The following is a 63,276-nucleotide window of genomic DNA, read 5'->3' as shown; positions in this document are numbered from 1 at the left end:
TCAAACCACACTCTCCCCTTTTACCACAACCCCCAGGACCTCCCATTCCCTCCGCACATCCCCTTTATTCCCTCGGGGCCCCCCAGATCCCCAGAGGAGGGGGAGGTGCTGTACACCCACGTCGTGGTCACCAAGAGGGCAGGGGGTCAGTGCAGGGGGGACAAACGCAGAGGGACACGTCACCCACCAGTGTCACCCCACCCAGATCCCACAGCCCGTGTCTCTCGCAGCATCCCCCTGTGCCACCACCCTCCAGCATCCCCAGGTGACCAACGCGGAGCTACGGGGACCCCAGGGGCAAACATGAGAACCCGGTGACATCTATGGGAATGTGCTGTGACACTGGGGGGAACTGGGGGCACTGGGGGTCCCCACCCATGGGCACCCACTCGTGTCTGTGCTGCCACTAAAAACTGCCCCTCCTGCACCCCATTGAGGCACAAAGATGCCAAAGGGCTGAGAGAAGAACAATTTGCTGAAAGAGCAATGAGAGAGAATAAAACCAACAGCAACCGTAACAAGGCTGAGAGTCCAAATGGTCACGCAAAGACCGATTTCCAGGGAAAGCCACAACAAGGAACAAACCTCAGATGTTTCCCTCAGCACGTTTCTCCACCAGAGGAACTGGCAGGGCCCTGGACCTTCCTTGCTCTGGTGGCCAAAGCGGCCTTCAGGAGGCTCTGGATTCTCTTGTTCCCTGTCCCAAACCTCTTCTCTGCCGCGTTCCCCTCACGATGATCTCACAAATGCCCTGTGGGCGTTCTGGAGTCTCCCCTTTTGCCAGGGCAGTCGGGATCAAGCCATGGTACAGGGCGGGTTGTCAGAGACAGGAAAATTTGATGACTGGAGACATTTTGGAACAGCTGTGTGTGGCAGGGGTGGGTCAAGACGTTCATTTAAATGAGAAATCTCTGTCAAGGAAAGAGGGAATTTTCTCGGAATGGAAAGAGACCCATGTCTAAAATTTTTTAAATTTGAAAAATGATGAGGCTTGCAGGCCAAAATGTGGGAAAAGGAATAACAGCTCTTTACCGGGAAATTTATAAAGCAGAACAGAAGAAAGAACAGAAACCCAGAACTTTCCCTCCCGCTCAGCGCGGTTGGTTTTTGTGGCAGTTATAACCGCGGCCAGCAGGGGGCGCTGCAGGGAGCACTCCCGGCCAGCAGGGGGCGCCCCGCTCCAGCTCCATCCCCTCAGGGGCCGTGGCGGCCTCGGCCGGGAGGCAGGAGGGGAAATCGCTCCTTTTGCAAACTCACGGCCACCAATCGGTCCCAGCACCACCACCGGCAGCGGGCAGAAGCCGCCAAGGCAGCAGGTTGGATCCCAGTGCCCACTGGCAGCGTAGCAGTGTCCTGGGGCCAGGCACACGCCCTGCGCAACACCCGCGACCGCTCTCCATGATCCCGAATGGAAGGAAGGCAGCACCTGACCCCAGGCAGGTTTCGGGTCCACAACAGCATCTCTGGTGGCTTTACACCACAATTCCTGCAAACCCTCAGCCTCTCACTCAGATGAGGACGGTAGGGATGGAGCAGCTTTGGGGCCACCTGGAATCCAGACAGGGTCACTTCCCACAATGGCCAGAGCTCCTGCTCGATATTTCCACACTTTTCTCTCTTATCTGATGACCACAGCCTGAGGCCAAACATTCTTTCCATGAGGTTTCAGAAGGCCGCAGGTTATTTTAAAAAAGACGGCCCACTTCAGCTTGTTGAGCAGAGTGTTGTTGTCTTTGCAGTAGTTCTGGGGCTCCCTCAGTCCCTTGCCAAGAGGGACAAAATGATCAATTGCTGCATTTCTGGACTGGTTCCCTCTCAGCTGCCCCTGCAGGGGAAGTTTTCCAGCCAGCCCTGCTCTGAAAACCATCAAAAGCCCTCTCAGAGCCACTGCTTGGGCTCCCTTTGGGCTTTGTGCTTCTTGCAGGGCTGAGCAAACCACAGCCAGGCCTTCTCCCTCATAGAATTCTCCCCTCTGCAGCAGCTCTAAAGCTGCCAGAATCAAAGCCAATGGGGCAGGGGGGACCCTCATGTCCTGGCTGCCACCTGGGGCTGGGCAGAGCAGGGCTGGGCAATGGCCATCCCTGTGCAGTGGGGCTGGGCCATGGCTGGGCCCCGGCTGGGCCCCAGTATTAAATGGATACCCCAACAACATCAGCCACTCCACAATACACATCACTGTCCCAACACTAACAACATCACAATATTTAATCAACAATATCACCAATAATGTAATATCAATTCATATAATATCCAGCAAAATTCAACTTCCATTAATTTGTTTCTCACAATACATACCAGTAAAGAGCTCTTATTCCTGTTCTCACATCTTTGCCTAAAAGCCTCGTAATTTCAATGTTACAATAGTTCAGAGTGATGGGGGTTGTATTTTCCATTCCAATGGAGGTTCCCACCTTGTTCAGCTTTCTTGACAGAGCAGAACAAAGAAACACCATTTCTGCCCGTTTAACCATTTCTGCACCTGGGGCTGGGCAGAGCAGGGCTGGGCAATGGCCATCCCTGTGCAGTGGGGCTGGGCCATGGCTGGGCCCCGGCTGGGCCCCAGTATTAAATGGATACCCCAACAACATCAGCCACTCCACAATACACATCACTGTCCCAACACTAACAACATCACAATATTTAATCAACAATATCACCAATAATGTAATATCAATTCATATAATATCCAGCAAAATTCAACTTCCATTAATTTGTTTCTCACAATACATACCAGTAAAGAGCTCTTATTCCTGTTCTCACATCTTTGCCTAAAAGCCTCGTAATTTCAATGTTACAATAGTTCAGAGTGATGGGGGTTGTATTTTCCATTCCAATGGAGGTTCCCACCTTGTTCAGCTTTCTTGACAGAGCAGAACAAAGAAACACCATTTCTGCCCGTTTAACCAAAGAGCTGTATTTTTGTCCCAGGAGCAGTGAACCAGGTCCTGTACCCCTTTGGACCTGGGATGGGCACCAGCAGGTCACCTTAATGGGAGCACTGGGAGGGGGATTGCAGAGCCACTAAGCACACTGGGGTTAAGAGGAACAAATCTGAATTTGATTTATGTCTTAACATATGCTACACATGACTGAATAATTACTCTGTGGTTGTCCATGTGCTGGGAACCCTGTCCCTGGCGAGGCATCACACAACAGAGAATCAGGGGAGAGAAAGCTTCAGTGATCGGGCTGTGAGTGACCCACACTGGCTGGTGGGACAGATGCCCGGGAAAAATGTCTGGGAAAAATTCCCAGGAAATCCGGCTGTGGGAAGAGCCTTTGCAAACCAAAGCAGCAAACTGTGACACAACAGGAGCGTTTTGCTTTGGGTTTCTTGGAGGGATCAGGGGCTTGCTCAGAGGGTCAGCTTGGCCCTCCTCCCCTGTGGGATTCACATTCTCATAACCTCGGAGAAGCACTGAGAGAAGCAAAAAATGATCCAAAAAATTCTTACCTCATTTACTGCTCCTGTGTTTTTCACAAGTGGAATGCATTGTGGAAGATTGTGTACCTGAAGGGAATTAGTAACTGGATTCTGGTGTGAGTGTTTTGATTCACTGACCAATTGAATCCAGGTGTGTGTGTGTGGGGACTGTTGGCTGACAGTCATGAGATTGTGTGCATTAGAGTGCAGTTGAGTGCTTGGCAGATTCAGTTTAGATGTAATGTAATATGGCATAGAATAATAGAGTATAATAAAGTAAATAATTAGCCTTCTGAAAAGATGGAGTCAGGTGCATCATTCCTCCCAGTTGTCAGGCAAAAATATCACCCATACTCCCCCCCGCCGTCACCTTTTCCTCCTGGTGGTCCTTCTTCCCCGTCCACACCCGTTCTTCCCTGCTTCACTGCTTCCCCGAGGCAGCTCATTCCTGCTCCTCCTGGACGTTCCTTCATTGCTTCCCCGATGGAGCGGATGCTGCCTGCGCCCACCCGCCGCCGCTGCCGCATTTCCCACGCTGCCCACAGCCCCGAGCCTGCTGCACCTGCCCACGGCAGCCCCAGCCTGCGGCAGCCAGCCCAGAGCCACCAGTGCCCAGCACCAGCCCGCAGCCAGCCCGCAGCAGCCCCTGCAGCCATCGCTCGCAATGCCAGAGACACGCAGGTGCCGTCCTTGGAAATCACGCCCAGCCACTCACAAAAGCCATGTGGGCTCGCCCTGGCTTGCAGCACACACACTCCATCTGCCGAGCTGATGCCCACAGAGCGCCCGGGCTTCTTGCGGTAACGCTGTCCCTGTCTTCTGTTTCTCTCTCTGTCCTTTTTCCTTTCTACTCCCTTCTCTCCCCCTTCAGTAAGAACCCTTACCCTCCTTTATCAATAAACAGTTCTCAGATATAATATTGCCATGTTTGTGCTTCATTTTTATCTGAGAAACCTTTCAGCAAGAATCCTCCCCAAATCCCCCTTTTACAGTGGGATGGGACAGGGGGAGTGGGAGGGGGAATGGGGAAGCCCTGGGTGTACTGCAAGCACTGTGGGGAGAGAATGGGGCAGTCCCTGAGGGTACTTGGGCACTTGGATGGGGCTGGGGAGCCCCTGCAAGTACGAGCAAAGGGATGGGGGAGCCCTTGGGGGTAGTGGGAGAGGAAATGGGGAGCACAGGGTGCCCTGTGTAGCCTCCCCCTGACCTATGACCACCTCCCTTGGAAGGATGGGCAACCACAGGAGCCATGGAGGGAGCACCCCCAGTGTCACCCAGTGCCTCCCGCTTCCCAGAGCATCACAACTTTTGGTGTAGATTGTCATAGATGTCGCTGGGCTCCCACGGTTGCCTTTGCAGCTCCATGTACGTCACCCGAGGATCCTCCAGCGGGGGTGCCAGGGGGTCTTGGGGGGCCGTGTGGGAATAAGGGGGTGTGTGGAAGGGGATGGGAGGTGCTGGGGGTTTGGGTAAAAGGTGTATCATGGCTGGAGCCTGCACCCACCTTTCCTGGTGCTTCCTGGCATCTGCAAAGGAAAACTGGAGGGGTGAATTTGGAGGCCCAGGGGCCCCATCCACCCTTGGGAATGCTGAATTACCACCAGACACACAATCCTCCCCAGGCCCCCCAGTATCCCTGATGCCCCCCCAGTATCCCTGATGTGCCCCCACTTGTACCAACAGCCTGAGCCCCCAGAACCCCGAGCCTGGCAGAGAGGGGAACCCCAGACAGAACCCCCAACATCCCTGCAGGACGGTCCAACAGCTCCCCAGGGCTCTGAGCCATGGACACTGGGGCCTCAGCCTCTCCCAAGTCAGGGTCTGTGGGTGCCACCCTATGGCCCCCCTTCTGTTGGGCCCTTCCCACCTCTCTCCATGACCCCCGTCACCCCCATTGTCACCCACCCACACGGTGCCACCAGTTCCAGGCCACAATGACACCCACGAGCAGGAGCAGGAACAAAAGGGCCCCACCGACCCCTGCGGCCACTGCAAGAAACAGAGGGGGACCCATGAGGGTCACCCATCACTCCAGGGGTCCTGCACTCCCTGGTGACCCCGTGTGACCCCACCTGTATCCCTGTGTCGTGATCGGCGGAGGAATTGCAGCACACAATATGCGTGGATGACAAATCCCAAAGTTTATTGAAAACTCACACATATTTATATTGGTGTTAATGAAGCTTATACATATTGCAAAAGCTGAGCTCATTGTTGGTTAAAGCACACTTAGATCAACCACACCTACTTCTATGCTCTAATGATTATTTTGTTTCTATGTTTGCATTCTTCTAGCTTCTCTACCTAGGATATCTACATTTTCTGGCAAGCGATTTTCTCCCCCGTCTTCCCGTTTCAGAGAAGGTCACTATGACCTTTGTCAGTGATTAGACACTGGTTACACAATCCCCAGCTTGTTTCCCCTATCCTTATCCATCGGTATCACATCGAAATGTCCTTTCTCAGCTAACCAATTATCCAAAAAGCTAACCAATTATCCAAAAGCTCTCTACATCCCTGTGTGTCCCTGTGTCCTGCAGTGTCACCTCCAGGACACCGGGTGTAATGGTGTCATTGGCCACGGGCACTGCGAGGACAGAGACAGGGCTGAGGACAGAGAGGGGCTGACAGCCGGCAATGGGATAAAAGGGACGGGGGTATGGTTGTGGTGGAGGATGTCAGGGAAGGGGTCACACCACAGAGGGGTGAGGCGACACAGTGCAGATGTGGGGGGACGAAACAAAAGTGTCTGGGGAACATGGAGGTGCCCAGGCAGGGGACCTCAGCAGGCTGGGAGGGCTCCCCGTGCCCATCCCCACACTCACTGTGCACTGTGACACGGAGCCGGGCTCTGCTCTTCCGCACAGCCCCACCCTGGGAGTGCACCTCACAGCCATAATTCCCCGAGTGGGAGACCCCCACGGCGGGCACCAGCAGCTGCGGGGACCCCTGTGGGCCCCCCACCACCTGCCTGTCCCGGTAGAACACATGCAGGAGGGGGGCTTGGGGCCGCAGTGGGCTGGGGGTGCTGAGGCAGCTGAGAGTCAGAGGGGACCCCAGGGTGGGCTCGGGGGGACCCTCCAGCACCGGCACCGAGAAGAGCTCTGGGAAGGAGAGGGGAGGTGAGGACTGTGACTCTGAGTGCACTGGGCTGTGCTTTTGGGGGTGTCAGGAGATTGGAGTTCCAGCCGTGGGGGTGCTCACCCTGCACTGTCACTGTCACTGGTGCTGAGAGCGCCCATGGTGACACTTTGGACTCCACCCAGCCCCTGCAGCTGTAGTCGCCAATGTGGTGCAGCTGCAGGCAGGACAGGGACAGCTCGGCCCCATTGAGGGACCTCCCCACCTCCTTCTCTCCATGGTAGAATCACACCTCAGTGACTGGGTTGTTCTGCCAACGCTGGCAGCGCAGTGTCACTGTGTCCCCCTCCAGCAGCTCCCACGCTGACACCTGCCACTCTAACTGGGCTGTGTGACACGGGGGTCCTGTCACACCGGTGGTCCTGTTTTCATGAGCATTCCCCATTGGGTCATCCCCAGCACACCAGAGATCCCCACTTCCAACACGGGGCTCCCCCCACACTGGGATGCTCTGGGATGCTCACCATGCACTGTCACTGTCACAGGTGCTGACTCCTCCAACAATCAGGACCTCACCCAGCCGCTGCAGCTGTAGCAACCTCTGTGGTGCAGCTGCAGAGGAGACAGGGACATCTCAGTCCCATTGCAGAGCCCCTCCAGTTTCTTCCCCTTGTGGGAGAAGGACATGGATTTCACATTGAGGTTCCGCCAGCCCCAGCAGCACAGTGTGACCATGTCCCCCTCCAGCAGTGCCTGTACTGACACCTGCAGCACCAGCCACACTGGGGGACAGAGGAGTCCTGTCACACCTGATGGCACCGGAACCCCCCCATAGGGTCACACCCAGTGCACCAGGGGTCCCCATATCCAGCATGGGGATCCTCCCAGCCTAGGATGCTCTGGGATGTCCCCAGAGCAGGGGACAGGCTGTGATCACACAGGAGGTGACCCATGGAGGAGAGACCACCCAGAGCCCTTGGGGTCCCCTCAGGTGCCAGCCTGGGGACACCCAAAGCCCCCTCACCATCTGAGATTCTCACGGGGGGGCTGAGCCCAGTGTCGGGTCTGTCACATATGTTGGTGCCACTCACGATGACAGTGAAGTGGTCAGGTCCCTTCTGCCCCCAGGGCTTACTGTCCTTGTACCAGGTGGTGGCACCAGCTGTCCCCAAGCCCTGGCAGGTCAGTGTCACCCGGTCCCACAGCACTGCCGGCCTCCAGGGGGGCTCCACCAAGAGCTGTGGGGTCTGGGCACCTGAGGGTGACAGGGGACACCAGCCTGCCAGGGCCAGTGTGGGGCTGGGGACAGCGGGGTGGGGCCATGGAATCCCCTGAGGACTCACCAGCGAGGCCGAGGGTCTGGGCTGGAAGGGAGAAGGGACAGGGCTGGGTGGAGGTGGCACTACAGGGACAGAGGCACACAAGGTACAGGGCATGGGGGCTATCCCCAAATTGTCCTCATGGGGACAGCATTTCTTGTGGGAAAGTGTGTCTGGGTGGTCCCCAAAAGATTTTTCGCTGCAGGGGTACATGTCTGTGTCACAGCCATCTGTGCACCACATCCCTGTGGCACAGACACCTTGGGAAAAGGGACACCGAGGCCCCCCTGCGCTGAGGCAGAACATGGGGACACTGTGGACTCTCCAGGCACAAGGACACCACAGACACAGCCCATGCTGGCCCAGGTCACCCCCACCAGCTCATGATCCCATCCCCATGATCCCATCCCCATGGCCACATCCTCACCGTTCTTGTTCCCTTCTGTCCCTGCATCCCAGGTCCCTTGTCCTTATCCCCAGAGTTACATGAGCCCAAAGGTGCCAGTCCCCACATTCCTGTGCCCACATCCCCATCCCCAAATTCCTGCCCCCCTATTCCTGTCCCCAAAGCAACCCCACATCCCCAGTCCCACCAAGGTCCACTGTGGGTAACATGGACTGGCACTGCTGGCATTGGGGACCTCAGGGGACCCCACAGACCCCCTGTGCCCCCTCCCCATCCCCATCCCCAGGGTGTCAGGCCCGTGCCCGGGGCACTCACCCCACAGGAGCAGCGCCACCTTCCCGGCCATCCCGGTGTCCCCAGCCATGTGCACTGGCTGTCACTCGCTGCTGTGGCCACCGCTCCCCTGGCTGGTGGCTCTTTGGATAAAGGGGAAGGAAGCGAGGTCACGTCCGTCCCCATGTGTAGGTGGCCCTTGGCGGGGGCAGGGTGGCCACAAGCTGGGGACAGGCTGTGGGCAGTGTGGGGACAGGATGGGGACAAAGCTGGGTGAGGCAAGATGCAATATGGGGTTCCCAGTAGTGCGGGGCTCAGAGGGTTTGTGGTGACAGGGATGGGTGTCCTGGAGAATGGGGGGTCCCAGGGATGGGGTCTGTGGGAATGAGGGTGCTTCAGAGGTGGAATCAACAGGGATGGGGGTGCCTTGGGAATGGGGATGCCCAGGGCTGGGGGACTCAGGGACGGGAGTCCCAGGGGAACGTGGGCTCCAGGGTCATGGGATGGGGATGCTGGGGGAATGGGGTTCCCATGGGAATGGGTGTCCTGGGACAATCAAGGTCGTGGGGGAAGGAGGATTTCAGAGGATAGAATGAACAGGAGAGGATTCCTTGGCAATGGAGTCCTGGGCCCTGGACATCCTGGGGAATGTCAGTACTGGGATAGGGGTCCCAGGCACGGCGGGACCTAAAGAATGGGACTCCCATGGTATAATTTCATGGGAAATGAGATTGCCAGGGAAGAGCAGTGGCTAGGTGGACCTGTGGTCGCAGCTCCTTCCCTGGATGCCTCAGATTTTGGGGTGAACCATGACCTAACACAGCCCCAACAAGGTGCCAGCAGCCTGGGCGTCACCGCAGAGAGATTCCAAGGGGCTCTGGGTCTGTGCAGCTGCTGCAGAGGTGAGAATTCTGTGGGTGGAAAAAGGCCTGCCTGTGGTTTGCTCAGCCCTTCAAGAAGCACAAACCCCACAGAGAGCCCAAGTAGTGGTTCTGCAAGAGCTTTTCATGGTCTTCAGATCAGGGCTGGCTGGAAACTGCCCTTGCAGGGGCAGCTGTGAGGGACCCAGTCCAGAAATGCAGCAATTGATCATTTTGTCCCGTACAGCAAGATTCTGAGAGAGCCCCAAAAACTCTGCAAATCCCACAACAACCTGCTCAACAACCTGCCCGGGTCCATCCTTCTACCTATGGCAAGACTGCAGCCCATTGTAACATCCCAGGAAGAATATTTGGGTTGTGGTTTGGCTGCCAGATAAGAGGTAAATGTGTGGAAATATTGAGCAGGGGGTCGGCCCTGCGGCCATGTTGGGGCTGCGGGGAGTGACCCTGTGTGGATTCCAGGTGGCCCCAAAGCTGCTCCATCCCTGCCCTCCTCACCCGTGTGAAAGGCTGGGGGTTTGCAGGAATTGTGGAGTAAAGCCACCAGAGGTGCTGCTGCGGACCCGAGACCTGCCTGGGGTCAGGCGCTGCCTTCCTTCCATTCGGGATCATTGAGAGAGGTCACGGGTGCTACACAGGGCGTGTGCCTGGCCCCGGGACACTGCTATGCTGCCAGTGGGCACTGGGATCCAACCTGCTGCCTTGGCGGCTTCTGCCCACTGCCGGTGGTGGTGCCGGGACCGATTGGTGGCCGTGAGTTTGCAAAAGGAGCGATTTGCCCTCCTCCCTCGCGCCCGAGGCCGCCACGGCCCCTGAGGGGATGGAGCTGGAGCAGGGCGCCCCCTGCTGGCTGGGAGTGCTCCCTGCAGCGCCCCCTGCTGGCCGCGGTTATAACTGCCACAAAAACCAACAGCGCTGAGCGGGAGGGAAAGTTCTGGGTTTCTGTTGTTTCTTCTGTCCTGCTTTATTAATTTCTCAGTAAAGAGCTGTTATTCATTTCCTACACTTTTGCCTGGAAGCCTCATCATTTTTGAAACTAAAAAATGTTTTAGAGATGGGTCTTCTTTCCATTCCAGAAACATTTCCTGGGTAGATATTTCTCATTTAAATGAGTTGCCAACTCTTGGGTTCCAGCGTGGATGAGACAGACAACCCAAGAGGAGACACAGTCAGGGACTTGGCTACCTTATGCTCTGCCCTTTAAGCCAGTTGGGCCACCAAGGGTCCGCTCCCCAGCTGGCACTCCTGGTCACCCGGCCACTCAGGAGCTGCCTTTGGCAGTGTCACACTGTCCCCAGTGTGCTGTGGCTGACAGACTGATGGACAGACGGGGCCCTGTCTCACCAAAAGCAAGGCCTGACCCACCCCTGCCACACACAGGTGTTCCAAAATGTCTCCAGACATCAAACTTTTCCTGTTCTGACACCCGTCCTGTGCCATGGCCTGATCGAGAGACTGCCCTGAGAATGGGGGAGGCTCTGGAACCTCCACAGGGCCTTTGTGACATCCTCGTTTGGGGAACACGGCAGAAGAGTGGTTTGGTACAGGGGAGAGGAGAATCCAGAGCCTCCTGAAGGCTGCTTTGGCCATCACAGCAAGGAAGGTCCAGGGACCTTCCAGGTTCCTCTGGTGGAGGAAACATGCTGGGGGAAATGTCTGGGGTTTGTTCCTTTTCGGTGGCTTTCCAAGGAAATCGTTCCTTTTTTCACCATTTAGCCTCTGAACCTTGTTGTTGTTGCTGTTGGTTCTATTCTCTCTCATTGCTGTTTCAGGAAATTGTTCTTCTTTCAGCCCTTTGGCATCTTTGTGCCCCCACGGGGAGGGATTGGGGCAGTTTTTAGTGTCAGCACAGACACGAGTGGGTGCCCATGGGTGGGGACCCCCAGTGCCCCCAGTTCCCCCCAGTGTCACAGCACATTCCCGTAGATGTCACCGGGTTCCCACGGTCGCCCCTGGAGTCCCTGCAGCTCTGCGTAGGTCACCTGGGGATGCTGGAGGGTGGTGGCACGGGGAGACTCTGCGAGAGACACGGGCTATGGGATCTGGGTGGGGTGACACTGGTAGGTGACGTGTCCCTCTGCGTGTGTCCCCCCCGTACTCACCCCCTGCCCTCTTGGTGACCACGATGTGGGTGTACAGCACCTCCCCCTGCTCTGGGGGGGCCGGGGGATCGGGGGGGCCCTGAGGGAATAAAGGGGATGTGGGGGAGGGAATGGGAGGTCTTTGGGGGTTGGCATAAAAAGGGGAGAGTGTGGTTTGAGCCTCCCACTCACCTTTCCTGGTGCTTCCTGGCAGCTGCAAATGAAAGAGGGAAGGGGTGATTGAGGAGTCCCCAGGGCCTAAACCCTCTGAGGAATCCTGTACCCCCAGGGCACCCTCAATCCCCCTCAGGACCCCCAAGCATCCCTGAAGCCCCCGAGGAGCCATGAACCTCCCCTTTGGCCCCAAACAAATCACCCTCAAGAACCCAAAGCCCAGCAGGGACAGAGACCCCCAACACCTACAGGGCCCCTGAAGGAACCCCCAGCATCCCTGCAGGACTCTCCAGCACCTCCCCAAACCCCACAGGACCCTGAACCAAAGTCACAATTGTGGGTATGTGGGTCGTCACCTATGGTTCCCCAATTCTGTGGGCCACTACAGCTCCCTGGGACCCCCCATCCACCCACTGTCACCCACCCACACGGTGCCACCAGTGCCAGGTCAGAATGACAGCCATGAGGAGGACCAGGAAGGAAAGGGCCCCACCAACCCCTGCAGCCACTGCAAGAAACAGAGACGGACACATCCCCCAGGGGTCCTGTACTCCCTGGTGACCCCACCTGTGTGACCCCACCTGTGACCCAGGGTGAGCCAGGTGTCACCTCCAGGGCCAGCTCAGGGCTGAGTGCCTGGAACACGCGGTGCCCATCCTGTCCCAGCTGGTTGGTGGCCACGCACTGGTAGGTGCCCGAATGTCCCACTTCAACGTCACTGAGCTCCATCAGGGGACCCTGGGCCACCTCCTGCCCATTGTGCAGCCAGGTGAAGGTGACAGGGGCTGAGCCCACCTGCACTGAGCAGTGCAGGGTCACGTTGTCACCTGCATACCCCTGGTGTGCCAGGGGACCAGGGGTGATGGTGGCATTGGCCATGGGCACTGGTGGGACAAAGACAGGGCTGGCACCTTGCAGGGTGGGATGGGAGTGCTCTGGGTGGGCTCAGCCCCAGCCCGAGGGTCCCGCTCACCCAGGACGGTGACATTCATGGGGTCACTCTCGGCCACGCTGTCCCCATCGCTGACCCGGCACCGGTACTGGCCGCTGTCATTGTCCCCAACGCGGCACAGCTCCAGGCGGGGGCTGGTGCCAGGCAGTGCCCCCGAGCCCTCCCGGTGCCAGGAGAAGGACAGGGGACCTGTTCCCATGGTCACTGAGCAGTTCAGCACCAGGCTGTCCCCGAGTGCCACCTGTGCCCCAGGGGGCTGCGCTGACAGGGACACCCCCGAGGGAGGGACCCCTGCAGGAGAGGGGGACATCAGGGAACAGTGAGGGACCCAGGGGCTTCAGGGAGGGGAAGGGGAACTCCAGTGATGGAAAGTGGGCGCAGAGATGGGGGGGGCGGGGTGGTTCTTCAAAAGGAACCCTGAGGGATGCTGGGGGGGTCAGGGAGGGAACACCTGGAGAGGGATCTGGGCAACACCATGGCAGGTACGGGGACCCAGGGAGGGGATGGTGTGATCTGGGGAATGTGTGGAGAACTCAGAGAAGGGTGATGGAACCCAGGCAGGTGTGAGGGGATCCAATGTGGGATGGAGGGAAACACGAGCCAGGAATGGGGGGACCTGGGGAGGGACCGGGGCAGCAATGGCAGGACACGGAAACGGTGCCAGGGAAGGATGGGGGTACCCATGTAGGGGCTGGGGGTGTCCCAGGGAGGGACCCAAGAAAGGATGGTGGGAGCCAGGGAGGGATCTGGGAAAGGTCGGGTACCCCAGAGCAGGCATCAGGGAGGGCTGGGCGATGCCAGGCAGTGTGGGGGCCCACGGAGGCTGTGGGGGCTCCCCGTGCCCATCCCCACACTCACTGCGCACCGTGACGCTGAGCCAGGCGCTGCTCTTCTGCATGGCCCCACCCTGGGAGTGCACCTCACAGCCATAATTCCCCGAGTGGGAGATCCCCACGGTGGGCACCAGCAGCTGCGGGGACCCCTGTGGGCCCCCCACCACCTGCCCATCCCGGTAGAACACGTGCAGGAGGGGGGCTTGGGGCCGCAGGGGGCTGGGGGTGCTGAGGCAGCTGAGAGTCAGAGGGGACCCCTCGGTGGGTGTGGGGGGACCCTCCAGCACCGGCACCGAGAAGAGCTCTGGGAAGGAGAGGGGAGGTGAGGACTGTGGCTCTGAATCCACTGGGAAGTGGCTTTGGGGTTGTCAAGATATTGGAGTTCCAGCCCTGGGGGTGCTCACCCTGCACTGTCACTGTCACTGCTGCTGACCATGATATAGAGAACCCCACCAAGCCTGCACAGCTGTAGCGGCCGCTGTGGTGCAGCTGCAGGGGGGGCAGGGACATCTCGGTTCCCCTGAGGGACCCCCCGAGATCCTTCTCATCCTGGTAAAATCGCACCCTGCTGAGATGGTTTTCCTGCCGGCCCCGGCAGCGCAGTGTCACTGTGTCCCCCTCCAGCAGTGCCCACGCTGGCACCTGCAGCACCAGTGGGTCTGTGGGACAAGTGGGTCACATCTCTCTGATGAGGCCATTCTGAGGTGGCCTCATCTCACTGATGAGGTCCCTGCCCATAGCACCAGGGACATCTGGGTGCTCTGGAGTGCACTGGGCTGCACTGGGATGTCCCTGTGTTCAGGGCACAGGCTCTCGCCACATGAGGGGTGTAAGGCCACCCATGGAGTGGAGCCCACCCTGACCTCTCAGGGGCCACCCTGATCATTAAAGATCCCCCCTCACCATCTAAGACTGTCACCGGGGGGCTGTGCCGGGTGCCGGGTCTTTCACACGTGTAGGTGCCACTCCTGGTGACAGTGAGGTGTTCAGGTCCCTGCTGCCCCCAGCGCTGCCCATCCTTGTACCAGGTGGTGGCACCGGGGGTCCCCGAGCCCTGGCAGGTCAGGGTCACCCGGTCCCACAGCACCGCCAGCCTCCAGGGGGGCTCCACCAGGAGCTGGGTGGTCTGGGCACCTGTGGGTGACAGGGGACACCAGCCTGCCAGGGCCAGTGAGGGGCTGGGGACAGTGGGGTGGGGCCACGACATCCCTTGAGGACTCACCAGCGAGGCTGAGGGTCTGGGCTGCAAGGAAGAAGGGACAGGGCTGGGTGGGGGTGGCACTGCAGGGAAGGAGGCACCAGGGTACAGGGTGTGGTGGCTGTCCCAAAAACTGTCCGTGTGGGGACAGCATTTTTTGTGGGAAAGTGTGTGTGGGTGGTCTCAAAAATATTTGGAGAGGTAGGGGGACATGTCTGTGTCACAGCCACCCGTGCACCACATCCCTGTGGTACTAACACCTTGGGAACAGGGACACTGAGGCCACCCTGGGCTGAGGCAGAACATGGGGACACTGTGGATACCCCGGGCATGAGGACACCACAGACACAGCCCATGCTGGCCCAGGTCACCCCCACCAGCTCATGATCCCATCCCCATGATCCCATCGCCATGGCCACATCCTCATGGTTCTTGTCGCTTTCTGTCCCTGCATCCCAGTTCCCTTGTCCTTATCCCCAGAGTTACATGAGCCCAAGGTGCCAGTCCTCACATTCCTGTCCCCACATCCCCATCCCCAAATTCCTGCGCCCCATTCCTGTCCCCAAAGCCACCCTACATCCCCAGTCCTGCCAAGGTCCACTGTGGGTAACATGCTCTGGCACTGCTGGCATTGGAGACCTCAGGGGACCCCACAGCTGCCCTGTGCCTCCTCCCCTCCCCATCCCCGGGGTGTCAGGCCCGTGCCCAAGGCACTCACCCCACAGGAGCAGCACCACCTTCCCAGCCATCCCGGTGTCCCCAGCCATGTGCACTGGCTGTCACTCGCTGCTGTGGCCACCGCTCCCCTGGCTGGCGGCTCTTTGGATGAAGGGGAAGGAAGCGAGGTCACGTCCGTCCCCATGTGTAGGTGGCCCTTGGCGGGGGCAGGGTGGCCACAAGCAGGGCACAGGCTGTGGGCAGGGTGGGGACAGGATGGGGACATGGTGGGGGACAGGCTGTTGCCAGGAGTTGGGGGCTCAAGGGATGTGGGGAACCAAGGATGGGTGTCCAGCAGAATTGGGGTCCACTGCAATTGGGGTTTCCATGCCTGGGGGGATTCAGGGATGGGGGTGCTCTGGGAACATGGTCCCCAGGGATTTGGGGTCATGGTGTGTGGGTGCCAGGGCTGGAGGTTCAGGGGGAAAAAGGGGACCCTTGGGAATAGGGGCTCTGGGGGAAGAAGCAGCCCATGGGATGGGATCAAGGCACTGGTGGTACTGGGCAATGTCAGTCCTGGGATGGGGGTCCCCAGATAGGAGAGACCAAGGCAATGGGGGTCCCATGGTTGGGTTCCCAGGGGAATGGGGGTGCCAGGGATGGGCAGTGGCTGGGTGGGCACGGGGGTCACAGCTCCTTCATGGGGTGCCTCAGATTTTGGGGTGACTCAGAGCCCAGCACAGTCCCCACCCTGGGGCACCCCATGGCTCTCCTGGGAGGTTCTGTGTCCCTGCCCCACTCACCCCTGGGCTTTTTCCTGTCTCCCCGCATTTCCTGGCTGAACCATCCCAGGGAACAGCTGGGAGAATCCCAGGAAGGGAAAAAAGGGGTTGGGGGGTGCAGGCAGTGGTTTTAGGGCTGTGGGGGATGGGGCTCCCTGTCTGTGACCCCCCAACTCTTTCTCTTTCCTGCAGCGGTTTTGTGCTGAGGCAAGGACATGAATTCTGTCCAGGGGGCACATCCAGAGGGGTCCAGCCTTTAGGGAAAAGGGCAGCTCTGCTGTGCTGACACCCAGGTCTTGTCCCAGCCTCTTGCCCCTGGGAGCTCCTCCTCGTTCTGGGGGTGCCACATCCTTGGGGATTCCTTTCCCAGAGGTGGCACATCCTGGTGTCCTCTGTCCTGGATGGGCCTTGAGCATTCCCGCTGTCCCCAGTGGGTTCCTGTGACCTCTGGGGTGCCCAAACTTAAGGAGGCATCTTTTATGACCTTGCCCTGATGATGGTAAATCCCAGGATCAAGCTGATTGAATTCCCTGATGCCCAATTGCTATGGACAATTTTGGGGTTATATTTTGGTCTCAGATTTTGAGATGACTCAGAGCCCAGCACAGACCCCACCCTGGGGCACTCCAGGCTTGTCCTGGGAGGCTCTGGGTCTCTGCCCCACAAATCCCTGGGCTTTTTCCTGTCACCCAAATTTCCTGTCTTAGCAATCTCAGGAAACACTTGATGCCCAATTGACTGTGACAAAATTATACATCCATAGAAAAAAGGCATAAATCTTTTCCTAAACCATTATTTTCCCAATAAAAAACAAACTCCTCAAAAATCAAACTGACAAGGTATAAAATGCTCTGGTTTATAGAATCCTTTTAATCATTGCTTTCCCAACAAGAGGAAATCAAAACACAATAAAAACAGAAATAAGTGGATATAAAAACCACAAGAAAACCACAAACAAATCACAGTGAAATGAGACTTTTTGGTTCCCTTTAGCAGCCCCCTGCTGCATCCCACAGCAGCGTTTGCTTGTGGATAACACAGAGGGTGGAATCTCCCTGAGTGTCCAACAGCTCCGTGGGATTGTTCCCTGCCTACTGGGCAGCAACCCAGCCTCTAAAGAAACCTTTTCTTGGGCCATATTAAGGAACTCTTCCCATTTTGCTCGTTCCCACCCTGAAACTTGATTGACTTCCCTTGGAGGAAGGGGAGAAGCTCTGTCCATGCTTGGGACAGTGCACAGGAATCAGTGGAAATGCCCCTGTGTGCCTCAGGGTCTGATTCCCTGGTAAATCCACTCCAGCCTGCCCTGAATTCCCCTGCCTGGGCACTCCCTGCTCCTGCTGTGACACCCCTGTTCCCCAGCCCCTCGTGTGCAGCCCCTGCTCAATATTTCCACACTTTTCCCTCTCTTCTGGTGTGCACACCCAGAACACAAACATTCTTTCCAGAAGATCCAAAGGGCAGGAGGTTTTGTTCAAGAAGGAGGGTGCAGGTCAGGTTTTTGAGGAAATCGGTGTGGGATTTGCAGTAGTTCTGGGGCTCTCTCAGTCCCTTGCTGAGAGTGACAAAATGATCAATTGCTGCATTTCCGGACTGGTTCCCTCACAGCTGCCCCTGCAGGGGCAGTTTCCAGCCAGCCCTGCTCTGAAAACCATCAAAGGTCCTCCCAGAGCCACTGCTTAGGCTCCCATTGGGTTTTGTGCTTCTTGCAGGGCTGACAAAACCACAGGCAGGGCCTTTTTCCACCCACAGAATTCTCACCTCTGCAGCAGCTCTAAAGCTGCCAGAATCAAAGCCAAGGGGGCAGGGGGGACCCTCATGTCCTGGCTGCCACCTGGGGCTGGGCAGAGCAGGGCTGGGCAATGGCCATCCCTGTGCAGTGGGGCTGGGCCATGGCTGGGCCCCAGCCTTGCATTGACAGGGGTCCCCAGGATGTGCCACCCCTGGGACAGGCACCCGGCCAGGAATGTGCAGGGACATTTCTGGAACTGCCACACCTTGGACAGGAGCCCCCATGCCAGGATGTGTCACCCCCTGGGACAGGATCCCCCCAGGACAAGAGCCTCTGGATGTGCCCCCCCACGACAGAACCCCCCCTTTCCCATCTGACTCTCAGCACAAACGGCCTCTTCCTTCTTGTCCAGGAAAAAGGAAGTGAAAGTGTTGAGGGGGCACAGCCCAACACCTCCATCCCCCACCCTTCCCTGCACCTCCTTCTCCCCATTTCCCCTTCCCCTGAGTCCCCCCAACCCATTCACTGCTCAGGTGCTTCCCAGGATTGCTGAGCTAGGAACCGGGGCTGAGGGGACATGGCAAAAAGTATGGAGAATAAGGAAAAAAGAGAAATAAAGAGAGAAAGAAGTCAGGGGCAGGGGAGGACCCAGAGGCTGAGCTACCCAGGACCCCCATGCAATGCCTGACCAGGAAATGAGCATCCCAGGGGTGATTTTGCAGGGCCCTGGGTCACCCCAAAATCTGAGGCATCCAGGCAAGGAGCTGTGACCCCCAGGCCCCCCCAGCCACCGCCCATCCCTGGCACCCCCCTTCCCCTGGGACCCCAACCTTGGGACCCAATTTCCTTCTGTCTTCCCTTCCCTGAGACCCCCATCCCTGGACTGCAATTCCCCAGGATCTCCAACCCCAAGGAACCCCATCCCAGTAATTCCAGTCCCTGGGACACCCCTTCCCTTGGGGACCTTCATTTCCCCTGTGCCCCCATTCTCACAGGGACCCCCTTTCCCCTGGCACCCACATGCCATGGCCCCCATCCCATGATCACAAATCCCTGGAGGCCACGTTGTTCTGGAACCCTCATTCCCAAGTCTGAGTCCACCCAACACTTGGGACGCTCATTTCCCTGGGACCCCATCCTTGGGCACCCCATTCCCCTGAACACCCATCCCTGGCTCCCTACACAGCCTTAGACCCCAGATTATGGCAACACCATGTCCCCACCATGTCCCACCATCCCCCCCATGTCCCACAGCGTCCCCACCCTGCCCACACCAAGGGCCACCTACACATGGGGACGGACGTGACCTCGCTTCCTTCCCCTTCATCCAAAGAGCCGCCAGCCAGGGGAGCGGTGGCCACAGCAGCGAGTGACAGCCAGTGCACATGGCTGGGGACACCGGGATGGCTGGGATGGTGGCGCTGCTCCTGTGGGGTGAGTGCCCTAGGCAGGGACCTGACACCCCGGGGATGGGGAGGGGAGGAGGCACAGGGGGGCTGTGGGGTCCCCTGAGGTCCCCAATGGCAGCAGAGCCTGAGCAGGGCATGGAGCCCAGTGTGACCAGAGTTGTGGGGTGGCTTTAGGGACAGGAACAGGGGAACTGGGATGTGGGAACAGGAACATGGGGGTAGAGACGTGGAAACAAGGATGTGGCAGAAGGAACCTTGGGGCTTGGGTAGCTGTGGGGACAGGGACAGGGGAACAGGGATGCAGGGACAGGGACAAGGGCCATGTTGCATGGGGATTGACCGGGAGAACAGGTGCCATTGGAATGGGATGATGGGCACAGGGCCATGGATTTATGGCTGTGGGGACAGGTGCTCTAGGGCTGGTGAAGCTGACGTGTGCAAACATGGGGTGTCCACAGTGCCCACATGACCCCCACCCAGCCCTGTCCCTTCTCCCTTCCAGCCCAGACCCTCGGCCTCGCTGGTGAGTCCTTGGGGGATGCCATGGCCCCACCCCACTGTCCCCAGCCACACGCTGGCCCTAGCAGGCTGGTGTCCCCTGTCACCCACAGGTGCCCAGACCACCCAGCTCCTGGTGGAACCCCCCTGGAGGCCGGCGGTGCTGTGGGACCGGGTGACACTGACCTGCCAGGGCTCGGGGACTGCCGGTGCCACCACCTGGTACAAGGACAGGCAGCACTGGGGGCAGGAGGGACCTGAGCACCTCACTGTCACTGAGAGTGGCACCTACACATGTGACAGACCTGGCATCAGTCTCAGTCCCCCTGTGAGTGTCTCAGACAGTGAGGGGGGTTTGGGTGTCCCCAGCCTGGCACCCAGGGGACCCCGAGGGCTCTCAGTGGGCTCCACTCCATGGTTCACCTCCTGGTGTAATCAGAGCCTGTCCCCTGCTATGGGGACATCCCAGAGTATCCTAGTGTCGGGGAAACCATGTGGGAATTGGGGACCCCTGGTGCACTGGGTGTAACCCAGATGGGGTCCTGGTGCCATTGGGTGTGACAGGACCCCTCTGTACCCCAGGCCCGCTGGTGCTGCAGGTGCCGGCACAGGCGCTGCTGGAGGGGACACGGTGACACTGAGCTGCCAGGGCTGGTGGAACTGCACGGTCACCTCGGTGTCCTTCTACCGTGAGGAGAAGGATCCGGGGGGGCTCCGTGATGGCACCGAGCTGTCCCTGTCCCCTCTGCAGCTGCACCTCAGCAGTCACTACAGCTGCAGGGGCTGGGTGAAATCCTGGTGGTCAGGGAGCTCATGAAATTCAGCACTGGTGACAGAGACAGGGCACAGTGAGCACCCCACAGCTGCCACCCTGACACCCCCACAGCCCCTCGCCAGGGATTCAGGCTCACAAATTCCCCTCCCCTCTCCTTCCCAGAGCCTGGGCGGGCTCCATGATGGCACGGGGAAGGGCATGGGGAGCCCCCACAGCCTCCTCAGCTCTCCAGGGCTTTCAGGGGATGCCCAGTCCTTCCAGAAACCTGCCCTGTGATCCCAACCTTTCCCGGATCCTACCCTTGCTCCCCTGCTCCCTTCTCATGTCCCTCTCAGGGTCCCCCACCCCTAGAGGGCTGCCCCCATCCTACCCCTACACATTTTATGTGTCCTGCCATCCCTCCCCGGGGTCCCTCCCCAGGTCCCCCCATTCCTGGCTTGTGTCTTCCCATCCCTCTCTGAGTCCCCTCACCCCTCCCAGCATCCCTCCCACCCCTCTCTGAGGTCCCCACACATTCCACCCCTCTCTGAGTTCACCACACATTCCCCAGGTCACATCATTCCCTCCCTGAGTCCCCATAACCACGCTGGTGTCATCCGCCCCCCTCTCCAGGTGTCCCTTGGGATTCCTTTCCAAGCCCCAACAATCTCTGCGCTCCCTCTCCCTCACTGGGGTCTCCCTGCCCCTCCCCTACCCCTCCCCCCGGGTCCCTCACTGTCCCTTGCTATCCTCCCCTCCCGCAGGGGTCCTGCCCTCCGGGGTGTCCCTGTCAGTGCAGCCCCCCAGGGGACAGGTGGCACTCAGGGACCACCTGGTGCTGAGCTGCATGGTGGCCACGGGCACAGGTCCCCTGTCCTTCTCCTGGCACTGAGAGGGCTCGGGGGCACCGCTGGGCACCGGCCCCTGCCTGGAGCTGTGTCACACTGGGGACAAAGACAGCGGCCAGTACCGGTGCCGGGTCAGTGATGGGGACAGCGTGGCCGAGAGTGACCCCATGAATGTCACCGTCCTGGGTGAGCAGGACCCTCAGGCTGGGGATGAGCCCACCCATGGCACTCCCATCCCACTTCACCAGGTGCCAGCCCTGTCTGTGTCCCCACAGTGCCCGTGGCCAATGCCACCATCACCCCCGGTCCCCTGGCACACCAGGTGCGTGCAGGTGACCCCATGACCCTGCACTGCTCAGTGCAGGTGGGCTCAGTCCCTGTCACCTTCACCTGGCTGCAGAACAGGCTGGAGGTGGCCCAGGGTCCCCTGATGGAGCTTGGAGACATCAGTGTGGGACATTGGGGCACCTACCAGTGCATGGCCACCATCCAGCTGGGACCGGACGGGCACCCCGTGTTCCGGGCACTCAGCCCTGAGCTGGCCCTGGAGGTGACACCAGGGGACACTGGAACAAAGGTGGGGTCCCACAGGGTCACCAGGGAGTGCAGGACCCCTGGGGTCATGGGTGACCCTGATGTGTCCCCCTCTGTTTCTTGCAGTGGCCGCAGGGGTCAGTGGGGCCCTTTTGTTCCTGCTCCTGCTCGTGGGTGTCATTGTGGCCTGGCACCAGTGGCACTGTGTGGGTGGGTGACAATGGGGGTACAAGTGTCCCAGGGAGCTGTAGAGGCCTCCAGTGTTGGACAATGATTGGGCAGCACCCACAGCCCCAAAACTGTGGCATTGTCTGGGGGTCCTTTAGGGTTTGGGGAGGTGCTGGAGGGTTCTGCAGGGATGCTGGGGGTTCTCTCAGAGGCCCTTGGGGAAGTTAGGAGGTCTCTGTCCCTGCTGGGCTTTGGGTTCTTGAGGCTGAGTTGGCTGGGGACCCTGAGGAGGTTCCTGAATTCTGGGAGGCTTCAGGGATGCTTGAGGGTTCTGTTGTAAATTGAGCGTCCCAAGGGGGGTCAGGAATCCTGGGAGGGTTCACAGCCCTACGATCCCACAGTCACAACTCCCCTCTTTCCTCTGCAGCTGCCAGGAAGCACCAGGAAAGGTTGGTGAAGGGCTCCTGACATGAGTCCCCTTTTACCCCCACCTCAAAGCTCTCCATACCCTCCCCCACATCCCCTTTATTCCCTCAGGGCCCCCCCGGATCCCCCGGCCCCACCAGAGCAGGGGGAGGTGCTGTACACCCACGTCGTGGTCACCAAGAGGGCAGGGGGTGAGTACAGGGGGGACACACACAGAGGGACACGTCACCCACCAGTGTCACCCCACCCAGATCCCACAGCCCGTGTCTCTCGCAGTGTCCCCCCGTGCCACCACCCTCCAGCATCCCCAGGTGACCTACGCGGAGCTGCGGGGACCCCAGGGTCGACCGCAGGAACCCGGTGACATCTACGGGAATGTGCTGTGACACTGGGGAGAACTGGGGGCACTTGGGGGTCCCCACCCATGGGCACCCACTCGTGTCTGTGCTGCCACTAAAAACTGCCCCTCCTGCACCCCATTGAGGCACAAAGATCCCAAAGGGCTGAGAGAAGAATAATTTCCTGAAACAGCAATGAGAGAGAATGAAACCAACAGCAACAGCAACAAGATTCAGTGTCCAAGTGGTCACACAAGGAACAATTTCCAGGGAAAGCCCCCAAAATGGAACAAAGCCCTGACATTTCCCCCAGCACATTTCCTCCACCACAGGAGTCTTGCAGGGGCCTGGACCTTTCCTTTCTCTGATGGCGAAAGTGGCCTTCAGGGGGCTCTGGATTCTCTTCTCCCCTATCCCAAACACCTCCTCTGCCCTGTTCCCCACACGAGGATGTCACAAAGGGCCTGTGGGGGTTCTGGACCCTCCCCCTTTTCCAGAGCAGTCGGGATCAGGCCATGGCACAGGGTGGGGTGTCAGAGACAGGAAAAGTTTGATGTCTGGAGACATTTTGGAACACCTGTGTGTGGCAGGGGTGGGTCAGGCCTTGCTTTTGGTGAGACAGGGCCCCGTCTGTCCATCAGTCTGTCAGCCGTGGCGCATTGGGGACAGTGTGATGCTCTGCCAAAGCCAGCTCCTGAGTTGCCAGGTGACCAGAAGTGCCAGCTGGGGAGAGGGCCCTTGGTTGCCCAACTGGCTTAAAAGGCAGAGCATGAGGTAGCCAAGTCCCTGACTGTGTCTCCTCTTGGGTTGTCTTTCCCATCCAGGCTGGAACCCCGGAGTGGGCCACTCATTTAAATGAGAAATATCTACCCAGGATACTGAGAAATTAATAAAGCAGGACAGAAGAAACAACACAAACCCAGAACTTTCGCTCCCGCTCAGCGCTGTTGGTTTTTGTGGCAGTTATAACCGCGGCCAGCAGGGGGCGCTGCAGGGAGCACTCCCGGCCAGCAGGGGGCGCCCCGCTCCAGCTCCATCCCCTCAGGGGCCAAGGCGGCCTCGGGCGGGAGGGAGGAGGGCAAATCGCTCCTTCTGCAAACTCACGGCCACCAATCGGTCCCGGCACCACCACTGGCAGCGGGCAGAAGCTGCCAAGGCAGCAGGTTGGATCCCAGTGCGCACTGGCAGCGTAGCAGTGTCCCGGGGCCAGGCACATGCCCTGTGCAACACCCGCGACCGCTCTCCATGATCCCGAATTGAAGGAAGGCAGCGCCCGAACCCCAGGCAGGTGTTGTGTCCACAGCAGCACCTCTCGTGGCTTTGTGCCACAATTCCTGCAAACCCTCAGCCTTTCACACGGGTGAGGAGGGCGGGGATGGAGCAGCTTTGGGGACACCTGGAATCCAGACCGGGTCACTCCCCACAGCCCCACCAGGGCCGCAGGCAGAGCCCCTGCTCGGTATTCCCACAGCTTTCCCTCTTATCTGGTGGACACATTCCAAACCCAAACCCATTCTTTCCAGGAGGTTCCAGAATGCCGCAGGTTTTGTTCAAGAAGGATGGTCCGGGTCAGGTTGTTGAGCAGAATGTTGTGGGTTGTGCAGTAGTTTTGTGGTTCTCTCTGTCCCTTACAAAGAGGAACAAATGAACAATTGCTGCATTTCTGGACTGGTTCCCTCACAGGTGCCCGCCCCTGCAGGGGCACTTTCCAGCCAGCCCTGCTCTGAAAACCATCAAAGGCCCTCCCAGAGCCACTGCTTGGGCTCTCTTTGGGCTTTGTGCTTCTTGCCGGGCTGAGCAAACCACAGCCAGGCCTTTTTCTACCAACAGAATTCTCACCTCTGCAGCAGCTCCACAGACCCAGAGCCTCTCGGAATCTGTTTTGGGTGACCCCCAGTCTGCCGGCACCTTGTGGGGGCTGTGCTGGGCTCTGGGTGACCCAAAATCTAAGGATCCCAGGGAAGGAGCGGAGACCTATGGGCCCATCCAGCAATAGCCCATCCCTGGGACCTCCATTCCCCTGGAAATCAAATCATGGGTACCCCATTTCTTATTTCCCCCCCTCTCTGGAACCCGTATCCCAGTACTCACATTCCCCAGGATCTCCATGGCCCAAGACCCCTCATTCTCAAGCAACCCTCTCCTGTTTATTCCATCCCCTGAAATCCTCCTTCCCCTGGCACCTTGATTCTTCCAGGAACCCCCATTCCCACGGGATCCCCCATTCCCCCAGTATCCCCATCCCATGACCCCAAATCCCTGGAGCCCACATTCCTCTGGCACTCCCATCCCTGAGTCCCCTCAGCCCTGGGCACCCCCATTCCCAGTGACTCCCCCTCCTCAGCACCCCCATTCCCAGGGACCCCATCCCTGAGACACCCCCCATTCCCCTGGACACCCATCCCCACATCCCCAAACCCCCTGAGCCCCCCACACTCCTGGGAGCCCCATGTCCCACTGTGTCCCACCCAGCCTTATCCCCATCCTGTCCCCACCCTGCCCACAGCCTGTCCCCAGCTTGTGGCCACCCTGCCCACACCAGGTGCCACCTATACATGGGGATGAAACCTGACCTCGCTTCCTTCCCCTCTGGCCAAAGAGCCACCAGCCAGGGGACAGCCACCCTCGGCAGCGAGTGACAGCCAGTTCACACGGCTGGGAACACCGGGATGGCCAGGAAGGTGGCACTGCTCCTGTGGGGTGAGTGCCCCGGGCACGGGCCTGACGCCCCAGGGATGGGGAGGGGAGGGGGCACAGGGGGGCTGCGGGGTACCTTGATGTCCCCAATGCCAGCAGGGTATGGAGGCAGTGTGACCAGAGCTGTGGGGTACCTTTGGGGACAGAAACAGGAGACAGGAATGTGGGGATAGGGACAGGGGGATGAAGACGCGGGGACAAGGATGTGGCAGAAGGAACCTTGGGGCTGGGGCAGCTGTGGGGACAGGGATACAGGGCTGCAGGGACAGGGACAAGGAGACAAGAACCAGGTATTTGGGCCATGGGGACAGGTGCCACCGGAATGGGACCATGGGCACAGGGTCTTGGGTATGTGTCTGTGGGGCTGGCAGGGGTGACCTGTGCTAGGACAGGGTCCCCATGCCTGTGCATGGGTTGGCTGCTGTGTCCCTGTCCTCGAGACCTCTGTGCCACACCAGTGCCCCCACTGAGACTTTTTGGGATCAGCCCCTAAACCCCATGCCCTTGTGCTGCTTTCCCCGCAGTGCCACCCCCACACAGCCCTGTCCCTTCTCCCTTCCAGCCCAGACCCTCAGACTCACTGGTGAGTCCTCGGGGGATGCCATGGCCCCACCCCGCTGTCCCCAGCCCCACACTGGCCCTGGCAGGCTGGTGTCCCCTGTCACCCACAGGTGCCCAGACCACCCAGCTCCTGGTGGAGCCCCCTGGAGGCCGGCGGTGCTGTGGGACCGGGTGACCCTGACCTGCCAGGGCTCGGGGACCGCTAGTGCCACCACCTGGTACAAGGACGGGCATTGCCTGGGACAGGAGCAATGCGACAACTTCAGTGTCACTGAGAGTGGCACCTATGAGTGTGGCAGACCTGGCACCGGGCTCAGCCCCCCCGTAACAGTCTTAAATGGTGAGGGGTGTCTGGGTGTCCCCAGCCTGGCACCTGCAGGGACCTCGAGGGCTCTAGGTGGTCTCCGCTCCATGGGTCACCTGCTGTGTGACCTGAGCCTGTGCCCTGCTCTGGGGAAATCCCAGAGCACCCCAGAGTGGCGAAAACCATGTGGGAAATGAGGACCCCTGGTGTGCTGGGTGTCTCCGAATGGGGAGTCCTGGTGCCATCGGGTGTAACAGGACCCCTCTGTCCCTCGGACTGGCTGGTGCTGCAGGTGCCGGCGTGGCTGCTGCTGGAGGGGGACACGGTGACACTGCACTGCCGGGGCTGGTGGAACAGCACGGTCACCTCGGTCTCCTTCTACCACGAGGGGAGGAAACTGGAGGGGCTCCATGATAGGACTGATTTGTCCCGTCCCCCCTGCGGCTGCACCACACTGGCCTCTACCACTGCGCGGGCCGGGTGGTGTCACTGTGGAGCATGTCGAACAGGGTGACAGTGACAGTGCAGAGTGAGTGCAAGGATGGGGACAGGGAAGCCCGACATCCTCTGAGGGTTTCCCCACCACTGCCTGAATCCTTCATCCCTCCCTTTACTCCTCCCTGGGTCACCCCAAATTTCCCAAGTCCCTCTTGGTTTCCCCCATGACTGCCCAGTTCCCCCTGCAGATCCCTCATCCCTCTCTTTGTCCTCCCCAGCCCTCCCTGGATTCCCCACCCCTTCCAAGGTCCCTGCTCCACCCACTGGTCTCTCTGCCTTCCCTGGGTCCTCCCGCCCATCTCTAAACCCCAAATCATTCCCTAAGGCTCCTCAGTCTCTTGTCTCGTTCCCCATCCCTGCCTGGGTCTCTCCCTTTCCACGGGGTCTTGCCATTGTCCCCAGGTCCCAACGTGCCTCCCAGGGTCCCCTTCTGCTCACTGGGATCCTCTCTGCTCCCCTCCAATCCCCTTCTTTCCCCTCCTGTGTCCCCCACCTCCCCTTAGTCCCCAAACCCTCCTGTGTCCCCCCATTGTGGTTCCTCTCTCGGGGGTGTCCCTGTCAGCACAGCCCCCGGGGGACAGGTGACACTTGGGGACAGCCTGGTGCTGAGCTGCATGGTGGCTGTGGGGACAGGTCCCCTGTCCTTCTCCTGGCACCGGAAGGTCTCAGGGGCACTGCTGGGCACCGGTCCCTGCCTGGAGCTGAGCCACACTGGGGACAATGACAGCGGCCAATACCGGTGCCGGGTCAGTGACGGGGACAGCGTGGCCGAGAGTGACCCCATGAATGTCACCGTCCTGGGTGAGCGGGACCCTTGGGCTGGGAGTGACCCCCCCATGGCACCCCCATCCCACCTCACCCGGTGCCAGCCCTGTTTCTGTCCCCACAGTGCCAGTGGCCAATGCCACCATCATCCTTGGTCCCCTGGCACACCAGGGGTATGCAGGTGACAACGTGACCCTGCACTGCTCAGTGCAGGTGGGCTCAGCCCCTGTCACCTTCACCTGGCTGCACAACCGGCAGGAGGTGGCCCGGGGTCCCCTGATGGAGCTTGGAGTCATCAATGTGGGACATTCTGGCACCTTCCAGTGCATGGCCACCAACCAGCTGGGACAGGACGGGCACCGCGTGTTCTGGGCACTCAGCCCTGAGCTGGCCCTGGAGGTGACACCTGGCTCACCCTGGGTCACAGGTGGGGTCACACAGGGTCACCGGGGTGTTCAGGACCTCCAGGGTTCCAGGTGACCCCAATGTGTCCCCTCTGTCCCCAGCAGTGGCTGTGAATGTCGGCAGGACCCTCCTGTTCCTGCTCCTGCTCCTGGCTGTCATCGGGGGCTGTCACTGCTGGCACCGCCGGGGTGGGTGACAATGGGGGGGCCCGAGGTCCTACAGGAACTGGGGAGAAGCCCCACACACTTGGGGGGCACTTGGGGCATCACCCAAAGCTCCTGACCTGGAGGAAGCTGAGCCCCCAGTGACCTTTGCTTGGCGTGCTCACAGGTTTGGGGACATTTTGGAGGGTCCTGGGCTGTCCCAGGAAGGGCCTTGAGGAATATTGGGGTGACTCTGGGATCTCCTGGGGGCTTTTAGGGAGGTGTTGGAGAGTTGTGCAGGGATGTTGAGAGCTCTCCAGGGATCCTGGAGCTGTTTGGATGGGTGGGGACACAGACATGTCACCCATGGGTGTCACCCCCAGCCAGGTGTCCCTTACTGTCCCTCCCAAGGACCCCCAGGTGACCCAGGCAGAGCTGCCAGGACCACATGGGCGACTGCAGGACACCAGTGACATCCATGGGAACGTGCTGTGACACTGGCGGACACTGGGAGTCCCCATCCCATGGCTCCCATTGTGGCCCTGCCTGGGGTGATGATCACGAGTCAGGGGGGCAGCACAGGGCACCCAGTGCTCCCCTTTCCCCTCCCAGTTCCCCCAGTACACCCATGGCCCCCCAGGCTCCTCCCAGTGCCAGGGGGCACAGGAGCCATTTCCTTCTTATTTGGTCCAAAATGCAGCTTTTTGGTTAAACTGGCAGAGATGGTGTTTGTTCAGCTTTGTTGGGCTTTGGGAATGGGATTCTCCAGTTCTGGGCTGCCACTGAAACCCAGGGGCTGATGCCCCTCACCCTCCCAGTGGAGGCACAAAGATCCCAAAGGGCTGAGAGAAGAACAATTTCCTGAATCAGCAACAAGAGAACAAAACCAACAGCAACAGCAACAAGGTTCAGCCTCCAAACAGTCAGACAAGGAACGATTTCCAGGGAAAGCCCCCAATAAGGAACAAAGCCCAGACACTGTCCTCAGCACGTTTCCTCCACCAGAGGAACCTGGCAGTGCCTCAACCTTCCTTGCTCTGATGGCCAACACAGCCTTTAGGAGGCTCTGGATCCTCTTCTCCCCTGTCCCAAACCCATCCCAAACCCACCCAAGCCCAGTTCCACACACGAGGATGTCAGAAAGGCCTTGTGGGGGTTCTGGAGCCTTCCCCTTTTCCAGGGCAGTCGGGATCAGGCCATGGCACAGGGCGGGGTGTCAGAGACAGGAAAAGTTTGATGTCTGGAGACATTTTGGAACACCTCCATCTGGCTGGGGTGGGTCAGGCCTTGCTTTTGGTGAGACAGGGCCCCATCTGTCCCTCAGTCCGTCAGCCATGGCACATTGGGGACAGTGTGATGCTCTGCCAAAGTCAGCTCCTGAGTGGCCAGGTGACCAGGAGTGCTAGCTGGGGAGATGGCCCTTGGTGGCCCAACTGGCTCAAAAGGCAGAGCATAAGGTGACCAAGTCCTTGATCCTGTCTTCTTTTGGGGTGTCTGTCCCCAACCGAGGAGTTGGCATCTCGTTTAAATGAGAAATATCTGCCAAGGAAAGTGGGAACCTTCCTGGAATGGAAAAAAGATTAAAAAAAAAATATTACGTGTGTAATATTTTCTTTAATTTCAAAAATGATGGGGCTTCCAGGCAAAAGTGTTGGAAAAGGAATAATAGCTCTGTAGTAGGAGCGATTTCCCCTCTTCCCTCCTGCCCGAGGCCGCCATGGCCCCTGAGGGGATGGAGCTGGAGCAGGGCGCCCCCTGCTGGCCGGGAGTGCTCTTTGCAGCGCCCCCTGCTGGCCGCGGTTATAACTGCCACAAAAACCAACAGTGCTGAGTGGGTAGGAAAGTTCTGGGTTTGTGTTGTTGGTTCTGTTCTGCTTTATAAATTTCCTAGGAAACAGCTGTTATTCCTTTTCCTACCTTTTGGTCTGAAAGCCAAATCATTTTGAAATGAAAAAAGAGTTTTAGATGTGGGTCTTCTTTCCATTCCAGGAATGTTCCCACTTTCCTTGGTAGAGGTTTCTCATTTAAATGAGTTGCCAACCCCTGGGTTCCAGCCTGGATGGGACAGACACTCTCAAGAGGAGACACAGTCAGGGACTTGGTCACCTCATGCTCTGCCTTTTAAGCCAGTTGGGCCACCAAGGACCCTCTCCCCAGCTGGCACTCCTGGTCACCCGGCCACTCAGGAGCTGGCTTTGGCAGAGCATCACACTGTCCCCAGTGTGCCATGGCTGACAGACTGATGGACAGACGGGGCCCTGTCTCACCAAAAGCAAGGCCTGACCCACCCGGGCCACATGGAGGTGTTCCAAAATGTCTCCAGACATCAAACTTTTCCTGTCTCTGACACCCCGCCCTGTGCCATGGCCTGATGCCAACTGCCCTGGAAAAGGGGAAGGCTCCAGAACCCCCACAAGGCCTTTGTGACATCCTGGTATAGGGAATAGGGAAGAGGAGGGCTTTGGGACAGGAAACAAGAGAATCCAGAGCCTCCTGGAGGCCGCTTTGGCCTCCAGAGCAAGCAAGGTCCAGGGCCCTGCCAGTTCCTCTGGTGGAGAAATGTGCTGAGGGAAACATCTGGGATTTGTTCCTCATTGTGGCTTTCCCTGGAAATTGTTCCTTCTGCGATCCTTTGGACTCTGCACCTTGTTGCGGTTGCTGTTGGTTTCATTCTCTCTCATTGCTGTTACAGCAAATTATTCTTCTCTCAGCCCTTTGGCATCTTTGTGCCTCGATGGGGTGCAGGAGGGGCAGTTTTTAGTGGCAGCACAGACATGAGTGGGTGCCTATGGGTGGGGACCCCCAGTGCCCCCAGTTCCCCCCAGTGTCACAGCACATTCCCGTAGATGTCACCGGGTTCCCGCGGTCGCCCCTGGGGTCCCCGCAGCTCCGCGTTGGTCACCTGGGGATGCTGGAGGGTGGTGGCACAGTGGGACGCTGCGAGAGACATGGGCTGTGGGATCTGGGTGGGGTGACACTGGTGGGTGACATGTCCCTCTGCATGTGTCCCCCCCATACTCATCCCCTGCCCTCTTGGTGACCACGACGTGGGTGTACAGCACCTCCCCCTCCTCTGGGGGGGCCGGGGGATCCAGGGGGGCCCTGAGGGAATAAAGGGGATGTGGGGGGAGGGGGGGTGAATGGGAGGTCTTGGGGGTTGGGGAAAAAGGAGAGCGGTTGGTTTGAGCCTCCCACTCACCTTTCCTGCTGCTTCCTGGCAGCTTCAAAGGAAGGAGGGGATGGGTGACGGTGGGGTCCCAGGACCCTGAATATTATCAGGATTCCTAAACTCCCAAGGTACCCCCAAGAATCCCCGAAGCCCCCCAGAAATTATTAACCTCTCCCAACCCCCTGACCAAGTCAGCCTCAAGAACCCAAAGCCTGCCAGGGACAGAAAAACCCATCACCCCCAGGGCCCCTGAAAGAAACCCCAACATCCATGCAGGACCTTCCAGCACCTCACCATACTCCACAGGAACCCCAAACAAGGTCACAATTTTGGGGCTGTGGGTGCTTCCCTATTGCTTCGCAACTCTGGGGGCCTCTACAGCTCCCTGGGACCCCCATCCACCCACTGTCACCCACCCACACAGTGCCACCAGTGCCAGGCCACAATGACACCCACGAGCAGGAGCTGGAACAAAAGGGGCCCACCGACCCCTGCAGCCACTGCAAGAAACAGAGGGGGACCCATCAGGGTCACCCATGACCCCAGGGGTCCTGCACCCTACAGTGACCCCGTGTAAACCCACATATGTCCCTGTGTGTCTCTTTGTCCCGCGGTGTCACTTCCAGGGCCAGCTCAGGGCTGAGTGCCCGAAACACGCGGTGCCCGTCCTGTCCCAGCTGGTTGCTGGCCATGCACTGGTAGGTGCCCGAATGTCCCACATTGATGTCCCTGAGGTCCAGGAGGGGACCCTGGGCCACCTCCTGCCTGTTGTGCAGCCAGGTGAAGGTGACAGGGGCTGAGCCCACCTGCACTGAGCAGTGCAGGGTCACGTTGTCACCTGCATGCACCTGGCGTGACAGGGGACTGGGAGTGATGGTGGCATTGGCCACGGGCACTGCTGGGACAGAGACAGGGCTGAGGCCACAGGGAGGGGCTGGCAGCCAGTGTGGGGGGATAGGGACGGGGGGGATGGGTGTGGTGGGGGATTTTGGCTATGGGGTCACACCACAGAGGGGCGAGGGGACAAGGGGAGTGATGGAAGGACCCAAGAAAGGTGTCAGGGGGACATGGAGGTACCCAACCAGAAGACACAAGCAGGTCGTGGGGGCTCCCCATGCCCATCCCCACACTCACTGCGCACTGTGACCTGGAGCCAGGTGCTGAGCCAGGTGCTGCTATTCCACACGGCCCCACCCTTGGAGTGCACCTGGCAGCTGTAATTCCCCGAGTGCGAGACCCCCATGGCGGGCACCAGCAGCTGCGGGGACCCCTGCGGGCCCCCCACCACCTGCCCGTCCCGGTAGAACACGTGCAGGAGGGGGGCTCGGGGCCTCCGGGGGCTGGGGGTGCTGAGGCAGCTGAGAGTCAGGGGGACCCCAGGGTGGGCTTGGGGGGACCCTCCAGCACAGGCACCAGAGGGGAGGGGGATTTGTGAGCCTGAGTCCCTGGGGAGGGGCTGTGGAGTTGTCAGGGTGGCAGCTGTCGGGTGCTCACCGTGCACTGTCACTGTCACTGGTGCTGACTCCTTCCACCCCCAGGGTTTCACCCAGGCTTTGCAGCAATAGCTGCCACTGTGGTTCAGCTGCAGAGGGGACAGGGACAGCTCGGTCCAATTGAGGACCACCTGCAGCTCTTTCTCCTCATGGTAGAAGGACACCGAGTTGACCGTTCTGTTCCGCCAGCCCCGGCAGCGCAGTGTCACCGTGTCCCCCTCCTGCAGTGCCCATGCTGGCACCTGCAGTCTGGGGGACAGAGGGGTCCTGTCAGATCTCAGGCATCTGGAGGGTCCCCATGTCACAAGGATCCCCCCACTGGGTGACACCCAGCGCACCAGGTGTCCCCAGCACCCACATGGTTTTCCGCACACTGGATGCTCTGGGATGTCCTCAGAGCAGGGGATGGGCTCTGGTAACACAGGAGGTGACCCACGGTGCGGAGCCCACCCAGAGGCCTCGGGGTCTAGAGGGTGCCAGGCTGGGGACACCCAAACCCCCCTCACCATCTGAGATGTTCACAGGCAGGTTGAACACACTGTCAGGTCTGCCACAGGTGCAGCTGCCACCCAGGTTTACAGTGAGGAGGTCGAGTCCCTCCTGCCCCCAGTGCTTCCCGTCCTTGTACCAGGTGGTGGCACCGGTGGTCCCCGAGCCCTGGCAGGTCAGAGTCACCCGGTCCCACAGCACCGCCGGCCTCCAGGGGGCTCCACCAGGAGCTGGGTGGTCTGGGCACCTGTGGGTGACAGGGGACACCAGCCTGCCAGGGCCAGTGTGGGGCTGGGGACAGCGGGGTGGGGCCATGGCATCCCCTGAGGACTCACCAGTGAGACCGAGGGTTTGGGCTTGAAGGGAGAAGGGACAGGGCTGGGTGGGGGTGGCACTGTAGGGACAGCAGCATGAGGGCACAGGGTGTGGTGTCTGTCCCCAAAAGGTCTCAGTGGGGGCACTGGGGTGGCAAATATGTCTCGAGGACAGGGACACAGCAGCCCAGCACAGTCCCCACCCTGGGGCACCCCATGGCTGTCCTGGGAGTCTCTGTGTCCCTTCCCCACTCACCCCTGGGTCAGGTGCCCCATTTCCTGGCTCAGCCATCCCAGGCAACACTTGATACCCAATTGGTTCAGACAAAATTACACATCCATAGAATAAAACCAAAAATCTTCTCCACACCTTTTTTTTTCCCAATAAAGTACAAACTCAGCAAAAATCAATCTGGCAAGGTATATAATACTCTGGTTTATAGAATCCATTGCTTTCTCAACAAGAACCTCACAATAAAACACAAATCACAATGAAATGAGACTTTTTGGTTCCCTTTAGGAGCCCCTTGGTGCATCCCACAGCAGCGTTTGCTTGTGGATAACAGAGAGTGTGGAATCTCCCTGAGTGTCCAACAGCTCCATGGGATTGTTCCCTGCCTGCTGGGCAGCAACCCAGCCCCTAAAGAAACCTTTTCTTGGACCATATTAAGGAACTCTCCCCATTTTTCTCATTCCCACCCTGAAACTTGATTGATTTCCCATGGAGGAAGGGGAGAAGCTCTGTCCGTGCTTGGGACAGTGCACAGGAATCTGTGGAAATGCCCCTGTGTGCCTCAGGGTCTGATTCTCTGGTAAATCCACTCCAGCCTGCCCTGAATTCCCCTGCCTGGGCACTCCCTGCTCCTGCTGTGACACCCCTGTTCCCCAGCCCCTCGTGTGCAGCCCCTGCTCAATATTTTGACACTTTTCCCTCTTATTTGGTGGCCAGAGCCCAAACCCAAATATTCATTCCATGATGTTCCAGAAGTCTGCAGATTTTCTTCAAGAAGGAGCGTTCCAGTCAGGTTGTTGAGCAGATTGTTGTTGTCTTTACAGTAGTTTTGTGGTTTTCTCAGTCCCTTGGGGCAAGGGACAAAATGATCAATTGCTGCATTTCCGGACTGGTTCCCTCACAGTCGCCTCTGCAGTGGGGGTTTCCAGCCAGCCCTGCTCTGAAAACCATGAGAGGCCCTCCCAGAGCCACTGCTTTGGCTCCCTTTGGGGTTTGTGCTTCTTGCAGGGCTGAGCAAACCACAGGCAGGGCCTTTTTCCACCCACAGAATTCTCCCCTCTGCAGCAGCTCTAAAGCTGCCAGAATCAAAGCCAAGGGGGCAGGGGGGACCCTCAGGTGCTGGCTGCCACCTGGGGCTGGGCAGAGCAGGGCTGGGCAATGGCCATCCCTGTGCAGTGGGGCTGGGCCATGGCTGGGCCCCAGCCTTGCATTGACAGGGGTCCCCAGGATGTGCCACCCCTGGGACAGGCACCCGGCCAGGAATGTGCAGGGACATTTCCGGAACTGCCATCCCTGGGACAGGAGCCCCCATGCCAGGATGTGTCACCCCCTGGGACAGGATCCCCCCAGGACAGGAGCCTCTGGATGTGTCCCCCCAGGACAGAACCCCCCCCTTTTCCCATCTGACTCTCAGCACAAACGGCCTCTTCCTTCTTGTCCAGGAAAAAGAAAATGAAAGTGTTGAGGGGGCACAGTCCAACACCTCCATCCCCCACAGCCTCCCCACCCTTCCCTGCATCCCCTGCTCCCCATTTTCCCCCTCCCCTGGCTCCCCCCAACCCATTCCCTGCTCAGGTGCTCCCCGGGATTGCTGAGCCAGGAACGGGGGCAGAGGGCACCTGGCACAAAAGTGAGGAAAATAAGGAAAAAAAAGCAATAAAAACACAAAAAAGTCAAAGACATTGGAGGGCACAGAGGCCAAGCTACCCTGGACCCCCATGTGATGCCTGCCCAGGAAACAAGCATCCCAGGGGGGCTTTGCTTGCTCTGGGTCACCCCAAATCTGAAGCAGACAGGGAAGGAGCTGAGACTCCTGAGCCCATCCAGCAACTGCTCATCCCTGGCACCCTCATTCCTCCTGGAATCTAAACATGGGATCCCCATTCCTTATGTCCCCTCATCCCTGGGACCCCCATCCCAGTACTGACATTCTGAGGGATCTCCATGGCCCAGCACCCCTTTCCCAAGGAACCCTCTCCTGTTCATTCCATCCCCTGAAACCCTCCTTCCCTCAGGACCTGACCTGCCAGGGCTCGGGGACCACCGGTGCCACCACCTGGTACAAGGATGGGCAGCGCTGGGGGCAGCCGGGAAGTGACCGCCTGAGTGTCACCGAGAGTGGCACCTACACGTGTGTCAGACCCGGAACCGGGCACAGCCCCCCCGTTAGGGTCTTAGATGGCGAGAGTGGATCTTTAATGATCAGGGTGGCCCCTGAGAGGTCAGGGTGGGCTCCACTCCATGGGTGTCCTCACACCCCTCATGTGGCGAGAGCCTGTGCCCTGCACACAGAGACATGCCAGTGCAGCCCAGTGCACTCCAGAGCACCCACATGTCCCTGGTGCTATGGGCACCCACCTCAGAATGGTCTCATCAGTGAGATGTGACCTTTCTATCCCACAGACCCACTGGTGCTGCAGGTGCCAGCGCGGGCACTGCTGGAGGGGGACACAGTGACACTGCGCTGCCGGGGCCAGCAGGAAAACCATCTCAGCAGGGTGCGATTTTACCGGGAGGAGAAGGATCTCGGGGGGTCCCTCAGGGGAACTGAGCTGTCCCTGTCCCCCCTGCAGCTGCACCACAGCGGCCGCTAGCGATGTGAGGGCTTGGTGGGGTCCTGGCAGCCACGGGCAGCAGCAGTGACAGTGACAGTGCAGGGTGAGCACCACCACGGCCGGAACTCCAATCTCCTGACACCCCCAAAAGCACAGCCCAGTAGATTCAGAGCCACCACCCAGGGGACAGCCATCCCTGGCAGGGACGTGACCGCCTCATTGTCACCAGGAGTGGCACCTACACATGTGACAGACCTGGCACCGGGCACAGCCCTACGGTGACAGTCTTACATGGTAAGGGGGGTTTGGATGTCCCCAGCCTGGCTCCTATGGGGACCCCAAGGGCTCTGGGTGGGCTCTGCTCCATGGGTCACCTCCTGGTGTGACCAGAGCCCGTCCCCTCCTCTGGGGACATCCCAGACCATCCCTGTGCAAGGAGACTTCTCTCTCACAATGGGTGGCTCCTTGTGCCTCCTGGTGCCATCATGACCCTCCTGATGGCCCTGGTGTGACAGGACCCCTCTGTCCCCCAGACTGGCTGGTGCTGCAGGTGCCAGCACGGGCGCTGCTGGAGGGGGACACGGTGACACTGCGCTGCCGGAGCTGGCAGAACAAACCACTCACAGATGTGTACTTCTACCACGATGGGAAGAAACTGCAGGGGCTCCATGATGGGAGTGAGTTGTCCCTGTCCCCTCTGCGGCTGCACCACAGTGGCCGCTACCACTGCACGGGCCGGGTGGTGTCACAGTGGAGAGAGTCAGAGCAGGTGACAGTGACAGTGCACAGTGAGTGCAGGGATGGGGACAGGGAAGCCCAACAACCTCTGAGGGTTTCCTCAGCACTGCCTGAATCCTTCATCCCTCCCTTTACTCCTCTCTGGGTCACCCCAAATTTCCCAAGTCCCTCTTGGTTTCCCCCATGACTGCCCAGTTCCCCCTGCAGATCCCTCATCCCTCTCTTTGTCCTCCCCAGCCCTCCCTGGATTCCCCACCCCTTCCAAGGTCCCTGCTCTACCCTCTGGTCTCTCTGCCTTCCCTGGGTCCTCCCGCCCATCTCTAAACCCCAAATCATTCTCTGAGGCTCCTCAGTCTCTCGTCTGGTTCCCCATCCCTGCCTGGGTCTCTCCCCCTTTCCATGGGGTCTTGCCATTGTCCCCAGGTCCCAACATGCCTCCCAGGGTCCCCTTCTGCTCACTGGGATCCTCTCTGCTCCCCTCCAATCACCTTCTTTCCCCTCCTGTGTCCCCCACCTCCCCTGGGTCCCCAAACCCTCCTGTGTCCCCCCATAAGGGTCCCGCTCTTGGGGGTGTCCCTGTCAGCACAGCCCCCGGGGGACAGGTGGCACTTGGGGACAGCCTGGTGCTGAGCTGCACGGTGGCCGTGGGGACAGGTCCCCTGTCCTTCTCCTGGCACGAGCAGGGCTCATGGGCACCTCTGGGCTCCCGCCCCCTGCCTGGAGCTGCACCACATTGGGGACAATGACAGCGGCCAGTACCGGTGCCACGTCAGCGACGGGGACAGCGTGGCCGAGAGTGACCCCCTGAATGTCACTGTCCTGGCTGAGCAGGACCCTTGGGATGGAGGTGACCCCACCCATGGCACTCCCATCCCACCTTTCTTTGTGCCAGCCCTGTCTTTGTCCCCACAGTGCCCATGGCCAATGCCACCATCACCCCCGGTCCCCTGTCACACCAGGTGCACACAGGTGACAACGTGACCCTGCACTGCTCAGTGCAGGTGGGCTCAGCCCCTGTCACCTTCACCTGGCTGCACAACGGGCAGGAGGTGGCCCAGGGTCCCCTCCTGGAGATTGGGGATGTCAATGTGGGACATTCGGGCACCTACCAGTGTGTGGCCACCAACCAGCTGGGACAGGACGGGCACCGCGTGTTCCGGGCACTCAGCCCAGAGCTGGCCCTGGAGGTGACACCCTGGGTCTCAGGGCGGGTCCCACAGGGTCACCAGGGAGTGCAGGACCCCTGGGGTTCCAGGTGACCCTAATGTGTCCCCTCTGTCCCCAGCAGTGGCTGTGAATGTCGGCAGGAACCTCCTGTTCCTGCTCCTGCTCCTGGCTGTCATCGGGGGCTGTCACTGCTGGCACCACCGGGGTGGGTGACGATGGGGGGGGATGGGGGTCCTGGAGTGAGGGGAAGCCCCAGAGTGGGGGCAGAGATTGGCAGCACCCAGGGCCCCTGAGCTGGGGGACACTGAGCCTGCAGTGACCTCGGCTGGGGATCCTGGGGGATGTGGGAGCAATTTGGAGGGTGTTGGTTGGGCTCCAGGGTCATAGCTGGGTGGGCTTTGTGGCACATTGGGGTGGCACTGGGAACTCCTGAAGGGTTTGGGGAGCTCCTGGATGTCTGTGCAGGGATGTTGGGGGATCTTTCTGGCGTCCTGGGGGAGATCCACTGTGCCCCTCCCTGCCAGGCTTGGGGTTCTGGGGGCTCAGAGGGTTGCGGACACTGGGGGTGTTGGGCGCACTGCAGTGGTGCAGAAGTTCCAGAGGGTTCAGGGGTGCTCAGAGTGTCTGGGGAGAATCAGGGATCTGGTGGGAATCAGGGCTGCAGTGGGGATTTGGGGGTCCCGTGGGTGGTTGGAGCTGCAAGGTCCCAGGAAGGTTCAGGGGTCCCGGTGTCCCCTCGGTCACCCCCTCTCCTTTCCCTTGCAGAACCCAGGAAGCTCCAGGACAGGTGAGTCGGGGCTTGGGCTGGGACTCCCCTTTTCCCTTCCCCAGACTACTGAGATCCCCCCTTATCCCCACAGGACCCCCCGTGGAGGAGGGGGCTGTGCTCAACACCCACATCATGGGCACCGAGTGGGCAGAGGGAGAATTCGGGGGGGACAAGGACACGTCACCCACGGGTGTCACCCCCCCCCTCACCCAGGTCCCAACAACCGGAGTCACTCTCACAGCCCCCACGGGTGTCCCCCAGCCCTGCCCCACCTCGGGATCCACAAGTGGCCAACGTGGAGCTGTCGGGACCCCATGAGGGACAGTGGGACCCCCGTGATGACGAGAGCGTGCTGTGACACTGGGCGAACTGGGGGCACTCCCCGTGTGTTCCCCCCCCAGATCCTGTGCTCCCATACTCAGGGGTTGCCCACAAGTGGGGGCTCCCATGTGGGGCTGCCCAGAGCTCCTCATTCCAGTGCTCTCAGTACCCCCAGGGGCTCCCCATTCCCTCCCCCAGTGCCAGGGGGCACAGGATCCTTGTCCCTCTTATTGGACCCAAAATGCAGCTTTTTGATTAAACTGGGAGAAATGGTTTTTGTTTGTTCAGCTCTGCCTGACGAGCTCGGGATTGAGGAGGGTCCTGGTCAGGTTGTTGAGCAGATCCTTGTGGGATTTTCAGATTTTTGGGGCTCCCTCAGTCCGTTGGGGACAGGAACAAAATGATCAATTGCTGCATTTCCGAACTGGTTCCCTCACCCCTGCCCTGGAGCGGGGAAGGAGCTGCCGCTCCCTGTTTGTCCCCTCTCGGGGTGACACAGACCAAGGGCTCGGGCACCTGTGGCGGTGCTGCCCCGTTACCTCGGGCACCGATCCGGCAGCTGCCCAGCCCCTCGGGCCCACCCCAGCTCAGCCCATCCCCGCCCGGTGCCCAAAGCCCGCACCTGGCGCTCCCCGAGCGGCGTCTGAGCCCCGGAGCTGCTGCGGAGCCCCGGCCGGGGGCACCGGGAGGGCGGAGGGGACCGGGGACCCCGGGGAGGAGCCCCCGGCGCTGCGGGAGCGGAGTCCCGGCCTCGGGTCACTGTCGCCGGTCGCGGCTACCATCGGACTGAGAGAGCCGGGACTGTCCCGGGCTGCGGGGACCGACGGTGTCGGTGTGTCCCGAGGGGGGATTTTGGGGTCTCACCCCGTCCTTTCCGGGACCCCCCGATCCCCCACCCCCCCGCGCCTCCGGGGCTGTTGGGGACGTTGGGGACAGCGCCGCTCGCGCCGGGGGCCGTTGGGGACATCTCGCGACAGCCGCTGCCGCTGCCTACGGCCGGGCCTGGCGACAATCGCGACATCTGCATCCCCCAATGGCGACACGCGACAGCCGCCCCTGCCTGGGATCCGCCTCCCTCCATGCCGGGGACACCCCGGGGTCCCGGGTCCCCCAAAACCCTCCTGGGGACACCTCGGGCCCCCCTGACCCCCCCGGTCCCTCCCGGGCTCGGCGGAGGCTCCGCAGAAGCTCCGGGCCTCGGAGCCCACCCGGGAAGTGCCGGGTGCGGGGTCGGGCACCGAGGGGGCACCGGGAGGGGAACCGGGCAGGGCTGGGGAGGGGGGATCTGGGCACCGGAGCGATTTTGGGAGGATCTGGGGAGATTTTAGGGTGATTTGGGGGATATGGAGGGCATTTTGAGGTGATTTGGGATTATTTTGGGGGCCATTTGGGGGATTAGGAGGGGTTTTGGGGTGATTTTAAGGGATTTTGGGGGTGATTCAGAGGTGATTTTTGGGAAGTCAGGTGAGATTTGGGGTGATTTTTGGGCAGATTTTGGAGAGTTTGGGGTGATTTGGGGGATTTAGGGGATATTTGGATATTTTGTGCAGAATTTGGAGGATGTTGGGGTGATTTGGAGGATTTTGGGGCAATTTGGGTTGTAGGGATTTTGAGGAGTTTGGGGTTGATTTTGGGTTGATTTTGGTGGATTTTCAGGGGATTTTTATGGTATTTTGGGGGCAATTTTTATGGGAGTTTTTTGTGGGATTTTGGAGAATTTGGGGGGGATTTTGGAGTCTCACCCCATCCTTTCCCGCAGCCCAAGGGCCGCTCCAGCCCCATCGTGCTGCTCCACGATGTCACAAATGTCACCGCTGCCCCCAGAGCACTGCCCTCGCTCTGGGACAAACCCAAAAGCATCCGAGTCATCATCAGGGACCTGATCCAGGAGCTCATGTGAGGCTCCCAAAATCCAACATTTTTCCCCCAACATCTGCTATTTCCCCCCTCCCCCGCCAAAATCTGGGATTTTTTGCCCCAAAATTCATGACTCTTTCACTGAAAATTCAGGATTTTTTCACTGAAAATTCAGGATATTTTGTCCCAAAATTTAGGAATTTTTTGCCCAAAATTCAGGATTTTTTCATTGAAAAGTCAGGGGTTTTTTCCTCCAAAATTCAGGATATTAAAAAAACCCGGATTTTTTGGCTGAAAATCTGGTGTGTTTTCCCCCCCAAAATCTGGGATATTTTTCCCCTGTCACTGATCTTGGCCCATGTCCCCCAGAATTACCAGGGATCGACCCCTGGCCTCGCTCATCATCGGCACCGATGAATTTCAGCGGATCCAGGAGGAGGCTCAGCCTCCGTGGCAGCTCGCGGATCGGCTGTGGATCCTCAAATCCCACCAGAACATGGCTTTTGAGGGCATCTCCTGATTCCCTGAGCCCCAATTTCCCAATCCTAAATTTCCTGATCCCCCTTTCCTTATCCCAAATTTCCCAATCCCAAATTTCCCAATCCCACTTTTCCTGATCTTGATTTTCCCAATCCCGCTATTCCTCGTCCCGAATTTCCTGAGCCCAATTTTCCCTATCCCAAATTTCCCAATCTCGATCTTCCCAATCATAAATTTTCTGATCCCGCTTTTCGCTTTTCCTGATCCTGCTTTTCCTGACCCCATTTTCCCTGATCCCACTTTTCTGATTCCAACTTTCTCCCAATCCTGATTTTCCCAATCCCACTTTTCCTGATCCTGCTTTTCCTGACCCCATTTTCCCTGATCCCACTTTTCTGATCCCAACTTTCTCCCAATCCCTATTTTCCCAATCCCACTTTTCCTGATCCTGATTTTCTGGATCCCGTTGTTCCTGATCCTGATTTTACTGATCCACGGAATGCCCCGGGATGTCCCTGGGAATGTTGCCAAGAATGGTCATGGGAATGTCCCCAGGAATGCCTCGGGATGTTCCAGGGATGTCCCCAAAATGTCTGCGGGCTGTCCTGGGGACATCCCTGGGAATGACTCCCAGGAAGACACCGGGAATGCCCTGGGCTGTCCCTGCGATGTCCCCGGGCTGTATTAACATTGTTTGTGATTCTCTTTATGGTACAGGAATCATTGAGAGAATTCAGCACTCATTCCTGAAGGAAGTCTCTAACAAAGTTCTTTTTCTGTTATTACCCTCTCTGTACAACTTTTCACTTCCCAGGTCTCAGCAATACAACCTTCTGCACTTTGGATCACACACCCCTCTGCCTGGACCTGCACTGGAAGGTGATGTGAAGGCGGATGGCCTCGCCATGACAGTCACTACACCACAAAAGTTAGGGCAGGCCAAACTTTCTCATGATTTCTACCATCAAAATGCCCGAGCACTGGGAAAACAATTCCATCTGACTTTGCCACAAGCACGGGATGTAGCGAATCCTTGCTCACAGTGTCAGCAGACTCTTTCTTTGCCACAAATGTTAGGTACAAACTCACAAAGGTTGAAACCTAATGACATCTGGCAAACAGATGTAACACACTTTTCGAGCTTTGGGACATTTAAATATGTCCATGTTCCTCCTGAGACCTTTTCTGGATTCATAGAAGCGACAGTACACAAGGGTGAGAAATTCATGGGAATTTGATGGGAATTTCCCATGCCATGGGAATTTGATAGAAATTTGGGAAGGGAACTGAAGGATTCTAAATGCCTGGAATGCTTTCATTCCTTGGGAATATTGGAGGGGAGCTGCAGGATTCAAAATTCCCAACGTCCAGAATGCCAGTATTCCATGGGAGTTCCATGGGGAATTTGGGAAAGGGAGCTGAATCATTTGAAATACCTGATGTCCAGAATGCAATTATTCCATAGTTTTGGTGGGAATCTGGGAGGAGAACTGGAGCATTCTAAATTCCCAACACTCAGAATACCCTTATTCCTCGGGAATTTGGGAGGGGAACTGAAGGATTCCAAATTCTGTATGCCCCAAATGCCATTATTTCATGGGAATTTGGGAAGGGAGCCGCAGGATTCAAAATTCCCAATGCCCAGAAGGCAATTATTCCATAGTTTGGGGGGAATTTTGGATGGGAACTGGAGGATTTGAAATTCCCAATGCCTGGAATGCAGTTATTTCATGGGAATTTGGGAAGGGAACTGGACGATTCTCAATTTCTGATGCTCAGAATGCAATTATTTCATAGAAATTTGGGAAGGGAACTGAAGGATTCAAACTTCCTGATGCCCAGAATGCCGTTTTTCCATGGGAATTTGGGAGGGGAGCTGGAGGATTTGGGATTCCTGGTGCCCGGAATGCAGTCATCCCATTCTCCAGTTTTGGTGGGAATATGACATTGGAGCTGGAGGATTCAAACTTCCTGACACCCAGAATGCTGTTATTCCATGGGAATTTGGGAGAGGAATGGGAGGATTTGAAATTCCTGACACCCAGAATGCTGCTATTCCATGGGAATTTGGTGGGAATTTGGGAGAGGAGCTGGAGGATTTGAAATTCCCAACACTTTGAATGCCATTATTCCGTGAGCATTTGGGAGAGGAGCTGGAACATTCAAAAATTCCTATGCCCGGAATGCCATTATTCCATAGTTTTGGGGGAAATTTTGGAGGGGAACTGGAGGATTTGATGCCTGGAATGCCATTATTCCATGGGAATTTGGAGGGAGAGCTGGAGGATTCAAATTCCTCATGGCCGGAAAGCCATTATCTAATGGGAATTGGGGAGAGCAGTTGGAGCATTCAAAATTCCCAATGCCTGGAATGCCGTTATTCCATTAGAAATTGGAAGGTAAATGGGGGGATTGAAAATTCCTGACGTCTGTGCCTCTCATGTGCCTTTGCAGCTGCCAAAAGTGCAGTTTTGATCTGTGCTAATCATGCTCGTGTCAAACATTGGCACCAGTGCTTGTGCATTTTGATGGGAAAAAAGCATGACTCAGTTTTGCTTGTTCAAAATGTTTGGCAAAGTGTTTGAAAAAACCATTGTCAGTTTGTCGGCTCTCGCATTTCCTTCTGCCTGCCATGAATCCTGGAAGTGAGGAATGAACCCTGATATGAGAGACAAAATATTGGTTAGTTCTGAGTGTCAAAATTGTAGAAAGACATGAAAGCCAACAATATCATTTGTAACATCCTTTAAAACTGATCCTTCTATTCTTTTAACAATACTAGCAATATAAGATAAATCTGTAATTAAATTCAAAAGTTCTGAAAAGAGCTGAAATGCTCTAAACTACTGCAGCCAGTTCAGCAATCTGAGGAGAGCCCTCTATTGTTTGAACATCTGACTTTCATGTTTGTGTTGTTTGATTTTGCCATACTATTACTGATTTGTGTGTTTTCCCTGCTCCATCAGTGAGGAGAGTTATAGCACTTAAAGGCTCCTCACTTAGAATGGGTTTTTCTCTAAAACTTGCAACAATTTGTGGCCTGGGTAATGAATAGAACAAACACCTGAATAATTTAGCGATGCAATTTGCAAGTCTGAATTTTGCAAAGCCCAATCAACCCTTTTCACAGGTAAATAAATAAATACAAAATCTTGGCTTGCCATCGTTAGCAATCTCGTTCTGGCTCTAATTATGATTTCAGCTGTCATCTCCATGGTTGTAAAAATTGTTTTTGGAGACCTATAAGGAAGAAAAACCCACTGTGTGATTAACAAAGGATCTTTCTCAGAGGTGTTCCATTGAAAAATGAGACCATAAAGTTGCATTTTTTCTCCTAACACTGCAAGAAATGCACTGTCTACGGAATTTATTTCTAGCTTTACAAGAAAAGAGTAAGATGTTGGAGTCAACCAAACTAAGGCATAGGGTCAGCTGGACTTCATACCAAACAAACCAAGCCTGATCTTCAAGGTCTGGGAAACATTCATCTAAATCAGGGCAAGCCTCAGATCTCCTCCCAAGAGCCTTTGGAGTAGTTATGCTCATTAGTCCAAGTTCCACTCCCCTATTGGTTACATGTGTTCCATATAGAGTATGGTTTCTAGAATGTTCCACCCCCAAGACTATATATTGTTACCTCTTCCTTGTTTGTGGCCCTTGGAGCTTCTCCCTATGTTGTGTTCTGTTCCTAAGCATAGTTCCCATTTTTATTTCTCATTAAAAGTAATTTCCTTGTTGGGCACTCCATTGTTCCCTCTCCTTCTCTCCTATTTTGCACCACGTTCACCCTGAAGTCAGGGGACCCAAAGGTTTGTCACAGCCACCCTCACTGCGACAGGCAGTGCCCGGAGCACTGTCAGGCAGTGCCGGGATCCCGGCTGTGGTTCTGGTCCCCACAAGTGAGGAATGGCAGCCCCAGGCTCAGACCCAGGCAGAAAGCCAACCAAGGGAGAGCAGAGGGAGGGCACCCTTCCAGTATCTCTTGGGCATGGCCGCAAAACAGCCCCTGCTGCTTCTTCCTCCACCTGTGTTTGGGCTGTGCAGGTGGCAGAGCCAGCCAGGTTGTGCTCTGTGTTCCAAAGCCTGTTGGGAGCGGGCATGAAAAGCGCTGTGTGCACAGCACAGAGTCCTGGAAGGTGCTGGCAAGAGCATCCTGCAGGAACAGGGCTCTGGTCCCTGGCCAGGAACAGCCTGGTTTTGGTGCTGTGAGCGCAGGCAGGAGCTGAGGCAGGTGAAGAGGCAGCGGGCAGCTTGTGTTTTTAGAGGACCTGGGGCTGCACGTCTAAACCTGCACCTGGAAACTCACTTGGGGGAATAGGAGCTAGAGCTGGAGTGCCTGTCCTGAAAGGACCTGAAGTCATTCAGCCTTGCCAGCTTTTCTTAAGGGTGTGTTGGTGTTCCCTAGGAAAGCTGCACATTTGGGGAAACGCCTTTGGAGGAAAGGGGCTTGCTTCTCAAGGAAAGAGCTTCCCAGGGAGCTCCCAGTGAGGCAAGTGTGAGTGTCCCCCTCTGGCACTCTTCTGTGCTCCTTTCAGTCCGTGAGGCCTGTTGAACTTGGCAGAGGGGCAGGGAAAAGGCAGTGAAGTGTAGGTTTGGCATCTGCCTGGACCTGTGGAAACCAACCCAAGCACCTGCAGCAGGGTGTATTACACCCTTTGGACAAAGGTGTGAGCAGGAGCATCTCTGTCCAGCCATGAGCCCCAAAGCCCTCTGTGAGAGCTGTGAATTAAAAGGCCTTTACACACAGACTTTTCACATCTTTCCTGTCTGCTGTGTTTCAACTCTTGGCAATATGCATTTGCCTCCTGCTTGGTGGGAGCTGCTGTGACCCAGGGCAAGCACAGAGTGCGGATGTATGGGCCAGGGAGCGCGGAGAGTCTTGGCTGCTCTTGGTGTGTCCCTGGCCTAGGAAAAGGCCTCCCAAGGTGTCCTGCTCATTGGCTCACCCTGTGCATCTTGGAGAGAACAAGGCAGGGATTTCTGGCAGCTGGGAATCAGCCAGCCTTAAAATGGGGGTGTGTGGTGGAGTGAGCCCAGCTGAGACAGGCTGAGAGAAGTCCAGTGCTCCTTGCTCCTCTCTGCTGAGCCGGGAGAGTTTGTCTGCTTTCGGCATGGCCCTGGCTGTGTGTCAGGGCTGCTGCGTGGACACGAGACAGCCGGTCCTGTCCCGCTGGGTGCCAGCGGTGCCTGGCAGCAGCCCTGCATCCACATCAGGATGCTGGCCAAGAGAGGCCCTGGAAGCTGAGGCAGCTGATTTGAAGCTTTTGCGGATACGCACAGGGGATGGCCAGAAGCGTTCCCTCAGGATACAGCAGTGCTGAGGGGTCTCCCCAGAGCTGCCTGATGCCACCCACTTCTTGTGGCAGCAGTGTCTTTCCTGTGGGATGTTCTAGCTCCCCCAAGAGTGAAGAAGGAGCGGGAGAAAGAGCTTGCCAGGCTGCTCTGGATCCTTTCCCAGCAGGCCTGCCAGAGTGGAGAAGTGCGAGCTGAGCGCAGATGTGCCCATGGAAGAGCCATGCACAGGAAGGCTGGCTGGGAAGGATGACCCAGGAACCATAGGCCTGTCAGGCTGGCTTTGCTCCAAGCCAGGGAAGGCCTTGGAGCAGATCCTCCTGAGTGCCATCCCACGGCAGGTGCAGGGAAGCAGGGGCCCTGTTGGAGGCTGGGAAAGCTCTGCGGAGGGACGGGCAGAGCTGGGGGTCCTGGCGGGCTGTTGAGGGCTTCTCTGGGGGTGTTTGGGGGCTGGGTGTTGGGGAAGGAGTTTTCTGGAACGTGAGAGGTCTGGGCTGGAATTTGAGTCCCTTTGAAGGCAGCATCTGTGCTTTGGCACAGCTTTGGTTCTGGAGGGCAGAAAAAATCTCTGTGACTATTTCTTTTCCTGGTCCTGTTTCTCCTGCAGGGAACAAGAGGGGAGAGCTGTACTTTCTTGGCCACTTAGATATCTGTACTGGGGGAGGATTAGGCCTTTTGCCATCTACTCATTTGTTTGGGTTACTCTTGTAACGCTGAGTGGTCTTTCATTTCTTGAGAGCTTTTATTCCTTTAAGAGAATGAGAAGATAATAATCCCTTCTTGGAAAGCACTTGCCAATCAAAGAACGGCCTTCTTTTTGGCTCTGTGTAGTGTTATGTTTGGTCAAGTGACTTCCAGTGGATGATGTTAAGGCAAAGGAGTTGCTGCTTTGAGAAGGGAAGAAACTTCCAAAGCATTCCCATTCTCGTGGCTATTAATTGGAGAAGTTTGCAACTTTTGGAAGTACTTGAGTTGCTGATGTTTGGAGCAGTTGCAAGAGATCCTGTGGGGCTGCCTGAGACACCTGGGTGCAGGGATTGCTTCCAGCCTGGGCCACTTTGGCCGGGCTGGGGGCGGCCCCAGGGCAGGCGGCAGTGTGTGCAAGGGCCCTGGCTGGCACGCTGCAGCAGGGTCAGCGTTGCATGGAATGGAAGCCGGTGACCAAGGGCCCTATGTGACACGTGGGAAATAGAAGCTTGCCCGGGTGCTCGGAACAGGCGACGGGACAGAAGGGGACAGAGCGGTGCCATGAGGAGCCCCTGCACAGCGTGCTCCTTCTCGTCTCAGCCAGAGCTTTTCTGCAGCGTTATTCCTCCAGCTGAGCTCGAGGCCAGCCTGCGGGACTCTGTGACTCGGAGCTTTCCCGAGGCGTCTGCCATTCCTGTGGCCAGCGCCATCAAGTCCAGACGGTGGGATTTGGTCACCTGAATGGCTTAGGAGGAGTCTCCTGTCATTGTGGCAGGAGCCCTCAAGAGCAGAGTGCAGGACTTGCTGTCCTGCAGCCTTCCTGAGGCTTGTCTGTCACAGGTGCCTTGAAGGCACAAGTGCAGTTGTTGACTTGGCGATATCCTGAGGCATCTCTCTTGAAGGCACCCTCAAGAACAGACTCTGGCATGGCAGCCAGATTGCCCGGCTTGTTGAAAGTGTTCAGGGGGGGAAAAAAAGAGAATCCCTGGAGCCGCCCCAGCACAAGAACCTGAAGACCCGGAGCAGATCCAGACGCTGCAGGATGGTGAGTAGCAGAGCTGGGCCACAGGGCTGATGGCTACAGCCAGCGTGGCCCCATGCCATCCCATCCCATGCCCTGGGGACATGCCCATGGACAGGATGGACAAGGGGCAGAGCAGACAGCCCGCAGTGGCCGCGCTCCATCACCTGGGTCATGCCGAGGCTCTCCCTGCCTGGGGAGCGCAGGGCTGGGCTGTGTTCTCCGGCCTCTCCCGCAGCCCCTCAGCTCTGGCTGCGCTCGCTCTTTGCCAGGTGCAGCCCTGGAGAAGACACAAGAGCAGGAAGCCGGCCGTGGCCGCTTGCGCAAAACCCTGAAGGTACCTGCAGCCACCCCCAGCTGGGCTGGGCCTGCTGTCCCTGCTCAGCCCAGCAGCACGCTTGGAGCATGCCACGGAGCATGCCTGGCTTCCCTGCCCTTTATTCTCCTGCAGATGTTTGGGAAATTGCTGCGCATTCGACGACGTAGAAAGGTGGGCCCCACGGCAGCTGAGGGCACAGCCCAGCCTGCCTCGGGGCTGACCGAGCTCCAGGCAGAGCCTGATGTCAGCCCAGATTGGGCTGAGCGCTCAGAAGACTCTGAGGCTGCAATGAACGAGGACAGGGCAAAGGCAGACAAGGCAGCAAGTGAGGATGTGGCCGTGACAAACAGCAACACCGCCGAGACCGAGGATATCTCAAATACTGGCAGCAGGCCCACTCTCACTGGGATTCATGCTCCCACTAAGGATCTTGTGGTGGACAGTGCTGCTCCTTCTCAGGAGCAGGTAAGCAGCCTGGGGCCGGGCCTGGAGGCCTGCCAGGATGGTGTGTCCCCTCAAGCCGTGGTCCCTGGGCCCCCTCAGCCTTTGAGGCCAGCAGAGTGTGGCGGGAAGGGAAGCACTTCTTGGGGGAAGCTGGGCAAGTTGCTCCTTTGGACAGCACTCCAAATCTCCCCCATGCCTCCTCCAGGTGCCGGCCCTGGTAAGAAACATCCACCAGACTCTACTGTCCCATGGCACTATGGATGCCACGCTGCACAGCCACATTGTGAGGCTGGCTGAAGAGCACCCTGCCGACGTGGTGCTGACCCTCCTGCGCTGTGCCCCAACATGTGACAGGTGCGGGGCCCACGTGCCTGGAGAGCTCAGGGCTCAGCAGCCTTTAGGGCCCGTGGCCCTGTGCAGCCTGTGCTATGGGGTCTGCTGGACAGGCAGAGAGGTCCAGGAGCCTCAGGCCCCTCTGTTTCCCGAGCCTGCTGCCAATGCTCCCCCCTGCCCCCCAAGGCACCGGGGCTCTTTCACCTGCACTCGCACAGCTGCACAGGGCACGGTACTGTGACTGAGATGCCCCTGACACAGAGATCTGATCCCACAGAGCTGCTGCGAGGATATGGAGAAGCATTGGCTCGTCAGGAGTAACAATGGAGAAAGTGCTGCCAACACTGGTCCGTGTAATGGAGGATTGGCCACTGCACAGCGCATGCGCCTCTGCTGGGGACGACAGGGACGTTTTTGCCCTGGCTGTGAGTTTCTGGGCCCATGCTCAGGGCCGCCAGGTGGCCTCTGCAGTAGCTCTCAGTGCTCTCAGTGCCGGAGTCACTGGGCTGAAAGCTGGGCTAGGGGCAGGCTCAGGGGGCACCAGGCCCGCTGCTCCTCCTGCATCTGCCCTTGGGCCCTGCCCCATGGACACCTTGGCACTGAGCGCTGTCTCTGGCTGCTTCTTTTGCAGGCAGCTCTGGTGACTGTGCAGGTGCTCGGGTTGCTCAAGGCCATGATCCCTTATTCTGAGCAACTGTTTCTGGCACTGCTCTTCCATATTGTCATCACTATGCAGCAGCCGCCAGCAGAGGAAGTTGATAGCTTCTGGAGAGCGTGCCAGGAGGAGCAGCGCCTTCCCATCATGCTTAACAGGTGCCAGTCCTCCTGTCCTTGCCATGCCCTTGTGGCCAGCGCCAGCGCTCCTAGTGTGACCTGGGCTTTGCTCTGCACACAGGTTTGCAGTGCAGGCCATGAAGGTTCTGCTCTGCCGACCGCGGTGTGAGCACGTGGTGATGTCTATGGAGCGCAAGTTGCCTGGGAGACGCTGCTGTGTGCTGACAGTCAGCACTATGCCATGGCTCTGCTGGCCAGGTGAGACCCCCTTGTCCCCGCTGTCCCCGGCATTTGTGCCCTGTGCTCCAGGCAGTGCCTGTGGTCATGGGTCACAGAGGCTCATCACTGAGGGACGGCCAAGGAGCCTGGAAAAGGCTGGGATAGGAGAGTGCCCAGAAGGGGCCACCTCCCAGAGCAGCCACATCCCCTGCAGCGATGCTGGGGAAAGACCAAGCCTCTGTGAGTCAGTTCTGGGAGAGGTTTGTCCCCCACCTCAGGCTCTCGGTGCCTTTTTTCCCCCTGCCAGGGAGATGCGTTATGACTTGAGCCCACTGTGTTCCCATGTGGCATATGGCCTTCTCCTGCTGCTCAGCAGTGAAAAGCCAAGCTGGGATCTGCACTTGCTGGCATTCTGTAGAGAGCTTTTTGGATAATTGGTTAGCTGAGAAAGGACATTCTGATGTGATACTGATGGATAAGGGTAAGAGAAACAAGCTGAGAACTGAGCAACCGGTGCCCAATTACTGACGAAGGTCACAGTGACCTTCTCTAAAACGGGAAGACGGGGGAGAAAATTGCTTGCCAGAAAATGTAGCTATCCCAAGGTAGAGAAATTAGAAGAATGTACACATAGAAGCAAAATAATTGTTAAGAGATAGAAGTAGGTGTGTTTGATCTAAGTGTGCTTTAACCAATAATGAGCTCGGCTTTTGCAATATGTATAAGCTTCATTAACACTAATATAAATATGTGTAGAGTTTCAATAAACTTCGAAATTTGCTATTCATCGCATATGGTGTGTTGCATCTCTCCCGCCGCTATGACAGCATTCCTTGTGGAGGTGAGCCTGGTGGCCAGCAGTGCCTGGCTGAGCTGCCTCGCAGCTCTCTGGCCTCTCAGAGCCACAGCTGCCTGGGCCAGTGCCCACGCCCTGTGCTGCTGCCTGGGCCTGGCCCTGTGTGGTTCTGGGCTCCTGCTGGATGGCTCCCCTGTCACTGCCCCGTGCCTTTCAGGTCCTCAAGTGCCTGCACTTGAGGAAATGTGCTGGCACTGTTGTGAAGATGATGTCAAGTTGCCTGCAGATGGAGTGCAGGGAGCGGCGGCGCCTGGCGCTCAGAGGCCTGGTGGTGCTCAGCAGGGAGCCCTGGATGGTGAGAAGGGGGCTGCGGCTGAAGCTGTGCTGTGCAAAGCAGCCCCTTGGGCGTGCAGGGCTTCAGGAGCTGAGGCAGCTGCTCCCAGCTCTCCTGCCTCAGCTGCCCCAGTGCTTTGGCTCAGGCCTTTGGCCTGTGGGCCCTGCAGCAGCAGCAGCAGCAGCAGCAGCAGCAGCAGGGTGGGCTTGCAGTGCCAGGGTGGTGTTGGCGGTGCAGCCGGATGTGGCTTTGCAGCGCAGCCTTGTGTTCCACCCAGGCCAGGAGAATGTGCAGCCTGTCTGCGAGCCTTCTGGAGCTGCTGGGTGAGGCCGATGGAAAGGTGGTCAGCATGTCCATGCATGTGTTGACAAATGTGCTCCAGGCAGACATGCTGGTATCCAGCACCACTGCCCCCAAGCTGGCTGAGGCACTGCTGCTGCTCTTTGACCACGTAAGGCTCTGTGTCCCCAGCTGCGGGCACTGGCTGCTGCCCAGAAACTTTGGCCAGGTGAGCGTGGAGAATTTGGTGTAAAGGCTTGATCCTCTTGCATTCCTCCAGGACAACAGCTATGTGCAAGTGCTCTCCCTTGAGCTCTTCTTCAGGGTGATGGAGTCGGTAGTGGAGGAGGGAAAAAAGCCCCTTGCGAAGATTTTGAGCCAAAGCCTCCTTCCACTCTTTTTCCAGTGCCATGATGAGAAGCAGTGTGTGGCAAAGGTGAGGTTTTGTGTGATGCTGGTGGATCTTGGGGAGGGGGCTGGGCTGCCTCCTGCCCTGGCACCTCCAGGAGTGCAGCCTGGTGCAGGCCTTGGCACAGGGATGTGGGTCCTGTGCCTTGGCCCGTGGGGCCATCTGTGGGTGTCTGGTGCCCTGCAGGCCTCTCGGGAAACGCTGCTTGGTGTGGCCAAGTTCCTGAAGAGGAGGAAGCTGAAGCAGCTGGTGAAGAAGAGGCAGCTTTCAAAGTTCAGCGAGGTGCTGGTAAGGAGGGCCTGGAAGCCCCAGGCTGAGGCTGGAGAAGGCCCCTGAGGGCGGTGCTCAGGGTGCGGGGCCGGGCAGCTGTGCCCCGGCCGCTGCTGCAGGCAGAGGCCGCGCGGGCTCTTCTCCAGGCTCCCGTGGGCCCGAGGCGGGTGCCCATGGAGCCCCGGCCCGGCGGGGCTGCGGGGCGGCACGGCGGCTCCCCGGGCAGCAGCCGTCCCTCTGCCCCCTCCCCTCGGGAGCCCTTGGCCAGCGGCTGCTGTGGCCGCGCCTCAGGGCTGTGCGGGCAGGGGAGGCCGGGGCTGGGCGCAGGCAGCGCCCGGCCCAGGGGCTGAGCCCGCGCCAACGCTTCCCTCCTGCCAAACGTGCTCTGGAGCCCCCGGACAAGCTCTGGCAGAGTCAGCACAGAGCACCAGCTTTCCTCAACATCGCAGGGCAATTCAACATTCCCAGAGCTGCTGTACGAGGGCTGGAAAAGGAAAGAGGAGTGAAAGGATGAGGGTTGGCAGGAATTGTGGCACAAAGCCACCAGAGATGCTCCTGTGGACCCAAGACCTGCCTGAGCTCGGGCGCTGCCTTCCTCCCATTCGGGATCATGGAGAGCGGTCGCGGGTGTTGTGCAGGGCATGTGCCTGGCCCCGGGAAACTGCTACACTGCCAGTGGGCACCGGGATCCAACCTGCTGCCTTGGCGGCTTCTGCCCACAGCCGGTGGTGGTGCCGGGACCGATTGGTGGCCGTGAGTTTGCAGAAGGAGCGATTTGCCCTCCTCCCTCCCGCCCGAGGCCGCCATGGCCCCTGAGGGGATGGAGCTGGAGCGGGGCGCCCCCTGCTGGCCGGGAGTGCTCCCTGCAGCGCCCCCTGCTGGCCGCGGTTATAACTGCCACAAAAACCAACAGCGCTGAGCGGGAGGGAAAGTTCTGGGATTCTGGGTTTGTGTTGTTGGTTCTGTTCTGCTTTATAAATTTCCTACTAAAGAGCCCTATTACTTTTCTTACACTTTTGCCTGGAAGCCTTATCATTTTTGAAATTAAAACAAATTTTAGACATGTGTCTTCTTTCGATTCCAGGAATGTTCCTACTTTCCATGGCAGATATTTCTCTTTTAAATGAGTTGCCAACTCCTGGGTTCCAGCGTGGATGAGACAGACAACCCAAGAGCAGACACGGTCAGGGAGTGTGCCACCTCATGGTCTGCCTTTTGAGCCATTAGGGCCACCAAGGGCCCTCTCCCCAGCTGGCACTTCTGGTCATGTGGACACTCAGGAGCTGGCTTTGGCAGAGTGTCACACTGTCCCCAATGTGCCAAGGCTGACAGACTGATGGACAGACGGGGCCCTGTCTCACCAAAAGCAAGGCCTGACCCACCCCTGCCACATGGAGGTGTTCCAAAATGTCTCCAGACATCAAACTTTTCCTGTCTCTGACACCTCACCCTGTGCCATGGCCTGATCCTGACTGCCCTTGGAATGGGGGAGGCTCTGGAACCCCCCCAGGGCCTTTGTGACATCATGGTGTGGGGAACACAGCAGAGGAGGGGTTTGGGACAGAGAATCCAGAGCCACCTGAAGGCCACTTCAGAACAAGGAAGGTCCAGGGCCCTGCCAGGTTCCCCTAGTGGAGAAAATGTGCTGGGGCAATCATCTGGGATTTGCCTCTATTTTGGGGGCTTTCCCAGGAAATCATTCGTTTTCTGATCCTTTGGACTCTGAACCTTGTTGCTGTTTCTGTTGGTTTAATTCTCTCTCATTGCTGTTTCAGCAAATTGTTCTTCTCTCAGCCCTTTGGGATGTTTGTTCCCCCACGGGGAGCAGGAGGGGCAGTTTTTAGTGGCAGCACAGACACGAGTGGGTGCCCATGGGTGGGGACCCCCAGTGCCCCCAGTTCCCCCCAGTGTCACAGCACATTCCCGTAGATGTCACCGGGTTCCCGCGGTCGCCCTGGGGTCCCCGCAGCTCCGCGTTGGTCACCTGGGGATCCTGGAGGGTGGTGGCACGGGGGGACACTGCGAGAGACACGGGCTGTGGGATCTGGGTGGGGTGACACTGGTGGGTGACGTGTCCCTCTGTGTGTGTCCCCCCTGTACTCACCCCCTGCCCACTTGGTGACCACGACGTGGGTGTACAGCACCTCCCCCTCCTCTGGGGGGGCCGGGGGATCCGGGGGGGCCCTAAGGGAATAAAGGGGATGTGGGGGAGGAAATGGGAGGTCTTGGGGCGTTCGGGTAAAAGGGGAGAGTGTGGTTTGAGCCTCCCACTCACCTTTCCTGCTGCTTCCTGGCAGCTGCAAAAGAAAGAGAGGAGGAGTCACTGTGGGGGTCACAGGGCCCTGACCCCTGTCAGGATTGCTGAACCCCCATGGGATGCCCAAGCGTCCCTGAAACCCCCCAGAATCTGTGAACCTCTCCAGTGGTCCCAACCAAGTCAGCCTCAAACACCCAAACCCAGCTGGGACAAAGACCACCCAAATACCCCCAGGGCCCCTGAAAGAACCCTCAACATCCCTGCAGGACCATCCAGACACTGCCCAAACCCTACAGGACTCCCAGCCAAAGTCACATTTCTGGGTCTGTGGGTGCCGCCCTATCGCTCCCCAACTCTGGGGGCCTCTACAGCTCCCTGGGACCCCCGTCCCCCATTGTCACCCACCCAGGCGGTGCCACTGGTGCCAGGCCACAATGACACCCACGAGCAGGAGCAGGAACAAAAGGGCCCCACTGACCCCTGCAGCCACTGCAAGAAACAGAGGGGGACACATCAGGGTCACCCATCACCCCCGGGGTCTTGCATCCCTGAGTAACCCTGTGTGACTCCACCTGTGACCCTGTGTTTCTCTGTGTCCTACGCTGTCGCCTCCAGGGCCAGCTCAGGGCTGAGTGCCTGGAACACGCGGTGCCCGTCCTGTCCCAGCTGATTGCTGGCCATGCACTGGTAGGTGCCCGAATGTCCCACATCGATGTCCCTGAGCTCCAGGAGGGGACCCTGAGCCACCTCCTTCCCGTTGTGCAGCCAGATGAAGGTGACAGGGGCTGAGCCCACCTGCACTGAGCAGCGCAGGGTCACATTGTCACCTGCACGCACCTGGTGTGATGGGGGACTGGGGATGATGGTGGCATTAGCCACAGGCACTGTGGGGACATAAAGAAGGCTGGCACTGGGTGAGGTGGGATGGGGGTGCTGCGGTTGGGTCACCCCCAGCCCGAGGGTCCCGCTCACCCAGGACGGTGACATTCAGGGGGTCACTCTCAGCCACGCTGTCCCCATTGCTGACCCGGCACCGGTACTGGCTGCTGTCATTGTCCCCAACGTGGTGCAGCTCCAGGTGGGGGCCGGTGCCCAGCAGTGCCCCCGAGCCCTTCTGGTGCCAGGAGAAGGACAGGGGACCTGACCCTGCGGCCACCGTGCAGCTCAGCACCAGGCTGTCCCCGAGTGCCACCTGTCCCCTGGGGGGCTGTGCTGACAGGGACACCCCCGAGAGCGGGACCCCTGTGGGAGGGGGTGACAGAAGGGGACAGTGAGGGACCTGGGGGGTAAGGGAGGGGAAGAGGGATCCCAGTGAGGGAAAGGCTGTGAAGAGACTGGGGGGTCTTGAAAGGGACTCCAAGGAAGGATGGGGGGTCAGGGAAGGGACACGTGGTGAGGGAGGGGGCTGAATCCAGGGAGGGTACAGGGACCCAAGGGAGGGTATGGTGAGACCTGGGGAATGTGACGGGACTTCAGAGAGGGGGGAGGGGACCTCGGGAGGGGTGAAGGGACCCAGTGAGGGATGGGGTCTCCTGGCACTGATGGAGGTCCCCAGACAGTAATGGGGGACCCGAGCAGACCATGAGGGCTCCCCGTGCCCATCCCCGCACTCACTGTGCACCGTGACATGGAGCCGGGCTCTGCTATTCTGCACGACCCCCCTTGGAGTGCACCTGGCAGCTGTAATTCCCCGAGTGGGAGACCCCCAGAGCAGGCACCAGCAGCTGCAGGGACCCCTGCAGGCCCCCCACCACCTGCCCGTCCCGGTAGAACACGTGCAGGAGGGGGCTCGGGGCTGCAGGGGGCTGGGGGCGCTGAGGCAGCTGAGAGTCAGGGGGGACCCCTCGGTGGGCTTGGGGCGACCCTCCAGCACCAGCACCGAGAAGAGCTCAGGGAAGGAGAGGGGAGGTGAGGACTGTGACTCTGAGTCTGCTGGGAAGGGGCTTTGGAGGTGTCAGGAGATCAGAATTCCAACTGTGGGGGTGCTCACCGTGCACTGTCACTGGCACTGGTGCTGACCGTGAATGAAAGGGCTTCACAAAGCCACTGCAGCTGTAGTGACCGCTGTGGTGCAGCTGCAGAGGGGACAGGGACAGCTCAGTTCCCCTGAGGGACCCCCACAGATCCTTCTCCTCCCGGTAAAATCGCACCCTGGTGTCCGGGTTGTCCTGCCGGCCCCGGCAGCGCAGTGTCACTGTGTCCCCCTCCAGCAGTGCCCGTGCTGGCACCTGCAGCACCAGCTCATTTGTGGGACAGGAGGGTCCCATCTCACTGAGAGGCTTGAGACAGGTGCAAGGAGGGTCCCCATGGCACTGGGGACATGTGGGTGCACTGGGATGAACTGGGATGTTCCTGTGTGCAGGGCACCACACAAGGGGTGTGAGGCCACCCACAGACTGGAGCTCACCCAGATCTATCAGCGGCCACCCAGATGATTTAAGATACCCACTCACCATCTAAGACTCTAACGGGGGGGCTGTGCCCAGTGCCAGGCCTGTCACACGTGTAGGTGCCACTCTCAGTGACACTCAGGTGGTCGAGTCCCTGCTGCCCCCAGCGCTGCCCATCCTTGTACCAGGTGGTGGCACCAGCGGTCCCCAAGCCCTGGCAGGTCAGTGTCACCCGGTCCCAATGCACCGCCGGCCTCCAGGGGGCTCCACCAGGAGCTAGGTGGTCTGGGCACCTGTGGGTGACAGGGGACACCAGCCTGCCAGGGCCAGTGTGGGGCTGGGGACAGTGGGGTGGGGCCATGGCATCCCCCAAGGACTCACCAGCGAGGCCGAGGGTCTGGGCTGGAAGGGAGAAGGGACAGGGCTGGGTGGGGGTGGCACCATGGGGACAGAGGCACCGGGGGCACAGGGTGTGGGAGATGTCCCCAAACTGTCCCCGTAGGGGACAGCAGTACATTCCTGTCCCCCTTCCTCTATCCCCACAGCCACCCCATGGCTCTGGTGACCTCACGCTCTGGCTCTGCTTGCATTGGAGACCTCAGGGGACCCTGCAGCCCCCCTGTGCCCCCTCCCCTCACCATCCCCAGGGTGTCAGGCCCGTGCCCGGGGCACTCACCCCACAGGAGCAGCGCCACCTTCCCGGCCATCCCGGTGTCCCCAGCCATGTGCACTGGCTGTCACTCGCTGCTGTGGCCACCGCTCCCCTGGCTGGCGGCTCTTCGGATGAAGGGGAAGGAAGCGAGGTCACGTCCATCCCCATGTGTAGGCGGCCCTTGGTGGGGGCAGGGTGGCCACAAACTGGGGACAGGCTGGGGACAAGGCTGAGTGGGACAAGGTGGGACATGGGGTTCCCAGGAGGGGGGGGGCTCAATGGGTTTGGGGAGCCAGGGATGGGTGTCCAGGAGAATGGGGGGGTCCCAGGGATGGGGTCCCTGAACAATGGGGGTCCTGAAGAGGTGGAGTCACCTAGGATTGGGGTGGGGGGCATGGAAATCCCTCTCCCCCAGGGCTGGGGAGACTCAGGGATAGGAATCCTAATGGAACGTGGGCTCCAGGGATTTGGAGTCATGGGATGGGGGTTCTTTGGATGTGGATGATGGGAGAATGGGGGAGCTGAGAGGATGAAGGTCCTGGGGGATGGGAGATTTCAGGGCTTGGAATGAACAGGACAGGGTTCCTGGGCCATGGAGATCGTGGGGAATGTCAGTACAGGGATGGGGCTCCCAGGCAATGTGGGACATATGGAATGGGGGTGCCATGGTTGGGTTCCCAGGGGAACGGAGGTGCCAGGGATGGGCAGTGGCTTGATGGACACAGGGATCTCAGCTCCTTCCCTGGGTGCCTCAGATTTTGGTGTGACCCAGGGCCCAGCACTGCCACCCCTGGGGTGCTCATTTCCTGTGCAGGCATCACATGGGGGTCCTGGGTAGCTCTGCCTCTGTGCCCTCCCCTGCCCTTGACTTTTTCCTCTCTTTATTTCTCTTTTTTCCTTATTTTCCTCACTTTTGTGCCAGGTGCCCTCTGCCCCCGTTCCTGGCTCAGCAATCCCGGGGAGCACCTGAGCAAGGAATGGATTGGGGGGAGCCAGGGGAGGAGAAAAATGGGGAGCAGGGGGTGCAGGGAAGGGTGGGGAGGCTGTGGGGGATGGAGGTGTTGGGCTGTGCCCCCTCAACACTTTCACCTCCTTTTTCCTGGACAAGAAGGAAGAGGCCGTTTGTGCTAAGAGTCAGATGGGAAAGGGGCAGGTTCTGTCCTGGGGTGGCACATCCAGAGGCTCCTGTCCTGGGGGGATCCTGTCCCAGGGGGTGACACATCCTGGCATGGGGGCTCCTGTCCCAGGGTGTGGCAGTTCCAGAAATGTCCCTGCACATTCCTGGCTGGGTGCCTGTCCCAGGGGTGGCACATCCTGGGGACCCCTGTCAATGCAAGGCTGGGGCCCAGCCATGGCCCAGCCCCACTGCACAGGGATGGCCATTGCCCAGCCCTGCTCTGCCCAGCCCCAGGTGGCAGCCAGCACCTGAGGGTCCCCCCTGCCCCCTTGGCTTTGATTCTGGCAGCTTTAGAGCTGCTGCAGAGGTGAGAATTCTGTGGGTGAAAAAGGCCCTGTCTGTGGTTTGTTCAGCCCTGCAAGAAGCACAAACCCAAAGGGAGCTCAAGCAGTGGCTCTGTGAGGGCCTTTAATGGTTTTCAGAGCAGGGCTGGCTGGAAACTGCCCCTGCAGGGGCAGCTGTGAGGGAACCAGTCCGGAAATGCAGCAACTGATTATTTGTTCCTGTCCCCAAGGGACTGAGAATACCACAAAACAACTGCAAATCCCACACCAATCTGCTCAAGAAGCTGACCTGGACCCTCCTTCTTGAACAAAACCTCCTGCCCTTTGGAACCTCATGGAAAGAATGTTTGTGTTCTGGATGTGCACACCAGAAGAGAGGGAAAAGTGTGGAAATATTGAGCAGGGGCTGCACACAAGGTGCTGGGGAACAGGGGTGTCACAGCAGGAGCAGGGAGTGCCCAGGCAGGGGAATTCAGGGCAGGCTGGAGTGGATTTACCAGGGAATCAGACCCTGAGGAACACAGGGGCATTTCCACAGCTTCTTGTGCACTGTCCCAAGCATGGACAGAGCTTCTCCCCTTCCTCCATGGGAAATCAATCAATTTTCAGGGTGGGAACGAGCAAAATAGGAAGAGTTCCTAAATATGGTCCAAGAAAAGGTTTCCTTAGGGGCTGGGTTTCTGCCCAGTAGGCAGGGAACAATCCCATGGAGCTGGTGGACACTCAGGGAGATTCCACCCTCTGTGTTATCCACAAGCAAACGCTGCTGTGGGATGCACCAAGGGGCTCCTAAAGGGAGCCAAAAAGTCTCATTTCTTTGTGATTTGTTTGTGTTTTTATTGTGAGGGACTTGTTGGGACAGAAAGCGTTATAAGGATTCTACAAACCAGAGCATTTTATACCTTGCCAGTTTGATTTTTGCTGAGTTTGTTCTTTATTAGGAAAATAACGGTGTGGGAAAGATTTTTGCTTTTATCCTATGGATGTGTAATTTTCTCTGAACCAATTGGGCATCAAGTGTTGCCTGGGATGGCTGAGCCAGGAAATGGGGGGACCTGACCCTGGGGTGAGTGCGGCAGGGACACAGAGACTCCCAGGACAGCCCTGGGGTGCCCCAGGGTGGGGACTGTGCTGGGCTCTGGGTCACCCCAAAATCTGAGGCACCCCAGGATGGAGCTGTGACCCCCATGGCCACGCAGCCACTGCCCATCCCTGGCACCCCCATTCCCCTGGGAACCCAACCATGGGAACCCCATTGCCTTGGTCTCTCCTCCCTGGGGACCCCCATCCCAGGACTGACATTGCCCAGCCCCACCATTGCCTTGATCCCATCCCATGGGCTGCTTCTTCCCCGGAACCCCTATTCCCGAGGGTCCCCTTTTTCCCCCTGCACCCCCAGCCCTGGCACCCACTTGCCATGACCCCAAATCCCTGGGGACCATGTTCCCACAGCACCCCCATCCCTGAATGCCCCCAGGCATGGAAACCCCAACTCCACTGGACCCCCATTCTGCTGGACACCCATCCTTGGTTCCCCACATTCCCTGAGCCCCCCAGTCCTGCCAAGACCATCCCCCACCATGTCCTCAGGCTGTCCCACCATGTCCCCAGCCTGTGCCCATCTTGTGGCCACCCTGCCCCCACCAAGGGCCACCTCCATGTTGGGACAAGATGTGACCTCGCTTCCTTGCCCTTCATCCGAAGAGCCGCCAGCCAAGGGAGCGGTGGCCACAGCAGCGAGTGACAGCCAGTTGTCACAAGCCGTCCTCACGGATGGGTTTCGTGATGGTTTGTGATCTCAGAGTGCAAGAAGAACCAACACGGTCGAAGGGGGTTTGCAGTGATAATCAAAACAAATCACCTTTATTGAAATAACCACAGTTAAAATGCCTTGGGGAGGAATTGGGGGAAAGGGAAAAATAAAAGGGAAAAGAGGGAGGAAAAAGAAAAAGGTATGTAGCTACCAAACGTAGTACTGCGGTGTCCTTTGGTGTCCAGCCGATGGAGTTCACCAGGTCACGTCCAGGGAAATCTCAGGGGTGCAGCCCATCTGCACTCTAATAATACCCTTTTTTGATGGGGGGAGGGGAATAGATCTTGAAACCAAATCAAAGATAGTCTATTGTATCCTTGGGGAAAAGAATGGTATTTGGAAAGGGTACACACAGTCCATATTCTCTGTAGTGGGCGAGAGCCATTGTCTTCATGGTCCAATGCTCCCACCTGCAACATCCATCTTGCTTTGGTCACCTTGCCTCCCCCTGCACACCTCCCTGGTTGGGGGTTTCAGTCCCAGGCCTTGGAAAGTATGAGAGGGGGCCTTCTCACATAGGGGTTTCATGTCTGGGTTTTTCTCTGCTGAAGAGGCTTCTTACATTTCAGTTTGTCTGTCACAGTGATTGCAAACGAGCCAGAGGGGTCTTCTTAGGAGGACCAGCCAGAACTCAGGAGAAGTTCAGCCAGGCCAAGAGAAAAATCCCACAACTATTTTTGCAAAAGGTCAGAATGTCCTTCTTTCTTCTTGTTGAGCTCAGTGTAGCATATAGTAAATACACCTGTGAAAACAAAACTTTGACAATGCTCTCAGGTCTCACGGCCTGGCTGGCATATGACTTTCTCCTACAGGGCTAGACAGGGGGGTCTTTTCTTCAGTGTTCCCCTAATGATGATCATGTGGCAGATGAGGGATATTTCAGACAGACTCTCACACCAGTCCACATGGCTGGCAACACTGGGATGGCTGGGATGGTGATGCTGTTCCTTTGGGGTGAGTGCCCTGGGCATGGGCCTGAAAGCCTGGGGATGAGGAGGGGAGGGAGCAAAGGGGGGCAGCAGGGTCCCCTGAGGTCCCAAGTGCCAGCAGTGCCAGTCCGTGTTAGCCACAGTGGACATTGGTTGGACTGGGGATGTAGGGTGACTTTGGGGACAAGAACAGGGGGCCAGAATTTGGGGATGGGGATGTGGGGACAGGAATGTGGGGACTGGCACCTTTGGGCTCCGGTAGCTGTGGGGATAGGGTGGGGGACAAGGGAACTGGGATGCAGGGACAGAAGGGGACACGTTCCTGTTCCCAAGGTATCTGTGCCACACAGATGTGGTGCACAGGTGGCTGTGACACAGAAATCTCCCCCTGCTTTGCCAAATCTTTTGGTGGCCACCCCCACACACTTTCTCACAAGAACGGCTGTCCCCATGGGGACACTTTGGGGACAGCCCCCACACCCCGTGACCCATGAGCCTCTGTCCCTGCAATGCCACCCCCACCCAGCCCTGTCCCTTCTCCCTTCCAGCCCAGACCCTCGGCCTCGCTGGTGAGTCCTCGGGGGATGCCATGGCCCCACCCCACTGTCCCCAGCCCCACACTGGCCCTGGCAGGCTGGTGTCCCCTGTCACCCACAGGTGCCCAGACCACCCAGCTCCTCGTGGAGCCGCCTTGGAGACCTGTGATGCTGTGGGACCGGGTGACACTGACCTGCCAGGGTTTGGAGACCGCTGGTGCCACAACCTGGTACAAGGACAGGAAGCGATGGGGGCATCAGGGATCTGACCATTTCACTTTCACTGAGAGTGGCACCCGTGAGTGTGACAGACCTGGCACCAGGTTCAGCCCCCCT

The 63,276-nt window shown here is 58.5% G+C and overlaps 1 protein-coding gene and 1 pseudogene across 1 annotated transcript; one reads left to right on the top strand and one right to left on the bottom strand.

Moving 5' to 3' along the window:
• Positions 1 to 11,291: 11,291 nt before the first annotated feature.
• On the bottom strand, positions 11,292 to 16,410 carry LOC139604538 (Fc receptor-like protein 2). The gene is made up of 12 exons (XM_071455670.1): positions 16,375 to 16,410; positions 15,360 to 15,441; positions 14,647 to 14,667; positions 14,328 to 14,558; positions 13,829 to 14,083; positions 13,450 to 13,728; positions 12,613 to 12,882; positions 12,221 to 12,523; positions 12,068 to 12,147; positions 11,658 to 11,672; positions 11,487 to 11,565; positions 11,292 to 11,401 (listed from the first exon to the last, which is right to left on the bottom strand). The coding sequence occupies exons 1-12, from the start codon at positions 16,408 to 16,410 to the stop codon at positions 11,292 to 11,294; spliced, it is 1,761 nt and encodes a 586-aa protein (XP_071311771.1).
• A 17,975-nt stretch (positions 16,411 to 34,385) lies between these two features.
• Positions 34,386 to 41,765, top strand: LOC139604537 (Fc receptor-like protein 2; annotated as a pseudogene).
• Positions 41,766 to 63,276: the final 21,511 nt, after the last annotated feature.

The sequence above is a fragment of the Agelaius tricolor genome, unplaced genomic scaffold (assembly GCF_023055355.1).
Source record: "Agelaius tricolor isolate 1412-34295 unplaced genomic scaffold, bAgeTri1.0.p SCAF_52, whole genome shotgun sequence".
Taxonomy (NCBI): domain Eukaryota; kingdom Metazoa; phylum Chordata; class Aves; order Passeriformes; family Icteridae; genus Agelaius; species Agelaius tricolor.
This window is presented reverse-complemented; position numbering and strand designations above follow the sequence as displayed.

Coding starts and splice junctions, on each gene's coding strand:
- LOC139604538 (XM_071455670.1), bottom strand. CDS start 16,410: ATGTGGCACCCCCAGAACGAGGAGGAGCTCCCAGGG. Junction 12,524..12,612: donor CATGAATGTCACCGTCCTGG/GTGAGCGGGACC, acceptor TTGTCCCACCAG/TGCCCATGGCCAATGCCACC. Junction 11,402..11,486: donor GGTCACCAAGAGGGCAGGGG/GTGAGTACGGGG, acceptor TGTCTCTCGCAG/AGTCTCCCCGTGCCACCACC.